Source organism: Cibotium barometz, chromosome 12, assembly GCF_041138505.1.
Source record: "Cibotium barometz isolate CiBa-2024 chromosome 12, ASM4113850v1, whole genome shotgun sequence".
Taxonomy (NCBI): domain Eukaryota; kingdom Viridiplantae; phylum Streptophyta; class Polypodiopsida; order Cyatheales; family Cibotiaceae; genus Cibotium; species Cibotium barometz.
The window spans coordinates 56,068,040-56,140,128 of NC_141057.1; the positions used below are offsets into that span (position 1 = coordinate 56,068,040).

The window sequence follows — 72,089 nt, forward strand, 5'->3', positions numbered from 1 at the left end:
TGACTCACGTTTATTACCTACCTCTAAAATCACGTTTGGTTAACTCATGTTCATTGACTCGTCTCTCCACGAGACTCAGGCTCATGCTCTAAGCTCACGTGTATTGACTCACGTGTTTAACTCACGTTTTTTTTCACAAGAGTGTGGGCTCACTCTCTCCCAACCAACTAAGAGTTGGTTTGGCTTGGTTTTTTGAGATTTTTTAAAGATATTTTAGACTTGATAGTGTGTGATTAAGGGTCTTAATCCTAGCTAATGGTGGTTTACAAGGAGATTACTTGTTATAATGGTTAATAGTTCTCTTTTACAAGGAAGTTCTCTTTTACAAGGAAGTTCTCAACTTTGGGGAGACTGCTTATTGTCTCTTCGTGAGAGGGAGGCTTCAAACAAAGGAGCATTCTAGTGTGACAATAGAGTGAGGACATGACAGATAAGCTAGCGTACACCCACATCGAGAAGTTGCAATTGTGATTGTAAGGTAAGGCCCATGATACATGATTTGACAAGGTTAAGGTAAGATCTTGACTTGAAGATATTTGGTGTCACTATTGCTTCCAAGGACTAGCCGAGGGATAGCTTTGTTTGGGATAGCCCAATATTGCCTAGCGTTAAGAGGCCACAGCCCAAAAAATCCAAAACAAATAGTTTTGGAGCTTTGAATGTGTTTAGTTTGTTGTTTTTTGTTTTGTTTTGAGGTTTATTTGCATTATGGTATTTTATGTTCATATCTTAAAAGGGAAGAACACTAATTTCATTAGCATTTTACATGATTTTGAAGCCTATAAGGCTTTGATCTTATTACATTAAGCCAAGGAATGACTTATCAATTGTGATTAAGAGTGGAATAAATATAAGAATTAAGTTTTATTAGGTGTGGATTATTAGAGTGCGATAATTATTTTTTGTGCATGCATTTCATAAATTTTCATTGTTGGAATTGGTAGCATGCAAAATCAATGAGAAACAATCAAAATAACTAAGACTAGTAGGCCTTACAACCTTCTTATTCTTGGTATTTATAGTCTTGATATGTGCTCATGTTTGAGTGGGTAAGATGTCAAAGCACCTTATGGTAGGTCAGGTAGGTGGAATCATGCTAACCTATGAAGAAGTGGTTAAAAAATATGGTAGGTCAGGTAGGTGGAATCATGCTAACCTATGAAGAAGTGGTTAAAAAATATGTTCAAATCAATAGCTTACATTAGCCTTGCCAAACATGTATTGTTGGGCCTTGCCTTAGAGATGCAATTGTAATTTCTTGATGTGGGTGTACTAGCTTGTCTATCCTGATGTGGATGCACTAGCTTGTCCATTGTCCTCACTCTGTTATCACATCGAAATGCTTCTTTTGCTAATGGGATGAAGAAAGATCTCCCTATGCCTAGATGGAGGCAAAAAGAGATGCAACGATGGTCCTCTATCATAAAAGATGAGGGAAGAAGAAGAAGCTAATGCAAGAGGAAAACCTACAAATAAACCTATCTAGCATGCATCCACCAAGAAAACAAGCTTTAACAGCATACATGTAAGCAAGAATAGAGAAGAAGGGGAGCCCACACGTATTCTAGTGCAAGGGAATGATTGTGTATTGCTTAGGTGTCAAAAACGACTTATATACAAGTGACTAGTTTTCACACTAGGTCGGCTAAACTTTAAAATGGCCCAGTCACTATTACTAGTCTTACGCAAGCATGTATATACACGACGAAGGCCTTACACTTTCCCTATTTGACATTAACCTCAGGGTGGGGCTGCTTTATATGTTCTAGCACCGTCTTACAAAAGATAAGTATCCGTTTGAGTGAGTAAGATGGTAAAACACCTTAAGAAACCTTCCTAATAGTGACTGCATCATTGTATCACCACTCAAGTCAGTGGGTGAAGCTGACGCTAAGGTGGAAAGGTGTGGATGGTCTAGGATACGCTATGAAGGGTTGCATGCAAGGTTAAGTGGTATGGTTCAGGACTAATTCATAGCTAGATGTAGAGCATATAGGGGATGATAAGCTTTGGGTAGCCGTGGTGTTAGGTAGTGTATCAAGGTGACATGAATGGTATAGGTGACGTAGAAGTTCTTCATGTGAGGCTTACTTTTATTAAAAAAACATAGCATGGGAGGGACTTTCAAGTTCACGCAGTTGGTAGAAGCGACCTATACCATGTGATTGGGTGAATGAGAAGCAAAACCACCATGAAATGATTTGCATGGGTAGAATGGTGGTTTGGATGATCTTCTTGGAGCGACATGATATTATGCTTGATTTCATAGTGCAGAGGTTATCCTAAGGACTTATTGCTTCTCTTTCTTGACTCTCGTTGCTCCTAGTTTTGACCATTTCTTGTTAGGGTTCCATTCGTGTCCCTCTCCTAGTTCACATTCATGTTTTCTTGCAAGAAGAGGGGCTTTTTTATTTTGGGTTGCTTTAGGAATTTACTCCTCATAACATTTGGAGTTAATCCATGGAATATATATCCTCATGTTTCTCACTTTTATAAACTCTCCTAGATGGGTTTATATTGGGATGCCTTTCTAAATCTGAGCGATTGTACCTACTTTACTCATATGCGAGTGAATCCATACATGCGTGTGAATCCATACATGGTATAGGTGACGTAGAAGTGCTTCATGTGAGGCTTACTTTTATTAAAAAAAACATAGCATGGGAGGGACTTTCAAGTTCACGCGGTTGGTAGAAGCGACCTATACCATGTGATTGGGTGAATGAGAAGCAAAACCACCATGAAATGATTTGCATGGGTAGAATGGTGGTTTGGATGATCCTCTTGGAGCGACATGATATTATGCTTGATTTCATAGTGTAGAGGTTATCCTAAGGACTTATTGCTTCTCTTTCTTGACTCTCGTTGCTCCTAGTTTTGACCATTTCTTGTTAGGGTTCCATTCGTGTCCCTCTCCTAGTTCACATTCATGTTTTCTTGCAAGAAGAGGGGTTTTTTTATTTTGGGTTGCTTTAGGAATTTACTCCTCATAACATTTGGAGTTAATCCATGGAATATATATCCTCATGTTTCTCACTTTTATAAAATCTCCTAGATGGGTTTATATTGGGATGCCTTTCTAAATCCAAGCGATCGTACCTACTTTACTCATATGCGAGTGAATCCATACATGCGTGGGAGTACTCATTGCATTGTCTTGGTGATAAAGTTTTGTATGGTTGTTTATATTTTTAATCGATTAGTTTATTAATTGATTGGCTTAGTTAATGTAAGTGCAGATCATTGGATTAGATAATGGAGGCAAGCTCGTGGTGGTCATTAATATATTTTCTGAGACTCAACTTTAGGTGTTGGGGCAGACAGGCATGTCCAAAATGATTGTTTTGAATAATTTAAGGTTGATTATTGTTGTAATTATCTTTATTTGAATTAAAATAATATAAAATATCAAAAGTAAAAATAAATATACTTATATATATATATATACATACTAAAAAGCTAATTGATAGAAAAAGTAGACTTTTCTTAAAATAGACCTCTCTAATGTAGTTTATTTTACATACAACCAAATTTAGTAAATTGGCATGAGCCAATGGGTTGTAGATTGACACTATTCCCATAAATTTAAGTATGAACTCAACTATATTCTATCAAAAGACTAGAGAGTTACAATCGCGCTGTAACGAAGTTACAAGCCTGTATCTACATACAGGGAGCCAAGACAAGCTGAGATAGGTAAAGGTCTACAGAGAGTATTAGTTTCTTTTACTATTTTTCTTGTATGGTTTAATTATTTCATAAGAGAGAGAGAGAGAGAGAGAGAGAGAGAGAGAGAGAGAGAGAGAGAGAGAGAGAGAGAGAGAGAGAGAGAGAGAACTCTATTAAATGTGATTTGTAAGGATTGCAAATTCCTTGGATGAAGGTCTCCTTTCTTTCTATATTCTCTTTTCTTCTCCAATGAGATGACGTCTCCTCTATATCAAAGAGATTGATTGTACGAAATTACTTTATATCTTAATAAATCATTGAAATACTCATGTGTGAGACCTAGGAGGCAAATTAGACCCAATATGGTGTTTATGTCTTTATGCTTTATTTTCTTGCAAATTATTATTGAAATACTCATGTGTGAGACCTAGGGGGCAAATTAGACCCAATATGGTGTTTATGTCTTTATGTTTTATTTTCTTGCAAATTATTATTTGGTGATTATTTTGATTTCAATTTGCTCCACTGTGCGCAACAATGATATCAGAGCTCTGGCAACGCTCCAAACTAAAATTATAGTTATATTATTTTTCTTTTTCCTTATCATAGCTATTTTAGACCACCCTGATATGGAGTATGGTTTTGACCTGATAAATGACCGAATTAGATTTTGACTTCTTCTATAAATTTGTAGAGCTATTACTCTACCATCTTTTAAGTGAAACTGCCAAGTAAGTGAATTCATGCTTATTTGCTATTCTCAATTACTTTTTTTAAAAGTTATTATACAATTGAAGAGAGGTAATAGAGAAAACATTTATCTCATAGATATTTGGTCAAGTATAAAGAAGATTTTCGACTACCTAATCGTGCCCTCGCTTGAGGCCTTCGCTGCCTATCCATCCTTGATTGCATCTTACAGGGATACTAGCCCATGATGATTTTGTGAGGATAGCTGCTTGTCACCCTTGGGGCATGCTATGAGAAGTTAATTCATGGAATATATATTTCCATGTATTCCATTATTTATAAATTGGAGTTAATCCATGGAATATATATTCCCATGTTTCCCACTTTTATGAATTCTCCTGACAGGTTTAGAGAGTTGTAGAGCTGTTACTCTACCATCTTTTAAGTGAAACTGCCAAGGAAGTGAATTCATGCTTATTTGCTATTCTCAATTACTCTCTTTTTTTTTTGGTTAATTGGACAATTGAAGAGAGGTAATAGAGAAAACATTTATCTCATAGATATTTGGTCAAGTATAAAGAAGATCTTCAATGGCTACCTAATCGTGCCCTCGCTTGAGGCCTTCACTGCCTATCCATCCTTGATTGCATCTTATAGGGATACTAGCCCATGATGATTATTGATGATTTTGTGAGGATAGTTTCTTGTCATCCCTAGGGCATGTTATGAGAAGTTAATTCATGGAATATATATTTCCATGTATTCCATTATTTATAAATTAGAGTTAATCTATGGAATATATATTCCCATGTTTCCCACTTTTATGAATTCTCCTAGACAAGTTTAGATTGGGATGCCTTTCTAAATATGGGCGGTTGTAGCTTACTTTACGCTTAAGCGTGTGAATCCGTACATGCGTGGGAGTATTGGTTGCATTGTCTTAATAATATAAAGTTTCATATGGTTGTTTATATTTTTTAATCAATTAATTTATTAATTGATTGGCTTAGTTGATGTAAGTGCATTGAATAATTTAAGGTTGATTATTATTGTAATTATCTTTATTCAAATTAGTAAAAATAAATATACTTTTATATCATATAATAATAATAAATATTTATATATATCGAAAAGCTAATTGATAAAAAAAGTAAACTTTTCTTAAAATAGACTTCTCCAAAGTAGTTTTTTTTATACATACAACTGAATTTAGTGAAACGGCCATCGTAGAATTGTAAATCGGTACTATTCTTGTAATTTTAAGTATGAACTCAACTATATTTTGGAAAAAGACCAGAGAGTTATAACTTATTAAGTTACAGGCTTGTACCTACATACAGGGAGCCATGACAAGCTGAGATAGGTCAAACATCTACAGAGAGTATCAGTTTCTTTTATTGTTTTCCTTGCATGATTTAATTATTTCATGAGAGAGAGAGAGAGAGAGAGAGAGAGAGAGAGAGAGAGAGAACTCTATTAAACGTGATTTGTAAGAATTGTAGGTTCCTTAGATGAAGCTCTCATTTCTTTCTATATTCCCTTTTCTCCTCTGGTGAGATGATGTCTCCTCTCTATCAAAGAGATTGATTGTACCAAATTACTTCTTATCTTAATAAATCATTGAAATACTCATTAGGGGGGGGCAAATTGGATCCAATATGGTGTTTATGTCTCTATGCCTTATTTTCTTGCAAATTATTATTTGAAGTGAAAATTTGATTATTTTGATTTCAATTTGTTCCACTTTGCAACACTCTTTGGCACTCTTGCACCTATGCCTTGTGGGTTCTTGTATGTAGCAATTTCATCTCTTTTCTTGGCCAAAGTGTTATTGTCTAAATTATGCTCAACTTTCTCCAATAGGTGTAGATTTCCCAACATTATTCGAATCACTCCTCGTGAATTCTACGTAAGTTATTAACATATTCATGGACCTTTTGTTATCCCACCCATTGTTCTAACTTTAGTTGGTCTTATCTACTGATCCTTGTCGTCTTGTTTACTACCAACACTCACGAAGGATTTTTCTACAATCTCTTAGGTGTGGCATCATCCACTTTCACCACGTTCACAATTATATCAGGTACTTCTAGAACTGTATCTCTTTGCTCTCTTGTGTGTCTTGTAACTCATGTTGGTGTCTTTTCTGGATTAGATAGTCTTCGTCTATGACCAAGTGTGTTGGAGTAATAGTAGCAAGTCAATCCTATTCCTATTTGACCAAACTTCTCACATCCTCCTCTTGTATATAGGTATAATGACCAAGTGTGTTGGAGAAATAGCAAGTCAATCCTATTCCTCTTTGACCAAACTTTCCACATCCTCCTCTTCTATATATATTTTGAGGTATAATGGCCACCTAATTACCGGTGGTGGTGGTTGCTAATGTTGTTGCCTCTCTATTATCCTAGGATTTTTATTCCTGGTGTTGTAGCATTTATCAATGGTATGATTGGTCTTGTTTATAGATGGCACATAGCTGCACACAGAAGGGAGTTATCATTCCTCCTTAGTGTGACCATGGTTCTTACACTTTGTGCAGCACCAATATCCATTCTCAGTCTGGATCCATTCTTGTATGCATGTTCTCTAGGCAATCTTGGCTACGATGCCCTTTAACTATTCTTGAACTTCCACTGCCTACTTCTTGCTTTGTTCTTCCGAGGCTTCCACTTTTCATTGGTATATCCGAATCTAAGTCAAAGTTTGAGTTAGAAGTGCGTTCTCCAGACTCTGACAGTGAAGACTCTTCTCTCTTCTCTTTTCTTTTATCAGACTTCTTCTTCTTCTTCTTACACTATTTCTTGCTTTTCCTCAAGATTATTTATGCTCTCATTGCTCCTAGCACCACTTTCCCAAATGTGAGAGTTTCAAGGTCACATATGGCCACACATCTAAGCATCATCCACAATTCTCCAACAAATCATTGGCTTAGAGTAGTTGTTGTTGGTATGTTGGCTTACTCCATTTTAATAAAAGTGCTCTAAACTTAGGTGCATAGGCTTTCGTATTCGTTTGGGCTAGTCTCTATAGCTTCTCCATGGTTGTATTGCCCTTGTGGAACCTCTTCAAGAAAGCACTCTTAAGCTCATCAAATGTTTGGAAGTGGTTTAAACCATCTTGTGTATAATAGCTTATTACTTTACCACTTAGTGTTGTTGTTGCAAACAACTCTATCTTTTGAGCTACTAGAGCTCTGGTGGCCAAAAATGTGGTTTTAAATTAGAAAACATGGGCTTTTGGATCTTCATCACTCTTCTCTTTGAGCTTTGGGTACTTAAGTGTGCCATTGCTTCTGATTAAGTTTGTTTGGCTTCTATTTGGTCCTCCTACCTTTAGCTATTCTCCACCATTACCTTATTCTTCTTGAAATTATTGATCTTCTTAAATTTCTTGAATTTTTGGACCACCTAACCAGTTCTTCTTCTTAGCTGAGCTGTACGTCTGCATAACACCATAAGTGGGAAAAACTATTGGAGAATAAGCCTTATCCAAGTACAAAAGTATAAGTGTGTGTGAGTAGCCTCTAAAAGGGCAACAGATATATATGTGTGTGAATAGCCTCTAAAAGTGCAACATATATGTGTGTGTGTGAATAGCCTCTAAAAGGGCAACATATGTGTGTGTGTGTGTGTGTGTGTGTGTGTGTGTGTGTGAATAGCTTCTAAACGGGCAACATATATATGTGTGTGTAAACCCACTCTTAGAGTGGTGCACCTAAGTAGAGTGATTTCATACAAGAGAGTGATATTATACATGTACTGACCTAAGCAATGATGCCGTACACAAGAGACTCTAGGCCTATAAAAGCATTATACTTGAGCAAAGAAATATAACACAAGTCACATCATTTGAATCGTAAATCTGTCACTTTATTTGTGCATTATCTTTCTCTCTCTTCTATCTCTCTCTTTGCTCCAATGCCATAGCCATGTTTTAATACAAGCCATTATAGATTGTGTGTAGGAAGCTAACCTTAGGCTTGATTCTAACAATTGGTATCAGAGCTACCTTTGCTACATTAGTCATCGATCACATCCCATCACTTGTTGTCTGCCATCTCTGTTGATGATGTGAATAGGATAAAGTCCTTAATGAACCAGCTTACAGGTTTAAAGGTATAAGTTGAAGATGATGTGTCCATGGTAGAACTCATAACGTCCATGTCTAAATAGAGATTTATGGGAACCTCATCACCACATTGAAGAACCTGCCAAATCTTAGCTTAGAAGGAGTTATAGAATCCTTCAAGGAAGAAGAATGAAAGAAAAAGAATAAAGCAAAGGGGGATAGCTCCTTCATAAAGAAGAACTTCAAAGGTAAAAAGTGTTTCATTTGTGGAAGGAAAAATCATGCAAAGAAGGACTGCTATGCTAAGAAGCCTTGCACACATTATGGAGAAACCAACCATAGTGAGAACAATTGCTTTCACAAGAAAACAGAGGCCAATGTCACACAAGAAGAAGAGAAAGCTTGCAAAGAAAGGCAAACTTTGTAAAGTATGAAGAATCATTGGCCTTTTAAAGGTCTACTACATAGAATGTGGCTTAACTACCATTATAGTCTGCTCCACGGACAGAACTAGGCACAACTTCTAGTGAAACTATGTCATATGCATATATTTATCCAAAAGAAGTGTGTATTAAGATAATGCTTAAGGGGAATTGTCATAGGCATAGATTTATCCAAAAGAAGTGTGTACTAAGATAATGCTTAAGGGAAAGCGTTGGTGAACAAAGGGAAACATATGTATGTGCGTGTGTGAATCCACTCTTAGAGTGGTGCAACTAAATATCTAAATGTTATACATGTACTGACCTAAGTAGTGATGTCATGTAGGAGAGTCTCTATGCCTATTAAAGAATTATAATTAAGCAAATAAATATACACGTCGCATCATTTGAGTCATGCAAATCTATCTCTTTATTTGTGCATTCTCTCTCTCTCTCTCTCTCTCTCTCTCTCTCTTTGTGCATTCTCTCTCTCTCTCTCTCTCTCTCTCTCTCTCTCTCTCTGCTTCAATATGCTATAGCCATGTTCCAGTAGTACAAGCCACCATAGCTTGTGTATAGGTAGCTAACTCTAAGCTTAATTATAACAAAAACATGCCCATCATTGGTCTTTATGAGATGTATAACTATGCCCAGCACTACGTAAATAGGAAAAACATGTCCAACATCAATCTGTGTGAGCATGGGATGCTCTATAGATTTTTCTAGACAAGTTAGAGAACTATTCAGAATGAGTTTAGATAGGAGTTAGGAGTGCCTACTATTGTTCATAGTATAAGAAAGACTTAGTTATTCATGAATGACAATACTTATGACATTGAGGTATGATACTGAACTACAATACTTATGATAGTGAGATCAAGAAAGACTTGGTTACGCAAACTACAATACTTATCATAGTAAGATCATTGCAAGATTACGGCGATTCCTACTCTTGGCTTATCCATAGAGGGAGTTGGACACACTAGGTACTAGCCAAAGATGGGAGATCATTAGTATCATCTCAACATGGCACATATGGTGGGCCTGCTTTTTTTTTTTTGCAACAAGGCCGTAGAGGGCACACACCCCCCCTTGTAGAGTCCATACATGCTATCTAGATGGGGAGTTGATCACCCCTCACATTATCACTTAGGGGTGAGTTGCTTAGGTGACATAGTTAAACCCCACTGTCTTCAGTGAGGAGACCATAGAGATATACAAGCTCTTTGGGTTCCCATTGTAAGATAACAATGATTTCCCACTCTTGATTTATCCACAAGAAGCCAGGTACTAGCTAAATATGGGAGATCATTAGCACCATCTCAACATGGCACATATGGTAGGCCCATTTACAACAAGGCCATATAGGGCACACACACCCCACCACACGCTCCATTTAGATGAACATTATTCACACCCTCTAAGGCAAATGGGCGAAGATTCAAGGTGGATTGAATCGCGTGGTAAAGCGGTGGGAGACCTTCATGCGTACTTGGTACTAATGTCCCTTGACAGAAAGTGACAACAAGGTTATTTATCACTTTAGGCCACCTATTTGGCTATTCCCCCGTTGTATGAGGTAGTATATCCATCCCCCCATAGAGTGACCAGTTGAGGAGGGAGCTATCTTCTTTCGTAATGTTTTCTCTTCTTATGAGGTTTTGAGCATGTACTTGTAGCCACTTAGCTATTTTATTTTAACTAATGGAAGGATTTGATTTTCCTTTTTTTTTTAAAAGTCAATCCATATTTCTTATTTCTTTGAAACTATCTGGAAAAATATTTAGAAGGGTAGAGAGACACCAACATAATTTCAACAACACATAATTTCATTATCCTGCTTACAATAGAATCCAATGCATCACCAACATGGAGAGAAACATGAGAAATTGGATCCAAAAAATCTAGCCCTACAATTGTTACCTCCATAAGTGGAAAGGAAGGTAAGTTCCACAATTAACAACTTCAATAGCATCAAAGGAGGATATACCTAAGTCTTTAAGGCAAAAGTCTCTTTTTCCAAAAAATTGAGGGTTCTTTCTTTTTGTACCCTTTGTGAAGTTTTTATCATCAAAGTTTTATCTTCTTTCTTTCAAGGATCTAGATGATGTGTATAATGATACTCTCATCGAAGTGTAACAAGTGGTGAGTGTATGTTGTGTCTGTGCCTATCAACCTTTCATATGCGAGGTAGCAATTAATTGGAATAACTAATGTGTTTACGTTTGTGAGATAGGTGAGCAGTGTGTGTATCACACATGGAGGATCTTGTCTATATCATCTTAGATTATTATTTCATATCAGTTATTTTGTTGGCCATGTGCCAAATGATTCTACATTTTATACACGCTTGTGTGTGGCGTTGCTATTTTACTAGCACGTGTGCTAGATGAATTTTAGACTTAGTGTGTGTGAAAAAGCTTTCGTGATTGAGTTATTTTTGTAAAAGTGGAAAATCAAAGCCCTATTTTGTACGCACAACTATTATTATCTCCTTGGGCTATATTTTGAATACAATTCTCAAAATACTCATGTCATGAAAGTGGAGCTCCACGCATGAGGAGGGAGATTGCACCCAATAGTGTGTTGATGGTGATGTTTACTTTATCTCATGTTTTTATGTTATATTTAAATTTTGTCAATGTGATTCAAGTCTATGCTTTGTTCCTTGATGTGTATGTGAGTTTAATTAATTCTTCAAGAAGTACATGAGGTCTTGTGACAATGGTATTAGAGCTATGGGTACTTGTACTTGAAGAAAAGAGAGAAGCTCACAAAAATCTAGAGGATAAAGAAGACAAAAGATTAAAGACTCTCGAACAAAGGTTGAATGATTTATAGGAATTTTGTGGACCATTGGATGAAGTATTAGATCAAGGGCTAGAGAGACTAATGTCACCTTCTCTTTGAAAACCTATTTGTACCTTCTATCTATCTACATCTCTCTTTTCATCATGAATCCTCTACCCCCAACCATTCAAGAGCAAATTCAGTCACTCTAAAACCAAATTCTAGTTGAGAAGAAGTTGCGAATGGATCTAGAGGATAAGTTATCTCTCAAGAAGAGGCATAGAGGTGCTAGTAATGGTGAATCTTCATATTTCTGATTGCAACCAAATTTAGACAACAGTGCAAGCTTAAAGCTCGGGAGTCTAGGAAGGGAAGGAAAATTAGTCGTCACCACAAAGCTTTTACCTTTCCAAAATTTTGATGGCAAGAAAGATGCTTGCACAGTACTTGCATGGCTTAGTCAACTTGATGATTACTTTTCAGGGGAGAAATTATGTGAGAATGATAAAATCAAGTGTGCTACTAATCATTTGGCGGACAATGCAGCTTTATGGTGGAACATGACTATGACCAGCAAGCATAAACCTAAATCTTGGAAGAAATTTCAAAAGCTCATCAAGAAGGATTTTTTACCCTCACAATACAAAGCTAGCAAGGGAAGGGCATAGCATCAAGAGTCAAGGAGCTCACCTTATCTAATTTAACCAAATCCTTTTTAGATGCTTTATGAAACCTATTTCTCTAGAGAGAGAGAGAGAGAGAGAGAGAGAGAGAGAGAGAGAGAGAGAGAGAGAGAGAGAGAGAGAGAACAACTTCTTTCTTTTAATGAGGAGCAATAAAACATTTATGTTTGTGTGACCTATGAGACAAAAGGATAACACTTACTCATATGTTTCCTAAATCACATAACCATTTAATTAAATGCCCTCCTTATTCATTAAAATAAATGGAAACAAATGTTCATGACCTATGGGACAAAAGGAAAACATTTACTCCTATTATCTTTATATTTCCTAAATCACATAGCCATTTAATTTTAATGCCCTCTTTATTCATTAAAATAAAGGAAGCTCTTTTTTTTTTGGTAATAGAAGATATATTACCAAAAGTTACTGTACAAATGGGCACATAGCCACCATGTGATGTACTAGCTTTCCCTCACTATCGAACCACGAGTGTAACTCGGAGTACCCTCACTAATTACTCCAAACTAGAGGTGTACCCTCACTAATTACTCCAAACTAGAGGTGTAGCTCGGAGTACCCTCATCCAATATATAGCCGTGTCATTCTCCACCAAATGAGCTGACCACAAGGAAGAGACTTGCCAGTAGCCCTTTTATATGACCTATGTGAGCTATAATACCCACTTTTACATCAAATATGAAGGCATTCCTAGTTAACCAGATATGCCACAAACCTGTCCACCTGAAAAAATGAAAGAAAACTGAATGTTTTGGGTTATCAGGCCCATTTAGAATCTTATAAAAAATCGAGTCTTTAACTTTTACAGGCTTGTTTGTAAATGGAATCCTTATGCAAGAAAGGAAATCCCACACCTTCTTTGCCACCGAACATGAATTGAAAAGACGCGGTCATGTTTTCAAGCATGTAGTACAAACACACAATTACCAAAAGCAATCCGTCGCTTTTGCAAACTAATCTCCCAATGGTAAGCCTCCAACTAGCATGCGCCATAAGAACACCTTCCCTTGATATGTAGTCTTAGACCACTAGCCCTATAAGATTACTTCCTTCCACCATGTCCTACTTTTCCTAATGTTCCATACCCTATTAGCCTTCTCAGTGATCCAACGCTTATCTTCCACCATCATATGGTACACTTGATTTGTTGTACGCTGCACAATGTCTCAAGGCTTTTTCTAAATGCCCAATATAACCAAGGTTGCTGATCCTCCAACTGAGGAATATCACCAAATGGTGTAAGGCCTGCCCTTACCTTCTCCCATAATTGTACATATCCACGTGGAACCTGAAAATATTGACGGATTTTTTGAAAAGACAATAAGCGGCCTCTATGTGACAACAAAGCATCCATAATTCTCACTAGTCCCAATCGAGCCATTCTATTGAATTTTGGCCGAGTCAACAAGTTTGTCAAGCCACTCCAGAAGTCATGAAGTAGCCAACATCTCACTTGCCATAGAATTCAACTATAACCCGCTGATTTGAAGGCTTCCATTTAGTGTGTGTCAACACCTCCTTCCATGAGATCATCAAATGAGAAAAGAGAGGTGAAGCCACCACTCGAACCTATTGGGAACCATTCACTACAACCCACCATGTACCATCAATCCTGGTATTACCATGCACAAGTGCGACCTCCCCTACGAGGGCCTTAACCATTACCACCCATGGCTCTTGAGATACACACATATTTTGAAATAAGGGCCATCTCCTAGCGACCATATGTAATCTGACATTTAATAAGGTTGCCCCTCCACTTCAGAGTAGTAACATGTTCCCAAGAAATCCATGTCTGCCCTGGCTTATTTCTTGCTATTTTCCATAGCATAAATCTAATTGGTTGTTGGATCTGATGCAAAGCTTTGCCCGTCCCTGACAATAAAGGCAAGAAAAAAGATATCATGCTAATCATAATGGATTGTGCCACTTTGAGCCGAACATGCATAGGCCAACTGGGAGATTTCCAATACACAAACTTATCATTTATCCTTGTAGAAATCCATGCCAACAAAGCCTATGAATCAACACGATAACCCAAGTGGTGTGTGATACATCGATGCCCTTTGTATGACGTGCCGATTCCATCCCAAACTAAGCAAATCACTCTCGGTATAGCTTATCAAAGTAGTTTTTTGTATATTAATGTATAACCTTGAAGTAAGACTAAAAGTATCCCAAATAGCCATACCCTTCTGAACATTATCTCTTTGAGCCTTAAGGAACATAAAAGAATCATCTGCTAATGCCTGGCTAACCATATGCTCTCCGCTTGGAAGAGTAAACCCTACAACTTCACCGTCCTCTCCACTAGCTTATCTAGTCGAGATAAGATTGGATATGTAACAATTGCAAACTAGAGAGGGCTAAGTGGGCATCCTTGCCTGACCGATCTCGTCAAATAAATGGGCTCAGTCACCTCACCATTAATCATAAGCCTAGCCACTGCATGTTGGCTAATAGTATAAACCAAAGAAGACATGCAAGGGCCAAATCCCATAGCCTACACAAGCTGTGAAAGAAAAGACCAACTAATGTGATCATAAGCCTTTTCAATATCCAGTTGAATCATAACCACCTCTTGGCTCGAAGCCCTTGCATAATCAGTTCCAATTTGTACATTCAATATATTATGCAAAATATTTCAACCTTTAATAAATCCATATTGCCTTGGATGAATCAAAGTAGGAAGATATCATTTTGCAACCTGTTGGCCAAGACCTTTGCTGCAAGTATCTTATACATGGCCCCTATCAATGTGATTGGTCTTCATTGACGTAGATTGACTGGGGATGGAACTCTAGGCAATAAACGTATAAGCCCAATCTTCTAACTCGTAGGCATAACACTTGCATTCCACACCTCTTGAAAAATATAAGCATTTGGGACCTTCAACTCATCAACATACTTACGTGAAAAGCTCATCGGGGAGCCCATCCCATCTTGGACTTTTCCCTTTAGGCAAATGCTTCAACACATCTTCCACCTCATCCACATAAATATATCTTTCCAATTCATTTGCAGAAACATTTGATACCTGGTGAGATGAACCAAGTGAAACAAATACTCTCTAGCTATAATGACATCAGGAGATATGACCTCCTACAGACCCAACAAATGGCAATAAAAGTCCATACACACATCTAAAACACAAGTAGGATTAGTAATCAATACTCCTTACCTATCTTGTATCCTGACAATATTCTCACATGCATGCTTTTGCTGCAAAAACGAGAAAAGAACGTATGTGACTGAGAATTAGAATCCATTAGGGCATCCATTAAGCTTATATCTCACATATTGATTATCGTGCAGTGCTGCAACCTGATGGGACAACTAATCAGTAGCTATCTCAATGTCAAGGCAAGAATCGTCCTCTTGAACCACCTAGTTCAAATCAACCAACAATGATTCTAGGTTCTGCAAACTTCTTCCTAAAATATGATGCATTATGAATACCATATTGGCAAGCAAGCTTTTGAATACTGAACATACAACACTCCCAAGCTGATACCCTAATAGAGATTACATGACCTCGAAAGTTTTGTACCACCTGCAACATAAACTGATGGAAAACAGTATGCTCCAAGAAAGTTTGGTTAACATTAAGAGGAGCCTTTCCCAAACAAGGGGTTGTTTCACACCAATTTCCCTAAGTGTAGGTGCATGAATGTTTCGAGTGATAATGCATAATCACACCCTAGACATGGAAATTTGTGCCCTTTGGAAGCTTAGGAATGATCATTCTCTCATAGAGGAACATACATTCTTTCGTGAAGGTACGAGGGTAGCTTAGAGTACGAGTTATGGCTGTACATGGATGTAAGCACGGTCGGGGATAGAGAGAAAGAACGGGCGTTTGTTCTTGTAGAGGAACGAGCATTCATGAGAGCTGCTAGAAGGGTACGTACATGGATAGACGAAGGAATGTACATTCATTAGTGGAGAGATAGTCATTCTCTTAGGAGATCTTCAGTGGGGAAACGAGCGTTCACTTGGGAAAGTACGATCGTGCACTTGGATGTACGTTTGTAAAGCTACAAACATACGTTCATTGACATATCTGAATACTTCTTATCCCAGGCTGAGACTATAGCCCCTTTTTATCAAATAGAAGATGAAAATTTACATGATTTTCTTTCATAACTTGAGGTCTTAGATTATGCCAAGAGTGTGATACCGTGACTTGGTTATCTTTCCATCTTGTGGCACCAGGACGAAATGATGAAGAGGCACCATGACCAACACCCACATTTTGATTACCACTTAGAAGTAGCTATGTGGCGAGCACCTCTCTTTACCACCACATTTTGATTACCACATTTTGATTACCACTAGAAGTAGCTATGTGGCGAGCACCTCTCTTTACCACCACAAGCCAAGGTATATCTTTTGTATTTGCCAAAATTTGTTTACCTTTATTTACCACTTGATCACTTTGTTTTACTACTTGTTTGCCCTTCAAACCAGATGGCAAAACAGGGGCTAATGTATCGGTATGAGTCGGACCTTGGGACACATTTGGTTGTGGCTGAGAATTAACCTCCTCTGGACACTCTGAAATGAAGTGACGCATCTCCCCAACGGAAGCAATGGCTAACAAATGATCCCCACTTTAATTCGAAATACAAAGGGTCAGATCTATCCACGTATAACCTCAATTGTCGAGGTTGGGTTTTTATTTCAGAGGTCAATCAAAGTTTCCTCCATTTGAAAGTACAATAAAGAGTTTCCTCCATTTTGAACATTTGTGATGGTGTGCCAAAAAGTGAATTGACATAGCTATCCCTTAAAAAAAGGAGTCATTCAACACGTTATAAAAATAATATATAATAGCAAGCAAAATAGATAGAATACACATGATTAATCCTTAGCATCGAGTTGCATTTTAAATTAAATTTGAGTTTTATGAATGTGCTAATAACATTTGGTAGCACTCAATGGATTGAAATTGAACACCACCACATAATATGACATGCAATAAGATGAATGTTTTGAAATAAAAGTAGAGAAAAGACAACTATAAGTGATAAAGACAAGAGTGGAATGAATAAATTATAATTATTTTTTTTATTACGAATAAAATCTCCCTCAATGGGTAAGGTACTACACTTTACCTTTCCTAAAGGATAGGCTAGAATGGTCTTGACAAGAATTGAGACAAGAGGCCACAATTTTACTTTAAGCATACATTCTTGGTCATTTAGTTGGGGAAAACTATAAAAAGGGGTGAACACTGATGAGATAGGTCTTTTAGATTATTTATAATTTGGACATTATATCTTTCTTGGAGTATATTAGTGCTACCTCTATGGGCTTTCGCAAGTAGTTAAAGGAAACACTGGATCTTTGCCTATGCTTTTAATTAAAAAAAAGAACTTGTTGAAAGTTTGAAGATTCAACGAGGCATTAAGAATTAAAGAAAAAATAGTGGGTGGAACAAGCATTATAAAATAAGATGCTTAAGTGAGAAACTATTACCTTCTTTTGTAAATATTACACACATTATATTTATTCTCAAATTGGAACAAGATAGACCATTATGTACTTAAAAATGTGTGACCATTATGTACTTACAAATGTGTGTGCACATGCACACATGTACACACACGCATGTGCACACACACACACACGAGAGAGAGAGAGAGAGAGAGAGAGAGAGATCAAAGTGTTTGTGTGAAACATTGCATCATGAAAAAATATAGATAATTATTTAGTTAGTTTGGCAAGAACACTAAAAGAGAGTCGATTAAAATTGAGAGAGAGAGAGAGAGAGAGAGAGAGAGAGAGAGAGAGAGAGAGAGAGAGAGAGAGAGACCACTTAACATCGACTTAGAGGGTTATTTCTACCCAATCGATGGGGAGACTTGAACCTAGGTGGGTAAATGCCATCCCAAGGGCAATTCCACTAGCCATTTCTACCACGCTTGGGTGATAGAAAGGTAGTGAGAATTGTCCTCTTGACACACACACCCACTTGAGAGAGAGAGAGAGAGAGAGAGAGAGAGAAGTGTGTGTGTGAAACAATACATCATGAAAAATTTAGACAATTATTTAGTTATTTTGGTAAGAACACTAAAAGAGAGCCGCCTAGGGGAACACTAAACGAAAGAGAAAGAGAGAGAGATCAAAGTGTTTGTGTGAAACAAGAATAAATGCACCATTAAAAAATATAGACAATTATTAAAGTCAAGTTAAGGGTACACCCAAATACATTTTGTGGTAAGGAAGTTTTACCAAATACTTCTCATGTGGTAAATACACGGGAAAAAAGATGATTGTAAAGCTTCCCTCCCCCCTTCTAAAATTTGCTTTGGAAAGACACACTACTTTGTTCATATAAAACATCACATGGACTATTACTCTTACAAGAGAAACTATTGTGTGAATGCCTAGCATGTCAACTTAAGCCAACTTTTGAAACGTCTCCAACATATAAACAGCTTCTTAGACAAGATGCTTGTACCTATATTATAGTTTGCTTGTGTTTATGCGTTTATTTTGAGATTACTTGCCTTGCAACTTATAAATGTTTACAAGCATGTTTGAAAGGTTGGTATCATGCCAACACATTTTGAGTTTCATGTGGTCCATTGAAAAAAATGGGGGAGACAAAGGAGAGGGATGGAAGGAAGTGGAAATTAAGGTTAAAGGAGGCCATAATGCTTGAAGAAGAGAGAAAAGTTTCTTTCCTTTAGAGCATAAACAAGCTAAAGTTTGTCCATTTTGTGTAAACCAAGGCTTTCCAAAGCAACACCTCAAGTTTAAGCCTAGAAACTAGGGGGAATTACCCATTATAGATAGAAGAGGCAATGCTTTAATAAGAGGCAATTGAAGGGGGATGAGAACAGTAAAAGTATAGAGGAGGTATGAGCACTCATTCAAAGAAGAGGTGGAGAAAGTAAGGGGAATTGAGATTAAACCACAACATTGATTCAAAGGGAGTGCAAGAAGCATCATGAAGGGAAGGTTAGAGCAATACTAATTGTCTCTCTCTCTCTCTCTCTCCCCCCCCCCCAACATGTTCATGCACGGGTGCGCACACACAATGGCCAACATGCACACGTGCACAATTGACAACATGCATTCACATGCATGGATGCATGAACACGCACATGTGCACACACAGAGGCGTCTTGTTGGATGACTAGTGTGTAAGCTTGTTTGCTTCATGCTTACACCTTGTTGGAAGAATGTCTTTATATTATTGCAAAGGGATGGTGTTCCTACCATGGACGTAACTTGTTAATAATGATGTTGGCCTTCTAAGTGATAATGGGCGGGGTGGGGCACGGGAGACTCCTAACCTCGCATAATGTAAGCTCTCAAAAGAGGCCATTGGGATAATCTCTAAATCACATGTTGTTCAGTCTATCAAACAAAAAGAAGGTATAGCCATTGGTGATACTACATACATAACACATGGGTGGTAGGCCTAAGGTATTATCCATAAAAATAATAATCCCAACAGGAAAATAATTAAGAACGAGTATTGGGGGTACAAATGAATACTGATACAAGGTGACGTGGCAAGACATACGAATACGAAAGTCGTCTTCTCTCTTTACCCCATGCCTTTAGTAGCAGCCTTCCTGCTGCTTCTCTCCTATTATTTTCTCCCCACTCAGAAAAGCATCAGCAGAGACTGAAGCATCAAAGAGCAGCTTTTCTCATCTCTCCTGCTGCCCTCCAACTCTGGTATTTTTATCTCCTTAAAAAAAAAATAATTTGTTTTATTTTCCGGGTTGGAATTCCCTGTTGTTTGGCGCCTTAGATTGTGGCATCAGTGTCTTCCTATCCGATATAGATAAATACATGTATTATAGTATTCAATTTGTGTCTTTCCACATGCTTGAGGCTTTTTGATTACTGGGTTTTGTTTTAGAAATCATCAGCCTTAGTGGGCGAATAAATTAAGCTCTTAATCGTAAGGAATTGTTATCAAGTTGGAAGAAACAACACCAGAAATTTTTAGCCCTTTTGTTGTTATCAAGTTGGGAGAAAGAACACTAGAAATTCGAGCCTTTGTGATTTTGACCCTACATGATTCCCCCATCCCTTATTTTCGTGAATTAAAGAATGTGAAAGTTTCCACACTAATTTTCCCTTGCCTGAGTCCTGAAGGGAAATCTTTGAAAATTATGGACATAAAATCATAAACTGCCACCTTAATGTCCATGCAAAAGTCCATAAACTATTGGGTACCCATTATTAGATCATATGATGATATACCCATCTCCTTAAAGCCTCAATATGCAACCGAATATAAATTTAGTTCATTAGCCTTTTTTCTCATGGTAGTATGTTTATATGTTCTATATGCTTTTTGAAGTTTATGCCCCCCTTGTCAAAAGTGATTTTTGGGGTCAAGTATGAGCTAAAGGATTGAGCTGTTAAAAATTACGAGCTGTTTCCGCATGGCTTTGCAGAACAGAGGTGAGATGGGCCCCAAAAATGAAGCAGTAACACGTGCAAATGTCCCATCAAAGGAGCTCTCTTGGATTGATCGTGTGTACCAGAAGTTGGAGAACATGTGTGTTGAAGTTGATAAGAACCCATCATTACTAATACAGGTAACATCATATAAGCCTCTTGTTTTGTTATAACTGAGAGTTTCTTTGCAATAAAATGATGAGATTTTTTGCATAATGTTTATCAATATAATTAGGCCCTTTCTGTTTTTATGCAATTTGTTCGGGGGGGAACTTTTAAATCTTTTTCCCTTGTGTAGGAGACTTCAAAGTATGTGGAAAGCCAAATGAATGTGGTGGGCACCAATGTAAAGAAGCTATGCGCTGAGTTGATTCAGGATTTGCTTCCCCCCCCAATCCTTTCTTCTGAAGTGGCTGATAAGAAGCTTGAGTGTGCAGTACACTACAAGTGTGATTGTGTGGACTCCGAAAAACCTAAGCAGAAGAGCGCCATTAAAACTGGGAAGACCTTTGAAGGTGGAAACACGAAAGCAGGAATGGAAGATGTTCAGGCCGAAGGTGTCTTTTTATACTCTTTTCTTCATATATCTCTCTATATATGTGTGTGTGTGCATTTGGTATGCATGCACTTGTGTGAGTGTGTGCGTGCACACAGGTGTGTGTGTGTGAGAGAGAGAGAGAGAGAGAGAGAGAGAGAGAAAGAGAGAGAGAGAGAGAGAGGTCTTTGTTGGCAAATAGTCTTTCCAAAAGTTACGATGATTGACAGGCATGAATACTCATGTATTGGAATTTCAAGAGGTGAAAACACATTTATTAGAGTTCAAAGAGGAGGGTGGCATATTTGGAGACATTGAATCTCATAAGAAAGGAATGGGAGCCATAAAGGTTGAAGAGAGAAGGATAGAAGTTGCAACACAACAGCAGGAAACCAGCAAAGAAGAGGATTTTGAAGGACCCACAAGCAAGTCTAAAGTAAATGAAGAAGTGCACAGCACTACCATTGGGCAAGGTGCCATGGAAGGTGAAGGAAAAAAGATCGAGTTTACAGTACAATCACAGGAAACTGGAAAAGTTGCCGTGCTTGAAAAGCAGGTAACCAGATCAAATGAAAGTGGCAGACAGTCTGAAATGAGCGGAGAGGAGTACAGTTACAACTGTGGACAGGTTGAAACTCACAATGGAAATACAGAGGAGGAAGGTGTGATAGATGTTGAAGATAAAACTACAGAAGGTGCAGTACAGCAACAGTTATGCAGAAGAGAAGCTGAACTTGAAGGGCTCACAAGCAGATCTAGAGAAGGTGAAGGCAAAGAGCTTGGAATCATCTATGGACAGATGGAAGCTCACAAAGTGAAGACAGAAGGAGGTGTGACAGAAGTTGAAGACAGAAGCATAATGCACCAGCAGGAACCTGAAGCTGCAAGCAGATTGAAAAACAGTGCAAAAAGTTTCATGGAGAAGTATGCATCAGGATGTGACATGCAGCAATTAGTGAAAGACACAGAGTTAGCTTTACACGAGGAGCTGGAAGATGCAGAGATAGCAATTGGAAAGGAGAGGGATGAAGTAGGAGGTGATCTGAAGTCCATATACAGCTATGTCTTCAGTGAGCTTTCTGGTTCTTCCAAGGTTTGTTTTCTTCTTATAAATTACCAAAAACTTAATTTGAGTGATGTTTTTCATTTTGGGGGAATCTGTGCCCTGGTCTCAGGTATGTCTGCACAGGTCTGTCTGCAACGCACTTTCTGCTTCATACCAATGCAGGCCTGCTTTTTAGTCTATGCTCATATGTGGCTGTCTTCCTCCTGGCTTACCCCATTCTTGACTCATGCGCAATGACTCTGTCCTCAAGGCTCATATGTAAAGACTCTGCACAGAGGACTGACCCCTCTCTAAATGGATTATGATCAAGGTTGTCATAGTGCATCAGAGTCTTTGGCTCTACACTGTGTCTCAGCATTCTTGGCAGCGAAGTATCTGTCTCCATCTCCCATTTCATAGTTTTGGAGCACTGAGGTATCTATCTCCACCTCGTGTGTATCATGACCCTGCAGGCTTGGAGCTCCGTCTGCCTTCTTTCAACATGACTTCCCAGCTGGTCCCTAGATTTTATCTTCACATAATGAAACTTGGATCTGCTCTTAAGTTTTCTTAGTTCATGTGATCAAATCCCTATGAGTACATCGTCTGTAAAGGTATAAAGGTAATGGGAGAGAGAGAGAGAGAGAGTATTAACATCTATGTGACCAAAGTAATACAACAAGAGTAAAAAAAGTAACAAACAACTGACCAACTATTTTACAGTAGAAGCATGCTCCTTGGTAGACTGTCCCTATGCTTTCTCACCTCCAGAAGAAAGAGTCCTAGCCACCGTTCATTAGTTTATCGAATAAAACTTCAGAGGCCCAAAACCCTCCCCAAAAAGGTGCAGATCTCATACCAGACAGGACACCTGAAAAGTTAGTGCTCCTCTGCATTAATCTTCCCGATGTCACACAGCTGGAGAATGCTGTGAGCCTCACAACTGTTGCTCCCCATGCAGCCATGTGCCCATGGATTTTTTTTTTTGTAGAGTTTGCAGTGTGCGAAAAAAAGGTTTTCTCCCAAATGGTGAAATACCATTATGTCTAGAATTGGGAGGTAATTCTTACTAATTTTAAGAAATTTGAAGGTATCTATAATTAAAATCTCCCAGAATTTAGGAATTTTGAAACCTTCAAGTGTAAAATTTGCAATATATTCAAAGTTGTGAAATGCTAAATCCTAGTCTTTTCTGCACGCTGCTCTTTAGCTAGAAACATTTCTAAAATGCTGAAAATCCTCTAGCAAAAAACATTTGTCCGAATTCAAGATTGAATTTTTCATGCTTTTTTTTTCTTGTCCATTTGCATGCATGACTTTTCCCACCCTCTTTTGTGGGTTTTCCATGCTTGTTGTAACTCCGAGTGGGTAGGGGTTTCACAAAACACTTGATCAATGCAATTAAACACTTAAATTGGCCACAACCTTAAACATATGCCACTTAATTCCACAAACGGTGGAGATGTAGACATCTAACACGACTTAGAGGCTGGAATGGGCCGACCACCCCTTGGAGTATTTTTTAGCCAAGGCGAAAAATATCATGTACAAGCTTTGAGGGCCTTACTCTCCCCACTGGAGATGGCGGATTATCCATATGCAACCATCATTAGACCATACACATGGGCTATCATCAAAAGAAGCCCCAAAATACCATGAATGTCTGTAAATCACCTCTTGAGGGTACTCATCTTCCCCATTACCACAGGTCTTTGATATAAAAACTCAGCTGAACAAATAATACTTCCACATATACCATAAATCCAAAACATTGGTGAAATACAGACTTGGGCAGCTATAAAACCGGTGTAGAATAGTCTAGACAGCTTTGTGCACCGATCCAAGCACCAGGGCAGCAGCACCACAGGCAATCAAAACAGGTGTGGTAAGTATCCTTTTGTAGAGGAAAGTGAAGTAGTGTAGAGACTCTCCATAGAGTGTTGTAGACTCTTATTCAAGCGGCCAATATGGTAGAGGCTAGTTTGCTCCAAGAGAGCCTGCTCAAGCGAAGAGAGAGGGATCCGATTTTATAGATTTGGGACGCCTATGAGCCAAAATGGCAAGAAAAAGCTCTAATGACAAGCGGAGAGCTGCAATGAGAAGTGTGAGGCCACTTGTCTCACTTTGATCCACTGGCTTGCCACATACCCCAATTTTAGAGATGTTCCCTTGTAAAAACTTCATCTCTAAAAATATCTCAACTCATAGACCTTCTGTCAAAGGTGCTTCAGCAAGTCCCTCCATTTGCTTAGCTTGACGCGAGTGAAATTTCCATTGGGGGTTGTCCAAAAATAGTTACCCTCCTAGAATTTAGGAGTTTGTTCCTTTGTATTCCATTTTATTAGAATTGTACGTGAGCACCATGTAGAAGCATGTTTCAATGCTAGATCTCTCCTAAATTCTCAAGAGCTTGCCATACATGCACTTCACGAGTTGTCATGCGCACCATGAATCCAATACATCCCATCAAAGGGAGCCAAAAATCGATATGATAATCATGTATACCATAGATACGAGGCTTTTCAACCATTGACAATGTTTCCTTGAAACAACTCAAGGCAAATAATGCACCCTTCTCCTTGTATACACGTATAAGTGTAAGCACTTTATCCAAATTACATATTTACTACATACAAAATAAACAACAATGCAAAAGTAATTATCTATGCTCATGATGCATGTATGCTTCCATAAGTGGATAGGCTCGCAGTGTTTAACTACACTAATAGCGAGTGTTTATGACCTGATAGGATGTCTTCACGCAAGAGTGTGAAAGAGCCAAAGCTCTGATACCAATGTAACTCCGAGTGTAGGCAGGGGTTTCACAAAACACTTGACCATTAATGCAATTAAACACTTAAAGTGGCCACAACCTTAAACATATACCACATGGATGCCTGAATGGGTCGACCCCCCCTACCAGTATTTTATTACCCAAGGAGAAAAATATCATGTACAAGCTTTGAGGGCCTTACTCTCCCAATGGGAGATGCCTGATTATCCATATGTAATCATCATTAGACCATACACACGTGCTATCATCAAAAGAAGCCCTAAAATGCCATGAATGTGTGTAAACTTCCTCTTCTTGTGAGAGTACTAATCTTTCCCGTCACCAAGGGTCTTCATGATAACTATATGCTCAACTAAAGTAAATAATATTTCCATATATACTATAAATCCAAAACACTGGTGAAATACAAACTTGGGCAGCTATAAAACCGGTGTAGAAAAGTCTGTACTACTTTAGGAACCATCCCAAGCACCATGAACAAGTCGGGCTGCAGCACCATGGGTAGCCAAAAGAGGTTGGGGCAGCACCAATAGAGTTATTACAATAGGTACAAAATTTGGAACAATACGTACATGGTTTGGTACGATAGGTACATAGGCTGGTATATCAAGTACAATGGTTGGTACATCAGGTACAATGGTTGGTACAACAAGTATTGTGGCAAGTACACACGATATAGCAAGAATACCGCCATAGAAAAGCTAAAGAGATGAGTATGTTTTTGTAGAGGAAAGTGAACTAGTGTAGAGACTCTCCATAGAGTGTTGTAGATTTTTATGCAAGCAGCCAACATGTTAGAGGCTAGTTTGCAGCAAGAGAGCCTGCTCAAATTAAGAGAGGGATCCGATTTATAGATTTGGGGCTCTCATGAGCTAGAATGGCAAGAAAAAGCTATAATGACAAGTGGAGAGCTGAGTGTCATGCCACTTGTCTCACTTTGATCCACTGTCCAGCTACATGTCCCAATTTAAGAGATGGTCCCTCCCAAAAACTCAATCTCTAAAAATATCTCAACCTGTAGACCTTCTGTCAAAGGCCCTATTTGCTTCGCTTACAGGCGTAATGACGCGAATAGAATTTTCATTAAGGTTTTTCTAAAATAGAAGTCTTCCTAAATCTTAGGAGTGTGTTCCTTTGTATTCCACCTTATTAGAAGTGTATGTGTCATGTGAGGACCATGTAGAAACATGTTTTAGTACTAGAGCTTCACAGTAAGCCACCAATGAGCATTACTATCTTTCATAAACATGCTTACATGCCGATCACGGATTTTTGAGTGTAATCCTCATCACTAAAAGCAATATAAAAGTAAGCAATAAAAGCAAGTGCCTTAGTCACATCATATTTCCCATGATATGTATTAAACTTAACAAATTTATCTCTGGCTTTGAAGTCACGAGACTTTGATGCATTAGTTTGCATCTCAGCATGTTTTTTTGTGTGCATGTCCATTGGGACAGCCCCTGTGAGACCGGCATCATTTTGGGAACAAAAGGGGATGCATTGGGCATAGAAACATGTGTCTTGTGTAAGTATGAGGCATGGCTATCCCCTCAACATGCATTGGTGCATTCTCACCTAGAACTTGTTCCTCGCGAGCTCACTCAAGGGCATGAGTAGCATGAGAGCAAGGTGGTTCCAAACGTAGTGAACGATACGTTTAGTACGATTGGAAAACGTGCTGAAAAGATTCCAAACGTAGTGAACGTTGCCCCCGATATATATGTATACAAAATTTATAGTTTACTTATAAACTTTTGAAATATGAAGTTTGAAGATTCATCAATGAACATTACTATACAAACTTTAATTTCAATTATGCACAACTTACAAGTCACAAGTGACAATGGCAAATGCAAATATCAAATAAAATAATTAAATAACGAACATAAATGAAAGTGAGATGGATCATGGATAAATCATAAATCATAAGACTGTAGACATATGTCATACATGATACCACAGAGAATATGATCTCAATTCTGATTCCTAGAGGCTAGGGACCTGTGCCCCTCAAACTAAGAGGCAGGGCCTGACAAACAAAGCAAAGTCTAGACTAGTCACCAAAAAAAAAAACTAGTAACTATAAACTATAATAGCAGCTAGCTACTCATCTAAACCAGATGATGACTCTGATGAAACATCTCTATCGGTCAACATGTTGCCATCCGAGCCATAGTCAAGCTCTCTGGCCAGCGGCACTGTAGGAATGGCGTCAGTCGTATCTATGGGCCCCTCATCTAAGGGATCATCATCATCATCATCATCGTCATCATCATCATCATGTGTAAGAGACTCACGCTGCTGAGCTATTTGAGCACGGCCTCGCCCTCGACCTTGCCCACCACGACGGCCCTGACCACTTGGACTGCTAGTAGAAGCTCCATGAGCATCAGCATCTACAATACTCATAGCTCGAGATCGAGCACGTGTAACCCTGCGATCTATGCTCTCAAACTCTCTGTGGAGCGCTCGATATATCTCCTCCAGCTTGTCTTGCAACCGGTCCTCCTGAATCTGAGCCTCCGCATCACTAGTATGAGCGAGGAGCCTATCGAAGATAAAGGGATCCACCTGCCACATGTGGCATTGCACATAATACGTATCGAGAGTCAATACTCAATGCTGAGCATTCATTAGGACTCAAGATTCAATACTCATGACTCATGAGGTTACACATATGAGTTTAATAATAAACATTTCGAGTTGGCAAGTAATTTATCTCCTTCACACCAGTGGCTGTCTTGAGTGTGCGCAAAAGACAGAGGTTGGATCGACAAAACACCAACCTCTCTAATTGTTGAGTACTCAAGCGATTACGGATCTTGGTGTGCACAAGAGAGTATGCACTCCAATTCCGTTCGCATGCACCAGCAGAGCAACTCTACACATGCCACATAGCACTGACAAATGTCAAAAGACAAGATTACACATTGGCTGTATTATACAAACTAAGAACTTTAAAGTTACGAATCTGAGATAGCAATCTAAAGGCCACTTTGTGGATAGTTTTGGCCTGGTATTCATGGATGTCCCACCACGTAAGTGGTTTCGCCTTGCCTTGATCTGCTGAGGAACTCAACTGCCAAAGGCAACTCCCACCCGATTGCAGTAGACGATCAACTCCTCATTGAAGGTCACCATGTCATCGTAGCTAAGCACTTGAGACACATAAGCATCCTTGAGCAAATTGAGTTGCGTGTTTGTTTGTAGCTCGACCTTGTTGAACATCGGATGGAGTAATGCTGCAATCCTATGAATGGGACGACGCATGAAAGTCCATCGTGAGTCAACAATGGCCATCACCTCGCCACGCTGATATTCCAAATTTCAAAATAGATATCCAATAGTAAGTACATCATATAACCAAAATTACAGCACGTACCATAAACATATAGATATTAGATATACCTGGTAGGAGTGATAGTCGGCGAGGTGACTAATGACACCATCTCTCTCATCCGATGAAAATGATGATAGAGGAGCCCCAATGTAGAGCCCTCGATGTCACTGAATCGGATGAAGACATACATGGGTTTGAGGAGCTTTGCTAAGCCCTCAATATGAAACCAAAAGGACTCATCCAACACTTTGCGTTGGATGTATCGAGTGGGCTCGCTGGTCGAATCACGCATCTCCCTCCATGCCGGTGATACCACTGAGGCTCGAAGTGCATCCTATACCTCATGTAGCGTGCTAAGCACAAGATACATATAGGCAAATCGGGTCTTGGATGGCCGCACCATGTCCAAGTGTGAGTGGGATCGGAAGATAGATAATGCCTGGTGTTTCTTCCTGAAGAAGGTAGTGATGCGTACGGCCTCATCCACAACCGGCTTCACCCATTGAAGCTTCCCTATGTCCTCCATCATGAGGTCCAAGCAGTGTGTACCACATGAAGTCCACACAAGGGATGGGAACTCTGCCTCAATCATCTCTCCCATGCTCTTGCAGTTGGACGCATTGTCCGTAATGACCTGCACCACATTCTTTGGGCCAATATCAATAATAGCCTGCCTGATGTCTTGGAAGATGAATGCTGCAATGATCCTCTCCCCTGCCTTGCGTGCATCCACTGCACGCAAGAAATATGTGCCCATGCAACTAGAAACAAGGATGTTGATGATACGTCTTCTCCGCACATCACTCCATCCATTTGAAATGATAGTAGAATCATGCTTCTTCCAAGATGATCTTATTGGCTCTAGTGCATTCTCTATGCGCTGTTCTCATCCTCTAGCATGGTTGTCCGCATCTTCTGGTAGTCTAATCCAGTCCCGTTCTCACATGGACCTACATTGGAGACGGCTTTAATCATTCTCTTCCATTGATATGTGTGAAGGACATTGAAAGAGATATTGCACTCAATGAGAGTGCACTCTATCTCTATCTCTGTCTTCCGCTGCCTCTCCTTCACCCATGAGGATTGGTTCAATGTACCACGTAGAGTGGTCTGATGGTGTCGTCCTGCACTACCACGTGCAATATTCTCCTGCACTACCACGTGCAATATTCTCGACATGAGATTGTCCATCATCTACTCTAGCCTTGTTTTGGCTAGGACCTGCACCTAAACTTGTGGATGGCCCTTCCACTGAGCCTGACTGTGACATCTATCCACCCACATATGAACATGCTGGCCCCCCAACAGTTGATGGACTCATATGCGCAGGTGTATCTAGTTGCTCATCCTCAATGATGAGTCTACTATCCCTACCAAGCTGTGATCCGATGAAGATCCGTGGGTTCTCCCGCCGAATCTCATCAACCGCCTCATGTGGTGCATTTGCACATGGTCCAATGCCGCCTCCCGTATCTTGGCCAACATGATAAATAACACGAGTGGATGTGCTAGTAAATATTCCTCCACAATATTTGCACCTCCACACGTGCGTGTTGGAGCGACGGACACCTGGGGTGTTGGGTGTGCCTTGAATGATGGTGTGCCTTGTCCATACGGAACTCGGTGCACGAGGCATCTATGGCATATGCACAAAAAGCAATCAAGAAAATGGAGAAATGTCAAGACAAGTCATGACTTGAGAGTTATAATATATATTTCAAAATTCAAGCACAATACGAATAAAATTTCAGCCTGTGTAGGGGTTTGGGGAGGTGTAGCAGAGAGCGCCTTGGAGAGAGAGAGAGAGAGAGAGAGAGAGAGAGAGAGAGAGAGAGAGAGAGAGAGACTGACTCTGAGTGACTTGGGCGATGAGCGCAGCACGACCAGAGAAGACCAGCACGACCAACCCACGAGTGCCCCCCTGCCGAAGAGAGAGAGAGCCGCACGCACGTAAGAAATAGAAGAAAAAAAACTTGATGTTGACGTGCGTCGGTTTTTTTAACCTACGTTAATCAAAATCCTAGGATCCACGTTCAGTAATGTTTCCAAACGTTAGTGAACGTTTCAATGGTTCCAAACGTTTAAACGTTTGGATCAAATCCAAACGGTGTTTGGATGCAACCTTGCATGTGAGAGAGGCGGAATACTTGCACCAACAGAAAATTACAACCCATGTTGCATGTCTTGTCTTGACGTACATTTTGACCACTATAATAAACATTGTAGCCTTCACGGGCTATATAAGGTACAGCTACAAGGCGTAAAGTCACCGATGGTTTGTCTCTAGTTGTATGAGGGTTCATTCTCTTATTCAACCACCTATGGGGATACCAGGACATGTGGGATAGTTGCATTTTCTCCATAGGCATCATCAGTACGGGCCAAGTATGCACTTGCCGCATCCCTCGGTTGCATGTGCAACTCTTGAGCTATCATTCCGATGGCATGATCCATAAATGATTCAGCTTCCTTGGTCTTCAAACGATCATGTACCGATGGATCCAATGCAGAAGCAAAGACCATGTCGGAGCTGAAGCATGGTCGGTGACGAAGGCTCGCATTGATGTGAGGCAAAGGCACTCCGTGAGGTGGTCTGTGGATGCAGAGGCACTCTGAGGTGGTAGTGAGCAGCGGAAGGGATGCAGACGGTGTTTGGATGCAACCTTGCATGTGAGAGAGGCGGAATACTTGCACCAACAGAAAATTACAACCCATGTTGTATGTCTTGTCTCTTGACATACATTTTGACCACTATAATAAACATTGTAGCCTTCACGGGCTATATAAGGTACAGCTACAAGGCGTAAAGTCACCGATGGTTCGTCTCTAGTTGTATGAGGGTTCATTCTCTTATTCAACCACCTGTGGGGATACCAGGACATGTGGGATAGTTGCATTTTCTCCATAGGCATCATCAGGACGCCAAGTATGCACCTGCTGCATCCCTCGGTTGCATGTGCAACTCTTGAGCTATCATTCCGATGGCATGATCCATAAATGATTCAGCTTCCTTGGTGTTCAAACGATCATGTACCGATGGATCCTAGCAGTAGAGCTTCAATTCTTCTCCTTATGCATAAAGAAGAGCTTGCATATGGGTATGTTCAGCCCTTAAGGCTATGGAGTCTCCTTTCTAGCAAAACGACACAACATAAAATGGGTGAGTGAGTCTATATATAATGGTGAGTGAACGTATGTACAAGAGCCCTCTGATGTGAGGTGACTCTGAGAAGTAGACCAATGCAGAAGCAAAGACGATGTCGGAGCTGAAGCATGGTCGGTGATGAAGGCTCGCATTGATGTGAGGCAAAGGCACTCCGTGAGGTGGTCTGTGGATGCAGAGGCTGTCATGGCCCTGTGTAAATGGAACAGTACAAGTGTGGGCATGGTGGTTGCAGAGTCAGAATATTTTATGATTCACATGGGGGGTGCCCGGACAGAGTTAAAGATGTGTGGACATCCCTAGGTGTGAAGGGGGGAACTAGAAACATTAAATTTTAATGTTTATAAAAGTTGCCCCTAGGCCTTAGTGGCCCTAGGGAACTTATTAAAGTTTGGGGCCCTAGGGATTACTTTGGGGGAGGAGCCACTTTTGGAGTAAGTTTCTCTCTCCTCTCTCTCTCTCTTCCCTTTTGGGAGTCGTGGAGCAAAAGTGGGCTCTCATGCGTGGAAAAGCACAGAAGCTCCAGGCGGCTGCTGAAGACTAGTCTTGTTGCTGTTTTCTGTGGGCTGTGAGCTGTAACAGGCCGTACAGCAGCCGTACAGTGCTGTACGACTGCTGGTTTTGCTGTGGATAAAGGAGCGCAGGGCTGTAGGACTGTTTCACTACTGGACTGGCTGGGCACAGGACCTGTACAGGCTGTACAGTCAGTTTTTCAGCAAGTACCATACTGTACGACTGCCGTACAGTGTACGGGCAGTCAGGTACAGCAAGTACTGGTGCAGGCGGCGCTTTTCAGGGTGCTGGACAGAACTGTGTACGCTGATTCAGGCAGGTACAAGAGTGGACAGCAGGCTGATTGTGCAAGTACCACTTCTGGCACGTATCCCGAGGTGGTACAGACGGGTACAGTGCTGATTTTCAGATCTGTATTTTCAAGGACAGCATAAGAGTGATCATCAGGAGGAGGGTGAAGACAAGTACAAGTACATGTGTGAAGCAGGGTTGTGGATACAAGTGCCTGCAAGTACAGATTGGTACCGGTGCTTCCTCCAGTGTTGTTTCACGAGCTGAACTTGGTAAGCTTTGTTACTGTTCATCTATCTCTCTTTCTACTGCTTGATGTCTGCTGCAGATATGAGTTATCTGGCCCCTTGTGAGAGGAGGGGTATGGCAGATTGACAAGGGTTGAGACAGAGTTTGGATAGCACATGTATGTTTGAGCTGAGATGTTGTATCATGCACTTGAGTTATGCCAGATGTATGCCCATGGCTGGCCTGCTTAGTGATCTTGGCTGATCAGAGGGAGGCACAGTGTGTTATTTGGAGACACAGATCTGTGTGCATAGATCCTCTGTGCTAAGAAGGATTTGTGGGCCGTCAGATTGGATATACAGGTGTAAACTCTTGGCTGATTTTTGTTGTACTCAGCCATTCATATTATTTTAATTGAATAAAGAAATACCGCAAGGGGCGCCAAGCTTTGGGGCCAACAGGTGTCGTTGTGTTTTCAGATTTGGGCACTCTAGCTCCTATCTGTTTTGTTTTCACATTCTAGACTACAAGTGGACGGGTGATTGCTAATCTACCGCACTCTGGTTTTCTATCAGAGGCCGGTTTCAAGGTTCCGTTGCCGGGACCAATCATCAACTTTCTGAAGGGGGTGAGCTCGTGGTTGCTTTGAAGAAAGCCATCGCTGAAAATTCAGCAAACATGTCTGATACAGAGGATGAGTACTTCTATCATGAAGAAGAAGAGCAAGAGATTTCTCCTGAAAGAGATGTATCTGAGGATATTTTTGCAGGAGAACAGGTTGCAGATGTTGAGCCTTATGAGGATGTAACACAGTCAGAAGATGTGCATAGTAAAGAGGATGATGATGCTCGGTTCAAAGATCGCTTGGCTGGTGTTATGGATACTTTTATGCAGCTCACTCAGAGTGAGAGATTTGCTGAATTTATGAGATCTCGCACAGAGCCCCAGAAAAAGAAGAAGAAGGTTCGTTCGAAGAATCTTCCGCAGGGTCATAGTGGTGCCATCCCACAGGAACCATCTTTTGGCCAGTTTCCGAATATGCAGCATGCTTATGGAGCAAACTCTCAGAGTTCCTTCTATGGACAGCCACCTATTCCTCAGCAGAACATGCATCCAGGTTATTTTGGTGGTGGCTCGGTGTTCCAATCCATGACTGGGGGTTACCCTCAGGGAGGCATGGGTATGTATGGGCCTTTTGGAGCCAATTTTCAGCCTGGCATGCAAGGGAATATGTATGGTGGTATGCAGTCCGGTATGCAAGGAAATGTGTTTGCAGGCATGCAACCTGGGATGCAAGGCAATATGTTTGGTAATATGCAGCCAGGTATGCATAATGGAATGTATGGAAACATGGCTGGAATGTATGGTATGCCTGGCATGGGAATGGGAAATGTTGACCCAATGATGGGTATGAATGTTGGGGGCAGCAATCTTACGAAACCACTTCCATATGATAATCTAACGCCTATGGGTAAGGCGAAGGATTACAAGGAAGGGGGAGCTGCAGTGAAGTTTGACACTTTCAGTGGGGCCAAGGATAAATTGAAGGCACTTACCTTTTTACAGCAGTTTGATGCTGCTTTTTCTGGTGGGAATTACACAGAGTCCTCTAAGGTGAGGAAAGCTGCCACTTTTCTCAAGGGCAATGCTTTGCAGTGGTGGTCTACTCTTCTTTTGCAGGGCATAGCACCCACTACATGGGTTCAATTCAAACAGGTTTTCTCTTCCGTATGGCTCACATCTACATTTGAGGTGGATGTTATGACCGCATGGCACAAGCTGGATGCTTCAAAGTGTGATAGTTTGGAGGATTATAACAAGAAGTTTTGGGAAGCTCTACTCCCAGTGACTTCTTATCGTGCTGTGCCATTATCTGAGCAGGTAGAGAAGTATTGTTGTGGGCTGCCCAAGGAGGTACGAGATTATTGTATAAAGACAAGAGTAACGAACATGTCACAGATGATTGAAAATGCTATGACAGCTAATGCGTTACTCACAGGTGGTTCATCTGGGTTTAAAGGCAGTAAGAAATTGAGCAAGAAAGCTGAAAAATTTGGGCATGCTTCTCGTGATGCTAAAGGGTCTTCAGAGACAAAGTATAAGAGGTTGCCAATGCCCAAGAGGACTTCTGAGGAAAGACAGGCTTTGAGAGATGCTCAAAAGTGTTTTTACTGTACTGAAGAGGGGCATATGTCATTCAATTGTCCCAAAAGAACGTCCAAAAAGGACCCTGACAATAAAGGAGAGCCTCAGTCAAAGAAACCAAAGCCTTCTACAGGCTTAGTTCCTGATCTTGTGGGGGAGCAGCTAGGTGGTGAAGCTTCAGAGTTGTGCAGAGCATGGGGCAAAGTGAGAGATCAGAATGCTTTGATCTTCTTTGACACAGGTGCTAGAGCCAACTTCATTTCACCAGATTTGGCTGGCCGATTGGGGATTCGCGCAGAGGAGATGGGGCCGTTACATGAGGCAAATATGGCTTGTCCAGGGTATGCAGAACCCGTTACTCCTGTCATTGGGAAGCTTCGGCTTCATTTGCAGGGTTATGTTGACAGCGAGGAGTTTTTCATCATGCCTTTGGATGGCTGTGATGTTTTGTTGGGGATGCCATGGTGCCACAGGGTACATGCGGTGGTGGATACTTACAATAGGACAATTACTTTGACTCATAAAGGGAAAGAGCATGTATTGGATGTAAAACTCAAAGGGGAATCTGTTCCTATTGTATCCGCTTCGGCGATTTCATCGGTAATGAAAAAGCATCTTTCCGCGTACTTGATTTATGTAAAGGATGCACAGGATGATGAGTCTAAGTCTAATTTGTCTATGTTAGATAAGGACAGGACTGATTTCTTAAGTGGGTTTCAAGACTGTTTTTCCGAGTCATTGCCAAGAGAATTACCTCCTGAGAGGCCAGAAGATCATGCCATAGATCTGATTCCTGGTAGTACTCCACCGAATAGACCGCCGTACCGTGTTAGTGCAGCCCAACAGGAAGAGATTATGAGTCAGGTGCAGGAGCTTTTGAATAAAGGGTTGATACAGCCTAGCTCATCACCCTTTTGCTCACCTGTACTCTTAGTGCAGAAGAAGGATGGTTCTTGGCGCATGTGTATTGATTACAGGGCGCTGAATAAGAATACCATCAAGAATCGATTCCCCATACCGAGGATCGATGACATCTTGGACCGCTTACAGGGCTCCACAGTTTTTAGTCGTATTGACTTGAAAAGCGGGTATCATCAGATACGCATTAGACCCGAGGATGTGCATAAGACAGCATTCCGAACCACATTTGGATTGTATGAGTTCTTGGTTATGCCCTTTGGTTTGACAAATGCGCCTGCCACATTTAACAGAATGATGGACAGGATTTTCAGGCCTCATAGAGAGTTTGTGGGCACATTCTTTGATGATATGATTGTGCATTCACAAACTGAGGAAGAGCATAGAAGGCATTTGGCCATTGTGTTTGCAGAACTCAGAAACCATAGGTTGGTGGTTAATGGCAAGAAGAGTGAGTTTTTCTTGCAAGAGATACATTTCTTGGGGCATATTGTGTCTGGTCATGGAGTCCGTATGGATCCAGCCAAGGTGGAAGCAATACTTAATTGGCCAGCTTTGAGGACCGTGCATGATGTACGCAGCTTTCTAGGATTGTGTTCCTATTACAGGCGTTACATACGGCACTTTGCTGAAATTGCTTCGCCTCTTCATGCTTTGACGAAGAAAGCAACTCCGTTTAGATGGGCTGATCGGGAAATTACAGCATTCAAAAAGCTCAAAGAAAAGCTTACTTTGGACCCAGTATTGGTGTTACCGGACCTCCGAAAGGCTTTTGTTGTCCAGTGTGATGCATGTGGAAGTAGCATTGGTGCAGTTCTCATGCAAGAGGGACATGTGATAGCCTATGAGAGTAGAGTATTGCAAGATGCTGAAAAGCATTTACAGGTGTATGAGAAAGAGATGTTGGCTGTAATTCACGCTCTTTCTACTTGGAAACACTACTTGCTTGGGGCTGATTTCACTGTACAGACAGATCATCAGACCTTGCGTTATTTCCTCACGCAGACTAAGCTTTCAGAGAAGCATATGCGTTGGGCAAACTTTTTGTCAATGTTTCACTTCCAGATTGTGCATGTGGAAGGCAAAAAGAATGTAGTGGCAGATGCTTTGTCACGCAAGCCACAGGTCTCTGCAGTTTCACTTGCTTATCATCATGAGCTTGATGAAATGAAAGAGCAGTATGCCCATGATGAGGACTTTGAAAGGTTGTATGATCAGATGTCTGAGGGTCAGCGGCATGAGCATTACACTCTCAAAGATGGGTTTTTATTGATGCATGGCAGACTGTGTGTTACCAGGCCATTGCGACTCAAGGTTATGATTGAAAGTCATGCTCCACCGTATGCAGGTCATAGAGGTATTGACGCCACGGTCAAAGCAGTGGAGACTTTCTTTTATTGGCCAACCTTGAGAAGAGATGTTGATGCCTTTGTGAGGCACTGCATCGTATGTCAGAAGGTAAAGTTTGACCGTCAGAAGACACCAGGGTTATTACAGCCTTTACCTATTCCGGATAGACCTTGGGAGAGCATTGCCATGGATTTTGTATTTGATCTTCCACGGACACAAACGGGAAATGATGGCATCTGGACTATCATATGCAGGTTCAGTAAGCAGGCTCATTTCATTCCCGTGCGGAAGACAATTAAAGTGGATCATATGGTGAAGTTGTTCATGGCGAACATCTTCAAGTATCATGGCTTGCCTACGTCTATCATTAGTGACCGTGATCCACGGATGACGAGTTTGTTTTGGAGAGGGTTGTTTGACAACATGGGTACAACTCTCAAGTTTTCATCGTCATTTCATCCACAGACAGATGGTCAGTCAGAAGAGGCTAACTCTACAGTATTGGATCTTCTCAAGTGTTACGTGTCAGAGCACAAGCAACAATGGGAAAAGTATCTTCCTTTGGTGGAGTTTGCATATAACAACACTGTACATAGCTCGACAGGCAAGGCGCCTTTTGAGATTGTAGGAGGGAAGAAAGTACCGTCCATTTTGCATACAAAGGATAAGATCTTTGAGGCTGATCAGTATGTGGAGAGCTTGGATGAAGCTTATCGGAGAGTTAAGTTGGCCCTCCAGAAAACTCAGCAGAAGCAAAAGAAAGCCGCAGACCGTCACAGACGTGATTTACAGTTTGCATTGGGTGATTGGGTTCTTTTGCGTTTTGAAAAGGCTAGACTCAAGAAGATGAAGGGTAAAGAGCGCTTATTCCCTAAGTTGAGCATGCGATATTATGGGCCTTTTTAGGTTTTGGAAAAGATTGGTGAGGTAACCTATCGATTGAAGTTACCAGATCACTGGAGGATTCACAATGCTTTTCACGTGAGTCTTCTTAGACCTTTCCGTGGGGATGTGCCTGAGGATGTATCAGATGAGGCTCAGCCGGAAGTTGAGGAACTTGATGAGGTTCTGATTCCAGAGCAGATACTGGCACATAAAGAAAGGAAGGTACGAGGTAAAGTTTCCCGTCGCTATCTTGTGAAGTTCAAGAACTATTCACCGATGGATGCGAAGTGGATGGAGGAAGGTGACTTAACAGATTCACCTCAGGTTTTGCAGCTTTATCTCGATGCCTTTGAGTTAGAGCCGACTCTTATTGTGGCTCATTCAAGTTCAGCAGAGCATGGGTCTGGAGCATTACCTGATGCTCAAGAGGGGGGTAGCACCTCCACTCCCTTGATACAGACAGGCTCAGATGACATCTAGAGGTTGCTTGGTGCAGTTTTTATCTCATCCGAAGGTACTGAGGCTGACAGTACATCTGTTTATGGGACTTCTATGATATATGTGTACTAGTCACATGGAGATTTTTGTGGATATGTATGGTTCACAGTGGTATACAACTTGGACTATTACTATGCCATTGGTTTGCAGTGAATGTTGATACATGTGTATGGCTTAGAGAGATTGGGACGCTGATCTTGCCATATTGTATATTTCACTTTGAATATTTTGATGCATCACCAGAATGCAATCGAGGACGCTTGCCATTTTTCAAGAGGGGGGTATGTCATGGCCCTGTGTAAATGGAACAGTACAAGTGTGGGCATGGTGGTTGCAGAGTCAGAATATTTTATGATTCACATGGGGGGTGCCCGGACAGAGTTAAAGATGTGTGGACATCCCTAGGTGTGAAGGGGGGAACTAGAAACATTAAATTTTAATGTTTATAAAAGTTGCCCCTAGGCCTTAGTGGCCCTAGGGAACTTATTAAAGTTTGGGGCCCTAGGGATTACTTTGGGGGAGGAGCCACTTTTGGAGTAAGTTTCTCTCTCCTCTCTCTCTCTCTTCCCTTTTGGGAGTCGTGGAGCAAAAGTGGGCTCTCATGCGTGGAAAAGCACAGAAGCTCCAGGCGGCTGCTGAAGACTAGTCTTGTTGCTGTTTTCTGTGGGCTGTGAGCTGTAACAGGCCGTACAGCAGCCGTACAGTGCTGTACGACTGCTGGTTTTGCTGTGGATAAAGGAGCGCAGGGCTGTAGGACTGTTTCACTACTGGACTGGCTGGGCACAGGACCTGTACAGGCTGTACAGTCAGTTTTTCAGCAAGTACCATACTGTACGACTGCCGTACAGTGTACGGGCAGTCAGGTACAGCAAGTACTGGTGCAGGCGGCGCTTTTCAGGGTGCTGGACAGAACTGTGTACGCTGATTCAGGCAGGTACAAGAGTGGACAGCAGGCTGATTGTGCAAGTACCACTTCTGGCACGTATCCCGAGGTGGTACAGACGGGTACAGTGCTGATTTTCAGATCTGTATTTTCAAGGACAGCATAAGAGTGATCATCAGGAGGAGGGTGAAGACAAGTACAAGTACATGTGTGAAGCAGGGTTGTGGATACAAGTGCCTGCAAGTACAGATTGGTACCGGTGCTTCCTCCAGTGTTGTTTCACGAGCTGAACTTGGTAAGCTTTGTTACTGTTCATCTATCTCTCTTTCTACTGCTTGATGTCTGCTGCAGATATGAGTTATCTGGCCCCTTGTGAGAGGAGGGGTATGGCAGATTGACAAGGGTTGAGACAGAGTTTGGATAGCACATGTATGTTTGAGCTGAGATGTTGTATCATGCACTTGAGTTATGCCAGATGTATGCCCATGGCTGGCCTGCTTAGTGATCTTGGCTGATCAGAGGGAGGCACAATGTGTTATTTGGAGACACAGATCTGTGTGCATAGATCCTCTGTGCTAAGAAGGATTTGTGGGCCGTCAGATTGGATATACAGGTGTAAACTCTTGGCTGATTTTTGTTGTACTCAGCCATTCATATTATTTTAATTGAATAAAGAAATACCGCAAGGGGCGCCAAGCTTTGGGGCCAACAGGTGTCGTTGTGTTTTCAGATTTGGGCACTCTAGCTCCTATCTGTTTTGTTTTCACATTCTAGACTACAAGTGGACGGGTGATTGCTAATCTACCGCACTCTGGTTTTCTATCAGAGGCCGGTTTCAGAGGCACTCTGAGGTGGTAGTGAGCAGTGGAAGGGATGCAGACTTTGGTGACAAGGGTGTTGCGGTACGTGAGTGGTGATGAAGAGCAGAGAGGGCTGCTGTCCCGAGTGGTGCAAGCTCTGGTGACAAGGGTGCTGCAATACCAGAGGGGTAGTGAGGAGCAGAGAGGGCTGCCGTCTGGAGTGGTGAAGTGGTGCAAGCTTTGGTGACAAGGGTGCTGCAATACCCGAGTGAGGTGTGAGGAGCAGAGAGGGATGCTGTCCCGTGGTAAACAGCAGAAGAAATACTATGGTGTGCTGTAGCAGAGAGTGGGCTGCTGTCCCAAGGTAACTTGTAGAAGAAAAATGATGATGTACTCTATGTAGCAGAGAGTAAAAGATGGAAAAAACTAATAAACCTAGAATAATCCAGATAAACCCCCCTTTTTAGGGCTGGACAAAATGCCATTTTCAGACATTAAATACACTAAGATTTAATGAACAACAAGCACAAAATGAGATTTAATTTGCTGAATTGACGAGAGACACACAATGAGCCGGAACGGCTGGTCCCTCTTTTGCATAAGAGGAAATCAGCACACCGTCTGCATATAGCAAAATAGCAACAACAGCCAGTCCCCTTGACCTCTCTATACCATCAGCCACCTCATCAATATAAAGCCGAACAAGAGTTGGAAATAATGGACAGCCCTGCTTGGCCAGTGGTGCTTTTGATCATTTCGGACATTCCTGATGATGTTTTGACAAACCCTGTAACCTGCTCATACAGGGTCATTCAGCCCAAATCAGTTCAACTGGAAATTTTCATGGAACTGTATCAAAAGCCTTGCGGGAAGTCCACAGAATGGTAATACACATTCTCAGATTTGCCATGTGCCTCCTCAATAATTGACCTCAAGGTAAATATGTGATTCAAAGTGAACGAGAGAGAGAGAGAGAGAGAGAGAGAGAGAGAGAGAGGTTACTAGCTGCAATTTTTGGTCTTACACAGGAGGAAGATTCCATGATGATGCCAGAATACCTTATTGAGGAAGAATATGAAGACGAGGATCAGTCAGCACGCTGGTTTGTCAGTGAAGGTCACAGAAACATCTTCCAACCAGAGAACATCTGGTTTCCATCCTCACGTGACGAATCTCTGCAAACATGGCACCGTGTTGAAGAGTGTGATTCTGACTGGGAACTGTTATAAGGTATCGAAAAGGTCTCCAAATAAAACCTTGAGGGAATCGTTAAATAACAAAGAGCCAGTTCAGTAAGAAGCAGTTTGGAATCTCTCACGTGGCCTGCCTTGTTGTGGAGTCTTGGGAAGCGAAGTGTGAAAAGATTGTGTTTGATCTGACCCATCCCTTCCTGATATGATGCAATATGGTTGAAATAAAGACCACAAGCTTATGAAGGAAATATGTAAGAGTCTTTGTATAATAACACCATTTTGAACCTTTAATAATTGTAAAGGCTATCTATAACTTATTGCTTGCAGTTCTCTCTCTCTCTCTCTCTCTCTCTCTCTCCCCCAATGCACTTTGGTGCCATCATGTCGGGCATATCCATCGACTCCTAGTCTGGAGTTACGCACTTTGGCACTGTCATATGACAAGGCTTGACCATGATCTCTCTCTCTCTCTCTCTCTCTCTCTCTCTCAATCAACGTACTTTGGTTCCATCATGTGCAAGCATACACATTGGACTCCTAATCTGGAGTTGCGCACTTTGGCGCTGTCATATGGCCAGGCTTGATCATAAGTCTCTCTCTCTCTCTCTCTCTCTCTCTCTCTCTTTCTCTCTCGTTGGGGGCACAATTCTCACGAGCTGGTGGAGGGCTTGACATGCACACACGTGGGCCTGGTGGGTGCTTGGTTTATCCCATATTTGCTGTGAGTCATGTGGGGGGTGGCGCTATAAAGGTTGGAGCGTAAACCGTCATACCTTCATCTCCCTCGGCCAGTCTTTTGGGGGGCAACAGGTCGGGAGATGGGAGCCCAGATGGATCGCTGCAGCGCTCATCGTGCTTGTAATTGTTGTCTCTTGGGATCTGGCTGGCCGTTTTGGGGGTGCACAGAGGCAAGATTATTTGCTCCATCATGGCGTCAGAGCTCGGGTGGCAGTCCTGGGCTTGTCCTCGCTCAAATGGAGGGGGGTGTTGGGGGGGTGTTGGGAGCACGTCTCACGAGCTGGTGGAGGGCTTGACATGCGCACATGTGGGCCTAGTGGGTGCCACATTGGCTGGAGTCGTGTGGGGGTGGCACTATAAAAGCTGAATTGTGTACAGTCATACCTTTATCTCCTCCGGCTGATCTTTTAGGGGGGCAGCAAGTCAGGAGATGGAAGCCATTGTGCTTGTGATTGTCATCTCGTGGGAGCGGGCTGGCTGTTCAGTGGTGCACGGACTGGCAAGATTATTTGCTCCATCATCTAGCCCCCGCCTTTTCCCTCTTTCAGACTAGTAAAGCAGTGCAAAACTTGCAATGCATGTTGCTGAGTGCAAGTTTGCAAAACTCAATGCCTTGGCCTTACACATAGTTGCAGCACTGCTATTATAATTTATATGAAACTCTTCCTAGCATGCATCGTAGGTTCTTCTCATTACCATAGTTCCCAATCTAGTGAAAGCAAAATGCCGTGGATGTGTATTCATATGCGTGTGTGTGTTGGCTTTTAATGGTATAAGTTGCCTTCTTTTTTGTGGTATGCTTAAGGTGATTTGAGCCTTGGGGTGATACCATGAATGACCTGATAAGGGTGTGACCAATTTTTTCTTTTAGTGAATAGTTTGTGGAATTGTTTTGAAAGGTGGGCTGATGTACAATGCGGAAGTGAGGTAATTGCAGCAGGATGAAGCGTGTGTGGTAACAGTTTTAAAATGAGAGGAAGTGCCAGCTGTCTTGCTGTTTTCTAAAGGCTTCTGTTTAGTGACAGATGCTTTGTGGCTTCTTTGTGCTTTCCTAGAGGAGGCTGTAGGAGCAGGCGACGTGATGACAGTTTGCAGGATAGGAGCAATTGACAGTTCAAACTTGATTGTTTAATAGGTGGCACAAGTGGGTCAGAAGCTATGCAGGTGGCAGACTTGCAGGAATGCATGGGCTTGAGCATTTTGTTGCCAATTTCGGACAATGTATCACCAACCGTGGATTTTGTGACGATGACCATGTCTTAGGCATATGAAAAAGACAGTTGAGCTAGGTTTGTAGGGCCTGAGCGTCATATCACCAACCTTGTGACAATTACCATCTTTGCTAGGTTTGTAGAGCCTGATTAACGGTTACATCCTACATAGATGGCTGTCTGTACTCCCATGGTATGAAAATCATCCAATATACAGCCCTATGCATGTGAGCATAGAGCAGCACTGTGATGCTTTTCAGCATACAGTTTCTCTTAACAGCAGTGGGTTGACAACAGTATATATATGTCAGTTTTTGCATCTTCATGATGATGAGCTAGTGATATATATATGACAATGTGCAAGCGAAGGTATGTAAGAGGTTAAAATGTGGAGATTTGGGGGTTCTAATGCAGCTGTCTGGCAATAGGTGTAATGTCAATGAAACTGTTTGGCAAATCAACCATGATCAATGTCATGGTCGCCGGTCGGCCAAGTTCTGAAGCAAGCAGGTGATAACCTAGCAACCTACCATGTGTTCCGTGTGAGTTACATCTGACACCCTTCTAGGCCACCATGACGAGAGTAGAAACATTCTGCAGAAAGCTTCAGGTTTAATTCTAGTTGCCAATTTGCAAAATGCTCATCCCCAATAATCTCTTTTCTGCCTCCTCAAAGGTTACAAAGCACATTATAACAGGCTCTAAATTTGTTACACATAGGCAAGCTTAGTTGAAATTGGATTTGGAAAGATTTTCGAGAAGGAGAGATTCTTTAGAAGACCTCACCATGATACCTTATAGTTAGAGGAATTTGACTTGTTCGGAGTTGGCTGTGATGTCTCATTGAGCTTGCAATGACTTACATTGCTGTAGATTGAGATTATGGCATGAACAGTGCTGTTTGTTGTCATACTTGTATAGGAGCATCTTTGAACATTCTTTTATATCCTAAAGATTCAAAGAATGGATTGTGATTTTTTGAATCATTTCTGTACTACTCGTTGGATGTTATTAATTATATTACATGAAGTTTCTGTACCACTCGTTGGATATGTTATTATTATATTACATGAAGTTTTGCCTTATCAATGAACTAAACAAGTTTCATTCCCATGGAGACATGTTATTGATAGCAAATACTAGCTTCGATGTGCATGTGTGTGTGTGAGAGAGAGAGAGAGAGAGAGTGAGAGCATTGTGATTTACTCTCGCAAGCGTACTTGAAGTTCTATTTGCTTGTATTAAGACCCTAAACACCAAGCCGAGAGAGAGAGGGAGAGAGAGATTTGAACATTAATCCTTCTCATGCTTTGAACAAATCTTCAGCGAGTTTGTACCACTTAATGTCCAGAACTAGAACTTTTACTTGGTGCTGAGGATGAGTAGCCTACTTTGTATACTGGTGCCATGTGGGTGAGCACTGAGCCAGGGAAATACTTCTTACAAATAGATCCACGAAACTATGGAAAGGGTTATAAAACCTTAGTTTTTCCAACTCTCGAAACTTTCTACGATTTGCCCTATACGTTACTGGACCTATTTTCACCTCAATTATAAACAGTAGGGGAACATATTCAGCCGATCGTTAGCGTGCATTAAATAGAAGGTTAAAATTTTATGAGGCCCCAGTGCTACGTGATTGCATCCGCTCTGCCGCCCGTCCTCTGCTCCTCAGGGTCTGTCCTGCATATTATCAGAGAGAAAGACACACACAACTTCCTTACGCTTTCTGCTTGAGCATATGCTTGCAATCTTGAAGAGAGAGCGAGGGAGATTTAGGCACCCACTCGACCCCCCCTATGCTGCCATTCCACCCTTTTCCTCCCTCGCTTCAGCTCGAGGTTCCGTTTCCTTGCAATTGCAGAACGGCTACGAGATGACTTCCTCCTCTCTACACGAGGGAGAGAAAGAGAAAGAGAGAGAGAGAGACGTGTGGTCTTTGGTGCATGGGGACTCCTGCGATGTTCTTTGCCTGGGCGAGAGAGAGAGAGAGAGAGAGAGAGAGAGAGTCCGGCACACTATTCTGTGGCTGGAAAGGGAGATGAGGAGAACAAGTGGGCAAGACTAAAAGCGACTTTCATGTTGTTGTGTGGCTGTTTGGGGGCAGGGACTATGCTCGCCAGAGAGAAATGGCATGCATGTGATTTTGCCACGCATATGCACCACATGCTAAGCAATTTCCTAAGATCTGCATATTTTACCTCCTAATGTTGAAGACCTTACTTCACACTTTGCTAATGGTGTCATATTTCCTGCTCTTTTTATTCAACTAGTCGGCTGACCCATGCTCTCACGTCTTTTCAAACCTTCAAATTCAACAACCCTAACCTCCTCAAACCTCTCCTCCTCCTGAAACCTCTTCCTCTCTTCCCATACTTCCAAATTGTTGCTACATGGCAGCTTTGTAAAACTCTTCCTTTATATATAATTATTGTATATAGATATATATAGAGAAGTAGAGATAGGGAAGAGATGCATCCATGCAATTTGAGGATACATATATATTCACCCCATTGTGAGTGTTGTAGTAAAGGTACCATAGGCCCGACCCGCCGGTGGTACCTCCTTGCTTGCTCAGGTAGGGCAAAGCCTACCACACAAACCCAACGCCCACCCCCAATTAAGAAAATAAAATTTTTAAAAAACTTCCAGGACTGACCTGAAGTTCTGAATTTTTTAAAACATAATCAAAGGTTTTCAAAAACATTTTTTAAAGCAGGAAATTGCCCAAACCACCGTGCTTTAGCATCTTAATAGCATGTTGCACACATGACCTCATCTCTTTCTAACACGCACGTCCACTTACTAGAAGGATCTGTCCTCCTCGCATCGTCTCTCATCTCTTCTCAAACTGTGACTTGTCTCTGGTCTCTCTTAAAGTGTGACGACCTACGAGGCATCCTCTAAATATGTTGCTTTGAGCTTGCTATTTGCAATGCCTACTATAACTCTGTGTCTCTGGTTGTGCGATCAAGCGCTCTCTCTCTCTCTCTCTCTCTCTGATATCTCAGATCGTAACCTGTCAAATTCAATCAAAAAAAATCCTGAACACCAAGCATAGCTGAGTCTTATCTAGAAGCTTGCAGGGGAGGGGAGGCTGAACTTTTGCACTGCAGCCTGCACCAGGAGGCTCGCTGGCACGCTGCTGATGGGGAGACCCTCACAGAGCCCACATGTGGAAAACGTGCGCACGCTTTGGGCTCGTTTCAAGGTTAGATTTTAACCTTGACATGCCGCGCCCCATAAAATAATGCACGCTTACTTATAGAGTCCCCCACACAGCAGCATTAACACGTGGTAATATTGTGGATCCATTGTCAAAACAAATTCGATCCGTTTCCAGATTAATTTACCCCTAAAAGATTTGACCAAGTCGTGATCAGCCTTACAGAGCCCCCAATAGCTTTTTGTGGGTGCAGCCTAAAAGATTTGACCAAGCCAAAGCTTTAATGGTCAGCTTTATAAGTTATAGAGCCTAGAATAGCTTCTTGTGTACTTCAAATTTCAATCTAAAAAAAAAACCCATTTAAAGTGATAAACCTTATGGAGCGTTAAATTGATGCTTTGTCATAGTTGTCCGGATCACCACATCTAGACTTCAATTTACCTTGGAGGAATCAATGCAGTATGTTTGAACAGGTTATGTATCACGCAAAACAAGAGGTTTTGGGAGAGGGAGAAAGAGAGAGAGAGTCCAGCTGCAAGGAAATCCAAGCTAGTAGTATACAATGTATATGTACTCCGAATTTACTTTCACTGGGTAGGTAGTCAAGTTCCTTAGAGGCGGTGTGAGCAGCCTCAAAACTGGATTGGTAGGAAACCACTCCTTAATTTCTCCAGTCTTTAGGTCAAAGGTGCTATCTGTGGAGGGGCAAACGATGCAGCCATCCTGCCACATACACAATGTAAAAAGTTGTGAGGGTAGGGTGGATGAAAGAAATGTTATGTAAGGAATAGAGTGAGCTAAAGCACACCGAGTGGCAGAATTGGCAACAACTTAAAGAGCTATGACAAAATTATAAAGTAATGCAGGCTGGTATAAAGACCCAATATGGCATACGCTGATGTGATTAGGTTCCAAACAATTATCATCCCCACTAAAGCTCATGGATACTAGGTTACCTCCTAACGAATCAGTGCAAATTTGGCCATCACCCATCGTCAGGCCACATCTCATACAACTGCAGCCCATTGTTGATGATGTGCTGCTACGAATTAAGTTTCATGTACCTGATGGGAGCTGGACAACTTGATCATGAACTAGGGTGATTCCATCGCAGATCACCTTACCAAGGTAAGGATGTACTGCGATTGGCTTGTACACATATCCCCATCAGTTTCGGTTTCGAGGCGGCTCCTGTTTAGTTAGCTACATTTCAATTAGATCTAATTTGACTTGCATCAACCCAACAACAATTCAAATCGGACCTACTTCATAGGCAACATGTTATACATCAAGCCAACGTAAAAAAAAATGCGGATTTGCTCCTAAAACTACCTATGTGGAGATGAAAAATAACTACCATGTGCACTTGTGTGAGTTTGGCATTGACAGAGCAAAGAGCTACAAAATATGCACCTGTGTCAGCTTGGCATTGACAAAGCCTTCGCTGTAGGCGCCTTCAACGGCGAGCTGTTCTCGATAGCGATGACCTCGTTCTTGTACCACATAAGAAGCACGTCCTCGCCGTCCTGCCGTACAAGCCTCCGCTCCCCTCTGGGAAGTGCGGCCAAAGGGATCACGGGCACCCAACTACCGCCCTCTTCCTCCTCTGTGGAAACCGAGACCTCTCCTGCGCTGTACTGCGCCAACAACAGCGACGCCTTGTGGCGCCGCTTGAAACATGCGGCAAGCGGCAGAGAGAAACTCAGAGAAAGTGGCCGCTCACGCCGCACCAACTTTACCTTCCCTTCAGAAAATGGGGTCAATGATGATAATGAAGAAGAGATGGCCTGATGAGATGGAATCGCCTTGCCGACGGTTGCAGAGGAGGTGGCGGCGGCTGCCATGGCCATTCTTCTTCCAAGGGTGACCGGGAATCCTTGCAACAGCAGGAAGAAATGCTGCACTACCGCTTGCCACTGTCGATACACGTGCGACGACGGCCACACGTGTTCGTCTCACACCACAAATTTAGGATAGCTCTTTAACCTTTTTGCTCTTATTTTACAATATACTAAAACTAAGAACTAGGTTGAGGAGTTGCCTTTATTATGATTAGGTGAAAGCAAAATTCTATCGAGCGTCATTAGATCGCTTGACACTTCAAGGTCATGCATGGGTCAATTCTCACAAATTTCAAGCTATTACCACCCTATCATGAGATGTCCATAGCAGGATCGACCCCTTAATGCCAGAAGTGTTTCTCCTTTCTAGAAATCTGTGACATGGATTCTCAATCACTTCCTCTAGATCCATCATTATAGTATTGATCATTTTTTTTTGTCATTTCAAGCCAAAACCTCAAGGGCTTGACTTCCTATTCTTCCTCTTTGAGATTCATGATTATAGTATTGTTCATTTGTTGTCCCCATTTCATTTTCTTGATGGGCGTATTAAGCATTTTCTTTTATAAATATGTACAATGATGCAATTTCTTCGCCGTTTACTTTTGTGTATCTAGTTCCAAGCTTCTTTAGAAGAGGTTCATGGTTGCTGATATTGCATCCAAATCTCTAATTCTTTAGACTCAAAAAGGCACATAAACTCCAAATCTTGAAGATCATCTTCTAAAGGTTTAGTGTTTTTCTTCACTCATTGGACAAGTTCAAAGGTTTCTTTGTCTTCAATGCCTACTCTTCTTTAGATAGATGTGATAAGTGTCCTAGTTGTGAGCCAAGGCTTCATCTCATGTACAAGCATCCTAAGATAATATTATAAGTCCAATTGTTGGCTGGAAGCTCTCATCCCAAGGAAGGCTTGTGCAAGCCCAGTTGATTACTAGGCTTGTTTAAGCCCATGTGATTCCTAGGCTTGTTCAAGCCTCCTTTTCTTCTTGATAGGATTAGGATACTCAGTGAGTTTCTTACACTAGTGGATACACTAGTGGGGGGGACGATGTGTACATAAACAAAAGGATTAGTTGCATATCCTGGTCATAACCTAGTAGTGGGTAACCTACTAGTATAGTGGGTTTTTATATTACTAATCATTAAATGCTAGTACTTATGCTGCAAATAAGTATCAGTAGAGGATAAGTATGTGTGGATGTATCAAGATGTGTTACGGTGGTTGTTGGGATGATGTTCTTGCATTGGCATCAAACCCTAATCCCTACAGTGAAGTTGCAAGGTTTTTAATGGTGCTATGCACTATTCTCAAAGGAGTTTGAGGCTACGTGTGAGTTCTTATATCCTCCATGGTGGTACAAGTTGGAACTCACTATCTTTTTTTGTATTGATGGACTTTTTAGGGTTGTTCCCACAATGTGTTCTAAGATACAACATATCTGAAAAGATGCAGGGGAGAAGAGAGCTTAAGCTCTTGCAAAAGCACACACACACACTCACACAAACCCTAGAAGAGAGCACACAAGGTGAGAGGCTGAAAATTCTTCTTCTTCTTCACCCAATAAAAGAGGTCTACAAAGAAGATAAAGTGACTAACACACATAATAGAGTATATGCAAGTGGTCCATAATTTGAACACGCTAAGAGGAGTGGGCAGATGTGGACTAGTTGGTGTAGTCCAGCTGTAGAATCTCTGGCAAAGATATGTCGATGCCAGCTACCAAACCCGCCAGTGATATAAATGTCGAAGGGTCATGTAGGCGCCTCGTGAGTGTTAGCTCATGTTGAGCTTGACATTTTAACACTCCCCCTCAAGCTCAACTCTATCTTATGAACTCCAAGCATATCTCAAAATCTATGAAGCTTCTCAGCTCCCAAGGCCTTCGTGAAGATATCAGCAACCTGATCCTGTGTGCTGATATAGGCCAAGTCGATGTTGCCTTCCCAAGACTCTCTCTCTCTGATGAAGTGGTAATGCACCTTAATGTGTTTCGTCCGCGCATGAAAAACTGGGTTTCTAGCCAATTGTACACTTCTAAGATTGTCACAGTATATGACAATCTTTCTCTCCACATGTAACCCCAAATCAGCACAAGTAGCTTGCATAACCAAGCTACCTCACATGCTGTCACCGCAACTCCTCTGTACTCTGCCACCTCTGTACTCGACAAGGCAATTGTGGGCTGCTTCTTGCTGCTCCATGTCACAGCAGCACTCCCCAATGAAAACATAAATCCACTGGTAGATCTCCTGTCTAAAATGCTACTTGCCCAATCTACATCTGTATACCCATATAGCTCCAATGGTACACCTACTGCATAAAACAATGCATAATCAACAGTGGCCCTCAAGTATCGAAGTGTGCGTCGCACACTGTCAAGATGTGGTTTGCATGGAACCTGCATAAACTGGCTCTCTAAGCCAACAGTGTAGCTCAAATCTGGCCTGCTAATCGTGAAATAGATCAGACTCCCCACAATCTTCCTGTATATAGTGGGATCCTCCAACACATAACCTGCACTAAGATTGCCATTTTGATCTAATGGCACCGAGATTGGCTTACAATCAACCATCCCATACTTGGACAACATGTCTAATGCATACTGTCTCTGTGACAGCCAAATACCCTCATGTGTGCGAATGACCTCAATTCCTAAAAAGTAGCATAGATCTCCCAAATCCTTCATCTCAAACTTCCTTTTGAGAAGACTTTTCACATGCTCAATCTCTTCCAAGTTTTCACCCCCAACAATAAGATCATCTATATAAATGGTGATGATCACAATGCCCTTATCACTCTTACGCACATACAAAGAGTGATTTGCATCTGCCATATGAAAACCAATAGTGACAAGATACTCAACAATCTTGTCATGCCATGCTCGTGGATCTTGCTTCAGCCCCACCATACAAGGCCTTACGAAGCTTACACACATACTTTGGGTGACCTGTATCCTCAAAACCTGGTGGCTGATCCATATACACCTCTTCTTGCAAGTCACCATGCAAGAACACATTTTTGACATCCATCTATAAAAACCAGTCTTTAGCTGTAGCCACCGCAATCACAACTCTCACAGTTGCCATCTTTGCAACTGGTGCAAATGTCTCCTTATAATAAATCCCATGTGTACGCATATCCTTTGGCTACCAATCTAGCCTTGTACCTACTTATGCTACCATCACTGTTATGTTTCACCTTATACACCCACTTACAGAGCCGATAGCTTTCTTGCCTTTAGGCAATGGCACCAAATCCCAAGTCTCATTTTCATACAATGCATCCATCTCCTCATCCATAGCTTTCTCCCAACACACATTTCCAATAGCCTCATCAAAACATGTGGGTTCTACAACTTGCACAACTTTTGCCATATATGCATAGTGATGTGCCACATAACCATCATAAGTCAACCTCTACATAGGATTTTTTACTCTTCCAGATCTTCGTAACTTTGCATTCATGGCTTCCATAGCCTTCTTCACACCAGGTGTCCTCATTGCTAGAATCCCAAGCTCCTCATCAAGGCTCATCTCTGAGCCACTAGAATCTCCATCAACAAGAGAATGCCCTACAGAAATGTCAGGCATACCAAGGGGCTCAACCACTTTCTCTTTGCCTTTATGTGATGTACCAACTACATTTTCAGGGGATTGGTATTATGACGTAGCTAGCCACTCCATGGTCTATCAACAGAACCGCATGAGGACTCTCCTGGTCCACTCAATGACTGTGATTGTTGACTTGCATTCTGTGCAACCACATTTCCACTTACATTAGCCCCAACAGCATCCTTTTCAGTAGCATACCAGCTACTCATCTCATTAAATACAACATCCCTGCTTACTCTCAATTCATGTGTAGTAGGATTATAACATATATATCCCTTTTGCTCAAGGGAATACCCAATAAACACACATTTTTCTGCTTTTGGATCCAGCTTGGTACGTAACTCATCTGGCACATGCACATATGCAATACATCCAAAAACTTTCAAGTGAGACAAATCAGGTTTCTTGCCAGTAAACTTCTCTTCTGGTGTTACATCATGTATGGCTGCAATAGGTGTCATGTTAAACTACTGTAGACACAACCTCAGCCCAATAGCTATGTGGCATACTCTTCTCAGCGCATCAATGCTCGTGCTATCTCTGCAATGTGCCTATTTTTTCGCTCAACAAGTCCATTTTACTACAGAGTGTATCTACATGTAAATTGTCTTTGAATGCCATTCTTTCGAGAATTTAGAGAACTCATTGGAGAAGTATTTTCCCCCTCCATCTGACCTTAGGCACTTCACATCTTTCTTGTCTGTTTTTCAGCCATAACTCTGAAATTATGAAAATGAGTGGACACTTCACTCTTCTCCTTCATGAAGTATACCCACACTTTCATTGTGTGGTCATCAATGAATGTTATGTAGTACCTGCAGCCACCCATAGACATATAGTCTTCACGCAGGACCGCATACATCTGAATGCACTACATCTAGCACATTCCTGCTCACATTTCTGTCATGTGAAAATACATGTTTTGTTTGCTTTCCAAATTGACATGCTTCACAAACTTTCTGCATACCTTCAACTTTAAACTTGGGCAGCCCTGTCACAATTTGTTTAGGCTCTGGATATTTCACTCTCCACTCTCAAACTATGCCTCCTAGTGTGGAGAGTAATGAAGCCTCTTCCACTATTTTTCACCCTCTACTCTCAAGAAATAATGGAGATTTCACTCTCCACTCTCAGACTATGCCTCCTAGTGTGGAGAGTAATGAAGCCTCTTCCACTATCTTTCACTCTCCACTCTCAAGGCTATTGTCCTAGCGTCTCTCTATTCCAAGCTACCAAAAGAAAGAAACAATGGAGATTTCTCTAGTATTGGATCATTGACAAGCATTCTAGCCTTTCTCCTCCCTATTTTACACTTACTATCTTTTATGCATTCCTTCCCCTTTTCACCCCCTAGCTCCATGTTAGTCCCAATTGAGAGAGGACAAGAGCTAGTCCCAATTGAGAGAGGACAAGAGCTGGTCCCATTAGAGAAGGAAAGAGCGCGACTGGTGGAAGAGAGAGACAATAATGTTGAAAAGAAAGATAATTAGCACATTAAAAAAGGTAGATACTCTTACAAAGACCACCTAGCAATGTGGAAAAATCTAGTTGACACTAGATCCAACCATAATCAGTTGTCATGGGAAACATGGACTTTAATAGTTCACCACTCCTTAGTGCTTGCAAATGGCTACTAACAATGACGTCAATCATTAACCATGAGTATTTGTAGTTTGAAATAAAATTCTTTATCAAAATTAAATGTGGTTTGTAAGTTTTATATAGTCCCCATAGACTCTATATAAGAAATTATTATGCTTGGGTAGGTATTAATAGTTGTCACTAATTGCTCCACGAGCTAGAGGCAAAGAATAGTAACTTTTAAGTCCCCTCACCCCAAGGGTTTCCGTGATACCTTTAATTGATGAGAACATTCCAAACTTCACAAAACTCCCTAGCCTTGTTAAGAAATGTGGTATTCATATTTGCACAGATAAAATCTCACTCTAGATAAAACTTTAGCCTTATCTAGTTAAATATTGTTGAGAAAGTGGTGCCATTGAGCACAAAAATAAGTACAAAGTCACCTAGCATTCAGGCACACCATCAAGGCTGTTATCCCATAAAGCTAAGCAAGCCCATGTTGTAATCACCTCATTTAATAACATCTTTTCAAGTAATGAATCAAGAAAGCACTTATCTCAAGTCTCTTTATGTATCCAAGGTAATTCATCTTGGTGTCTAATTGTACTTGAATGCATCTTAATTAGCACACACACTCACCCACCATGAGTAAGCTTAGGCTTCACCCACCACCATAGTCTCACCTCCATCACCAAAGCCATGAGGTACCATGTGCAAAATCTTAACATGGTATCAGAGCTCCCCCTCTCTCGGTGAGCTTCTCCAATCTTCAACATTGCAAGCTCTAATCACTCCATCAACTCATAGCCAGCTCATTAGCACTAATCATCATTATCAATGCATACTCATAACCTTATCTTCAAGTTAGAGAAGAGGCTTAGATTTTCAGGAGCTAGTTCTCTCTCTATAGCCCACAATTGCTAGAGATCTTTTAGGAGCATCTTATGCACCATAAGGTATTGCTCCTACACGAGCCATTTGCCTTGATTTTGTCGGATTTTGCCCATAATTTGCACTGCAAGCTACTAAGTTGCAAAGCACTCTTCTCCATCACTAGTCACAATTATGCCATGCCCTTTTAGGGCCACTTAGGGAATCATACAAGGTCTCCACAATCTAAATTTGAAGGTACTTTGTGTAGGAACTCACACGAGAGATATAAATCTAGGCGCTATTCTCTAGCTCTCTATAACTCTGCACATATTCTATTTTAATATATTGTGGTGCAAATCCCTAGCATAGAAGGCTTATATCATAGTGGTTGTTCTCAATGCTTGTGTACATTAGGCTGTGTTGAGATATCGAGCTCAACTAGTGCTACGAACGGACATTGATGACCTGCTTGGTTGATAGCTTCCACACTTATGCCACTGGCATGGTTGGTGAGATTAAGGTTTATGCGGCCGATGACAACCACTTTGGAGAACTAGAGTTATGGCATAGTTATAACTCCATCTCATATCATCGTGCTCACGCTATAGACCAACCATTTTGTATGTTTTTGTAGGAGAGTACTTTCCCTTTATGTATGTACTCTTATTATTTAGTTATATGGTTGTAGAGAAGAGAAGAAGATAGTAGAAAATTTAGCCATCCATCTCTTTCTTGTGTCTTGCACTCTCTTATGTGTGTGTGTATGTGCTTGCGAGGAAGTCAAGCTCTTCCTCTCCCTGCATTCTCTTTTTGGTATCAGAGCTCCAGTTCATGTTAGAGATAAGGAGGAAAAAAAGAGGCAAGAATAAGAAAGCAAGAGGAAGCAGTACACGGGTAAGAGCATCGTCTCTTTCCCTTCTTGGTTTACGTACAACAGCCCTCGGTAGCTCCAGGAGCTACATATCTCCGATTGAGGAGCTGTCTTCGCAGGCTTGGAGATGTCTGTCAGAATCGCGTTTGGGGCTCTTTTCGGTCTAAATTATATCATTGCAAGGTATTTTTGGCAGTTTCGAGAAGTTCTGGTGGAGAATTGTCTCTAGTCGTAATCTAGTTATTGCAGTGCATTTTGGGAGTGCAGATAGTGTTTGCACATGTATTGTTGATATTGGGTGTATGTACATATACTCTGGTCAGATCTGGTGACCTATAAGTTGTGCTGAAGTATCATTGCATCAGTCACACAGAAGATACTGATGTGTTACAGGCTGCATATAGAAATTATTTGTTTGCAGGTTTTTGATTGTTGCAGGAAAACTTGTCTAATAGAATCAATAAAATTGTTAAGAGAAGCTAGAAAAGAAAAACTTCCATGCCTAGAAGTTCAGAATGATCAATTTCCTGATGGGTAAAGGATTTTGGGTGTATGTTAAAACATGTTTGACAGAATTAATCAAATTGTCAGTGAGAAGCTGGATAAGAACAACTTCCATGCCTGGAAGTTCAGAATGACCAATTTTTAGATGGGTAAAGGATTTTGGGAGGAGTATGTCAAAGGAGACAATGAGGAGCCTCCGAGGTTGTCTGAAGAGAATGCCACTCTAGCAGATATAAAGAAAGTGTGATTTTTCAAGGAGCTTGGTGGTGGAGAGAGGTTTTTTTGGCTGCCCTTTCTCTCTACTTGTTTGTTCTCTTTCTAACTATTGCCACCACCATCTCTACCCACCACCGCCCAACCCCCTCCACCACCAACCTTTCTCCTTCCTTTCTCTCTCTATCTATTACCATTGTTCCTTCCTCTCTTCTCCTCTCCTCTCTCCAACCAACATTCAAGTCTTTTTGTTGCTCTCTCTCTCTCTCTCTCTCTCTCCCTCTCTCTCTCTCTCTCTCTATATATATATATATCTGTCTCTTTTCTCACTCTCTCCTCTATCTACCATCCCTCTCTCTCTCTCTCTCTCTCTCTCTCTCTACCATCCCTCTCTCTCTCTCTCTCTCTCTCTCTCTCCCCTTCTCTTTTCTCTTATCCTCCTTCTCTCTCTCTCGCTCTCTATTTCCTCCTCTCTCTCTCTCTCTCTCTCTCTCTCTCTCTCTCTCTCTCTATCCATCTCTTTGCTCACTCTCTGTCCTTCTTTGCTCACTCTCTGTCCTCCCTATCCCACTCTCTCTATTATTCTCTTTACTCAATCTCTATATCCTCCCTCGCTCACTTTCTCTATCCTTCTCTTTACTTATTCTCTCTATCCTCCTCCCACTCTCTCTCTATCCTTCTCTTGGCTCTCTCTCTCTCTCTCTCTCTCTCTCTCTCTCTCTATCCTTCTCTTTTCCCACTCTATATATCCTCCCTTTCTCACTCTCTCTATCCTTCTCCTTACTCCCTCTCTCTATCCTCCCCCTCCCCCCCCTCTCTCTATTCTTCTCTTGGATCTCACTCACTCACTCACTCTCTCTCTCTCCCCCTATCCTTCTCTTTGCTCACTCTCTCTTTTATATCTCTCTCTGTCCTCTCCCTGTCTCACTCTCTCTATCATTCTCTTTACTCACTCTCTCAATCCTCTCCATGTCTCTCTCTCTACCCTTCTCTTTTCTCTCTCTTTCTCACCCTTTTTGTCTTTCGGTCCTTCTCTTTGCTCACTCTCTCTTTCCTCCCTCCCTCTCTCTCTCTCTCTACCCTTCTCTTTGCTCTCTCTCTCTCTCTCTCTCTCTCTCTCTCTCTCTCTCTCTCTCTCTCTCTCTCTCTCACACACACACACACACACACACACACACACACACACACACACTCACTCTTTCTGTCCTTCTCTTTGCTCACTCTCTCTATATTTCCTTCTCATTTCTCAACATAGTACACTTAACTCATGTTTTGCACACAGATCCTTGAGTCTACGAACTCTTAACTACCTTATTCATCCACACAGTACAGAAAATGTCGGTTCTTTATTGCTTTATATGACATGTTGTACATAAACATCGTTTTGCAATTGTGAATGATAATCTTTTTGCAAAACCCCAACATGAGTTGCTCTTTCCCTCTTTCTCTCTTTTTTAATATGAAAAGTAAGATCATGACAATCATAAACAATTGCTAAACCCAGTCACTTGAATATTCATAAATAAATATGTTTACTACACTACAATGAAATCTTCATTAAGACACCCTCCACAATGTTCTCTTCGGGATTAATATAAACAATGTTCTCTTCATTAAGACACCCTCCACAATGTTCTCTTCGGGATTAATATAAACAATGTTCATGCCTGACTTTTGTGCTACCATAGCAGAACCACCACATCCAGCATGAAACTCTACTCTATCACTTGCCCTTTTTTTACATGATGCTTCAATAGACTATCCCAAAAGTTATATCCATGTTGAGATCCATATGCAAAGAAAACATCTCTCTTCATTTCACAAAAAATGTAACGCCCTTATTTTGGAGCACAAAAATGTTTGCTCCATACCTTGGCATGCTGTCCCATCTGGGTGTCTGCCCCAATGCATCATGTTGCAAGGATCAATGATATAATCGGGTGAGAAAGGTTGTGTATGGTTTTGTCCAACTATGCTCGTGAAGGTAGCAGTTTGACGAGGGTATGTATCTACATAAGAGAATGAGATGATTTTTTATAGCAAAAAGTGATGCTCAATGGCAATCTCTATGATCAATGTTGCGTACCTCTTGTCCAAATGCCTTTCCAATATGCGTTATACATCGCACATTCACTAGGGTGTCTAAGGAGAAGCCAAAGTGCTCAGCCTATGCTATAATGGTTGCCACTAGATACATAGTACCGATGATAATAATAGAGCCATTGCCATCTAAAACGGTCTCATAAATTTGAAGTAATACAGGCTCCTCTCCATCTACATGGTTCATAATGACATACACAAAAAACGTAAGAATGACATACACGCAATATATACACAACACATAAGGTCTTAATGAAGGGAAAATCATCTCATCACTCACATGTGTAGAGATTCCATGGTGGGACTGTTGAGATTTGAGGTGACATGTAAGCTAGAGAGGAGTGGAGATTTATCCCACATTGATGTACAATACCAAGAGTGTACCTCCTCATATAAAAGGGAACCATTTCAAGTAATGAGAAATGACATAAGATCTCAAGTCTCTCTATGAGTACAAGTCTCAATCTTGTAACCTAATTGTGCTTGAGTCTTAAGCTTAGTTAGCATAATCTTTTCATCATCATTATATTATTAATTAGGTTGCACCCACCATAAGCTTAGTGTTTCTTAATCATAGTAATTAGGATTAAGCTAGCCATGCATGGTGATGGTTCATGTTTCTTGACATGGTATTAGAGCCACTCGTCTCCATTAGCTTAGCCTTAGCTCACATTCGTCTAATCACTTTATTAATAATCTAATTATTCAATAATCTCAACCTTATCCAACTCTTCCATTTGTGGTCCAAATTTCAAATGCTCATCATTTCTCATCCTCTCACTCATTAGCCAAGATAATTCACAAGGTTGTTGTTCAACCCTAGGCTAAACCACAATCAAGAGAGTTTGATCTTATTTGCCTAATTTTCTCGAAACGCGCATTGGTAGCGTGACTGATTTTTTCTTCATTTCTCCATCTATGCTACAAATTGGGCCAAGCCCTTCTATCCCAAGATAGGCCATGGTATAAGCTACAACTTGATCAAAGGGCTTCTCCAATGGTGCAGTATATCAACCGAGAGAAGCAAAATAATAGGTGCCTGTAATCTATAAATTCTGCCTGTTTTTTGTGAAGGATTGAGCTAATTCTTGTACATAAGACTCTTGTCCTCATCGAGGGGAACAAGCTAGTATAAAAACCTCCTTCAATATCCACTTTCACAAGCTCAATTTCAGCCTCCAAAATCTGCCATCACTAATCACTCTAATTAAGCACTAATTATCATCATTAGTGTAGGTTTTTATAGAAATTGGGATAATTGAAATTCAAAATTAGAAAATTGGGTGTAAATTCATTGTGGGAAGTCTCTTTTACATAAAAGTTCATTGCATTACTCAATTGAAGAGAATTTTTCATTGCCATTCTTGTACTGGGACTAGACACTGGCCGTGAATCATTATCACCTGCAAAGACCTTCCTGACCTTCTCACTACAAATTTGTATGAGGTTAGACACTGCTAACAAAGTAAAATAAAAGCTTGTTAGTAAGAACTTCTCAGTATGGAGCATGTTGAAGTTGTTTTAAGGTTTAATGGTGATGGTTTTTTAACATGGCAAAGCAAGATCATGTACTTGCTTATACGTAAAGGCCTCTGACACCTTATTGAGGATGAACAAGTGGAGGTTGAGCCACTTCAAAACAACAAAGCATTGGGACTTATCGCTCAAAATCTTGATCATGATGTGATTAGTCACATTGTTGGCATTATGGATGCTAAGTTAGCATGGCAACAAGATTTTAGACAATGACTCAAAGAGCTCAAAGATCAAACTTCTCATGTAGTTTTACAAGCTCAACAATAAGGAGACCAAGATCATGGCACAACATATCAGTAAATTCAAAGGTATCAAGCAACAACTTAGTGCATTAAAGAAAGTCATTAAGGACGATGAATCTAGTGCATTAAAGAAAGTCATTAAGGACGATGAATCTATTGCCATATTGTTAAAAAGTGTTGACAAAGAACCTTATGAATCACTTATTGTTACACTTAAAAATGTGCCCAACACTAAACTTCAAGATGCAGAATCATCTCTACTTAAACAAGAATCAAAATTCAAGGATAAAGAACCATTCAAATCACATTCAAGTGGGCAAGCACTGTTTGCAAAGGATGGGAGATTTCAAAGAACGAATCAATCAACATCTCAAAGATGTAATAATTGTGGCAAGCTTGGTCACATCTTTGAAAATTGTCATTTTAAAAAAGAATTTGTAATGCATGTGGAAGGATTGGGCACTTAGAAGAACATTGCTACTTCAAGCAGAATTAAGAAAACAACTATGTGGAAGAAGGCCACTTTGTGGCACAAAATAATGCCTCTAGCTCCAATCATCTTTTCTAAAAACTTTGTATGTCCTACCGTGTGGCACCAATGAATACCCAAGGTAGAAGAAATAGCCAAAGTTTTTAATCCTACTCTTAGAAGAGACCTCTAGAACTCAAATATAGGTCAAGTCTCTATCAAGGGGGACCTCACTCTTAGAGATGACCTCTAGGCCTCAAAGATAGGTCAAGTCACCATCAAGGGGGGTGTTGAGATTTGAGGTGACATGTAAGCTAGAGACAAGAGTGGAGATTTATCCCATATTGATGTACAACCCCAAGAGTGTACCTCCTCATATAAAAGGCGACCATTTCAAGAAATGAAAAATGAAGCAAGATCTCAAGCCTCTCTCTATAAGTATGAGTCTCAATCTTGTAATCTAATTGTGCTTGAGTCTTAAGCTTAGTTAGCATAATCTTTTCATTATCATTATGTCATTAATTAGGTTGCAACCACCATAAGCTTAGTGTTTCTTAGTCACGATAATTAGGGTTAAGCTAACCATGCATGGTGAGGGTTCATGTTTCTTGACATGGATAATGGCATCGGTGTAGCCCCATAAACAGAACCTCCTATGGTCAACCTCACTATAATACAATCACAAACTATGCTTGTATTGACACCTTTAACACTAAAGGTCATGTCTCCCTCTTGCATGGTGAGGGTTCATGTTTCTTGACATGGATAATGGCATCGGTGTAGCCCCATAAACAGAACCTCCTATGGTCAACCTCACTATAATACAATCACAAACTATGCTTGTATTGACACCTTTAACACTAAAGGTCATGTCTCCCTCTTTGACCTTGTGCAACATATCCAAAGACATGTACTAGCTCCTGTGGAAACTCTTGGTTCAGAATTGCACAACCTATCTTCAAAGGATCTCCAAACAATGCCCTCACCTTTGTAGAATCATGTCTTGCCACACCATGCTAAGTAAATTTATACATCAATTATCATTACAGAATGTAAAAGACACACCTTTATAATCCTTTCACATGTGATCTCACAATTTATTATTACACCTGTTAATGCCCGCCGAGGCTTCTATAATGGTAGAGGAACTAGCACTTGGATGTTCGCTCGGAACCCCGAGGACTACTATCATGTTACGAGACGAGACATTTCTACAAAGCATACATTTTGTAAGTGCATGTACCACACATATACATTATCATTATCATTACCAAAATGAGTAAAATCATACCTAGAAAATTAATTTGGATTGGGGTCAGAATGCCTAAGCTAGGTGGATTATTATGTCGCAAAATGATGCACTGGTACTTCACCTCTTGCCAAGCTCATCTGGAGCCATAACTTAATCTATGTTAGTATTTAAACAATGTAACAATACCAATGAACCACAAGTAAAAGAGTGCCCTACCTGTGTTGTTACACAACCCACTTCTTTAACTTTTGGGGTTGCCTTGATCTTGCGAGTGCTATCATCAAAATCGCTTTCGGCATTTTCTATTGCAGAGATATCAGAGTTGTCCTCTTCCTGTAGTCCCTTTCCTTTTTTCTTTTCCGTTGTTGCATCCTTCTTTGGCACTTTTGCCCTTCATCATACATCCTCTTCATCATCATCATCATCATCCTCTTTATCTTCATCATCCCCTTCATCTTTCATAAGACATTTGCCCTTGCCTTGAACATGTGATTGGTCACGTAGACTTCTAGGCTTCACAATAGAAATCATGATTCGAAAAATAAAATATCTAATTGTATAGTTCATACCATGGTTGATTGCTTCGCTTTATAGGCCTGAGTATACATCTCCTTCTCGCTCTTGGAAAATTTGCCACTTGGAAAGTCAAGGAACAATGGGCATATCTTGTATATCCCTGCATCCAAAAGGTCTTGAAGTTGCTACTGTGTATACATCATGCTCTCATATTATGGATTGCACCAATCTTTTAAGATTACACATTTGCAATATATCTCTCTGCATGGCACTAACAAATCCATCTACACATTATTGTTTCTATTTAGTTTAAAAATATAAGAGTACAACTAACTAGTAAGTAAGCTTTATAGAATGTTACGCACCTGAACACAGCATGCTTGGTAGCCTTGATGACAGCAGGGTTTGAAGCTACCACACCTTGTTTCTTCAGGGATTCCACCATTTCCTTGAACAGCTTCCTAAAATACAGTCTCTTAAGATCGGCGAGGTCCTTCAGAAATGTATTTGGGAAAATTATATTGTAATTTTTTGATATTTCTGCAAGGACGGCTACACCTTGTGCTCCGATGTCATGCCATATGACTTCTCTTTGAAGCCAATCCCCAAATAAACTTGCATTTGTTGCGTTGCCATTGAAATTGTTATTCAAACAAAATAGAGTGCTTTGTATATATCAAGAAGATAGGGAAAATAATTATTACTTACTTTTAGGGATTTGTGAATCCTTTAGCCTTTGCAAATTTCCATCAATCAAAATATCTAAAATTTGTGCTTTGTGGTCATTTGCAACCAGCTAGATGCCAAGATGTACAACCTACAATTAACTTTCACTAGTCGTTTGCAACATAACACCAAAATTAAACCGCAACATTAAAACCATAAAATATTACTGCCTACGAAATAGATAGAGGAAAGAGTGTAGGACTTCTTGCTCAAAGAAACCTTCCCCTTGTGCAGGGTTTGCAATCACCACCACTAGCCATCTTGTAGCATGCCTCCACTTTCTTTCATCTTTATAAAATGAAGTTCTCCATTTCTCTTCGAACTCATGTGTAGGCAAGCTATCTACTAGGGGATAAATATCTCGGTGTCTGTGAGGTACTCATCCTATTATTCACATGTTACAACATTAGTTGTGATAATATGTAAATGTTAATTATATATTGCAAGTGTCAAAAGATTAAAGGTTTACCTGGAATACTATTTGGGAAAGATATTAAAGCTCGCAGAGTTGTACCAGGATGATGACCCTTTTTTTTCTACGTCGAGGCATGCTTCTCCATCCATGCCTTGTTCATAGCTCTAGTGTGCCTCATAATTGTTTCTTTATTTGCTAAGCCAAGATCCCTAATGAGGCACACTTTATCTACAAGAGACGAAGAAACATAGGCCACTTCATTCATCCTATGGCAAAAAAAAGACGAGTTATGATGAAAGATAAAACGTACTACACTTGGACCATCCCATGTTAAAGAGACTTAAGACATATGTTCTCATAATGTGTATGTTCCGTTACCTGTTTAAGTGATCTATGACCATGAGGACCTCCCTCTCGCTATCCTCATTGAAGTCAATAAAGGATAGCATCAACACATCGATGTGTTGATACAACATTCTTGAATGCTACAATCAATGTGAATCTAATTAGTCTCAAATTTATTTAAAGAAACTTAACACCGCATAGAAAAATTAAGCAATTTAGAATGACTCACATTTACTAAACTCTTCCATCCATGCCACAATGCAATGATTATCGTCCCACACATAGAAAATCTTGTTGCTTATAAATTCCCACTCCATGCCTTTGATCGCATTCTCGAACTCCTCGTTTCTCCATATCTCATCCCATGCACTAACATCATGTTGTGTCACTTCTCTAATACGATTATGGGATGAGGAGATAGAACAAAAGAACCTGCATTGATCGGCAACATAGCCATTTGTATAGAATTCCCTTGCCAGCTTCTTGTACCTAAACTACTCTCTTCTTATAGAGGGGTTAGGCACAAGTCTGCACAAGGGAATAGGTGGATTTCTGCACCTACAATGCATACACACAGGTTGTGCTTAGGAGCCATACAAATACCTTATGCGAGATTTGGTAAAAAGTGCATAACAATTATCTTTACTCTATTTAGGCTGTTCTATAGGAGTTCTAGCCGCAAACGAGTTGCATGTGTCACCATGAAGTGGTATTCATTATCACCTTATTTTTTAGTTCCCTCCTCCACCCCTCTTACTTCCTTTGTTGCTTTTATGGATTTTGAAGAAGCACCTTTTTTTTGAAGAGTGTGGTGGATTTCTTTGTGGGAGGAGAATAATCTTCATCATCTTCTTTCACTATTTTCCTCCTCTTATCACTTCTTGGCTTGCTTTTCTGGCAAGTGTGCTCTTTAAGCGTTGTGCACACTTTGGATGTGGGGTTTCCTTTGATGTGTTTGGATCAATCTAAACAAATCAACATATATAAGACAAATTACTCAATCACTTGCTATAAATTACTCTCAACAAAACCACAAAAAAGAGCATAATTGCAAAGGTGGGAGAGAGATATAAAACCTCTAACATAATCATTTGCTACAAACAGTTTTTAGAATCACCACAAAGAAGAGCATAATTGCAAAAGCGAGAGAGATAACAACCCTTGCACAATTGCTTTGCTTGTGAGACCCCCTCTCCCCTCCGCGGCGATGCCCCCTCCGAGGGCGTTGGCGAGTGACGGAAGAAGCAGCGTCAGTCTCTCGCGCGGGGCAGGGATCCACACTCGGGGCCTCGCCCACGAATATCCGGACAAGAGACTAGCCCAACTACCCGGAAGGCACGAGCGATTCCACCAGGAAAATCATCTAACGGGAGAATTGAGCTAACGAGTCAAAGTCTTAACTATCCAAACTGATCCGACCGAACCCGAAAGTCACATGGTCGGATCAAAGAAGAAACTTGCACTTGGTCCATAGAATCACCGCTTTTTTCCTCCTTTAACGAGGCACAGCCGCCCCTGATTCCCTCCCACAGAACAAGGGTCTTCCTAGGACTTAATCTAACTTATATAACTAATCGTATCTTATTTGTATCGCAGTAGGAATCCCCGATCCAACCTAACCCCAACCGGCCCATGGGTTAGCCAATCGCCCCCAACCACTGTATTGGTGGGATTCCTTTATAAAAATTTGGTTGTGTTTTGTCCGGGTACCGAGGAAAAGAGTTCCCAGGCTCCCTAGCCGGTGCTTCAAGCAAAATTTAAGGTAGGCATACCACTTACACACCCAATATGAAATTGCCATTATAACAGATTCGACTGTCTTTAAAACAATCTTTCAAAGAAAATCATAGTATTACTGATCATAAGCCTCCAAAATATTGAGTCCATTGTTTTACAAAATATATCATTCGGACTCTCTGTTGAAGACCAGTTGGTTAACCAACGAGATCCAATATCAAAATTCAATTCGCAAAAGTCATTCTTTTCAGTCCATCCGAATCTTCCTCGACGTACGCATGGGTGTCCTAGCAACTGCGAGCCCATGCATCACTTGGTTAGAACCCTCTAGGATCCTACTTGGGTGTCCAAGAAAATCTACCCATCATTTGACTGAATTTTCAACTAGATTCTTGGTGATTTTGGTCAAAGGAAAACTATGTTAATTCAACGGTAGTCTATTCTTTATATTAAGAATTGGAATTGGTCACGAAGTTTTTGCTTGATTTAGATCGAGAGATGGGCAAGTAGTTTATTGGCCATCCCTCTCACAGTCGTGATCTAACCAAAATCATTCGGTTTACTTCTAACTTTGATTCCAAGGATTTTCTTCAGATAAACATCTACTGAACTTCTAACCATAAGAAAATTCCAACTTTATGAATTTTATTCCTTCCTAACCATAATAGATTAAGAAATGGTTTTATATGAGAATATCGAATTTTTATAAAAATACTCTTCTTTCAATTAATCTAATTTTGGGTAAATTTTAATTTGGTGATTTATCCACATAAAATATCTAAGGATATTCTTTCTACCAATTTAATTTATCAACCCTAATTCTCTAAGTGAAATTATGGTGAAGATTCCTCTTTTGTCATTACCAAAAATTAATTCAAACCTTTCTCTACTTAAATACCATAAAAATTCTCCTTTTAATTAAATACAAATATCCTTTTTTTTAATATACTTAAAATTCATCTTTTTGTATTTAAATGATTGAATTCCAAATGTCACGGAAATTTCTCTTTTATCATAAAATATTTTTTTTTCTAAAATTTCTATTTTTTAATTAAAATTAAAATATCCATTATTTCAAATATGCCAAGAATTCCACTTTTACCATTTAAATGATTGAATTCCAAATGTCATGGGAATTCCTCTTTTATCATTTAAAAATTTCTTATGCATAAAAATTTATCTAAAATTTCTCTTTAAATTAAATAAAAATATCCATTAATTTAATATACAAAAAATTTCTCTTTTATCATTTAATTACATGGATCTCCATTATCATGGGAATTCCTCTTTTCACATAAAGATAAGATTACCAAAATTTCTTATTTTCTTTAATTGATTATTTATGCATAAACACTAAAATTTTATTTCCCGTGAATATGATGAAAATCATTCTTTTAGCATAGGATGTCCAATCCTAGAATATGGTAGGAAGTCCTCTTTTAACATTATGCATAAAAATAAGATATGTATTATTTTCTAAAATTTTTGCCATAGCTTCACTACTATTACTGATAATTTTTTATTTTTCTAAAAGAGAATAAGACATTGCAATACAATTATGATAGAAGATCTATTCTTAAACTTAAATCTAATTTATGAAATTAAATCATAAATTTAGCCATAATCATAAACTTAATTACTTTTAATATACTAGATTAAGCTATTTCTACTATTCTTCTTTTCCCAAAATGATAGGATTTATCTCTTTCACATTTAGAATCAATTTAAAGTAGTTTTTTAAACTACTTATAATAATCTAAAAAAATTTACCATTATTTTGTTAACATAAAAGCATAAAAATACTATTTTCTTAACCTCTAGCTTAACAAGCTTAGAGTTTGTTTTTGAATTAAGAATTTATCAATGAGAAGCATTCTTTTGCTAAAGAATTAGCCATAGGAATGACTATTCTTTTGGAAGAGAGAGATATACATAAAAAGCATTCTAATTAAGCATAAAGATTAACTTTTTTGTGATTAATCATTAAAATTCTTAGGAAAAGCTTGATTTGCATTAAAAACAACTAATTAGAAACTTCTCAAGCTTGAGAGGGGTTGAGAAGTGAAATCATTTGAGAAAATTAACAAAAACCATGAAATTCCTTCTTACGTCAAGGTTTTGCTTGCTTCTTTATCTAGAAGTGAAGCCCTCAACCAATCAATTGGTTTAGAAAGCTCCAAGAGTTGTTGAAGAGAGAGAGAAGCTCCAAGCTCTCCAAGAGTAGAGGATTTTTAAGGGATAATAGAAAATATGATTATTTTAATGTAATATTGGCATGGTATATTTCACAGATGATAATACAAAAGAACGAGGGTCTATTTATAGGTGAGGGAGGCCACTAACTGAGTCCAACTAGGTTCTAGAATTTTCCAGCTTCAGTTTGACTGAATTTGGATAAGATTTGGACCAGTTTAGCTCCCATTTTGATCCAGTTTGAGAGGAGAGATTAAAATATCTCAATTTTTTTGAAATAAAAACCGTCCCTATATCCAAAAATATCTCAATATTGAATTATCTCTCTCTAGAATTTTTTTCTCTCTAGACAAAAACAAGGAAAAATAATATTTTCTTGTATTCAAAAATAGGAAATGATTACAGGGGATTGAGGTAAAAGCTTATTCATTATTTAGGCTGAGGAGAAATCTTACATCCTTTCCCACTTAAAAAACATGAGATGTCCTCATCTCGCAAAGTGGGGGTAATCTTTTGTCAACTGTTCTTCTTTCTCCCAGGTGGTGTCTTCTAGAGGGAAGAACTTCCACTTGACTAAAAATTCTATGAGGACTCTGCCCCTGAGAACCTTTTCCCGAACGTCAAGGATTTCTTCAGGTTGGAGTACCATCTGTCCTTGAGTTGGAGAAATCAATTGTTCATCATCAAGTACGTGACTTGGGCTGGGTACATATTTCTTAAGCAAATTGACGTGGAATACATTATGTTCCTTGAGATGGGAAGGCAGAAGAACTTTATAAGCTAGATCGCCCACTTTCTTTATAATAGCATACGGTCCACAGTATCTGGGGAGAGAGCTTCATGTACTTCCTTAAAGATAAGGAACTTCTTTTTGGTCGTACTCGAATGAAGACCATATCTGATTCTTCAAACTCTCTCTCTGATCTTTTTTTGATCTACATACTGCTTTTGCCTATCTTGGGCTGCCTTCATATCTTTACGGATTGATTGCATTTGCTGGTCCATGTCATCAAGCATTTGTTTAGACATTTCGACTCTGATTAATGGGTCAGACCATATCTGATTCTTCAAACTCTCTCTCTGATCTTTTTTTAATCTACATACTGCTTTTGCCTATCTTGGGCTGCCTTACGGGGATTGATTACATTTGCTGGTCCATGTCATCAAGCATTTGTTTAGAATTTTTGACTCTGATGGGTCGGACCAAGTCAATGGTGTAAGGCAATCTTGTCCATACAAAGCTTTGAAAGGGCTCATCCCAATGCTTCGATGATAAGAAGCATTGTAAGCAAATTCAACCAGATGCAAATGGCTTAACCACTTCTTGGGTTCCCTGCCGCTGCAGCATGACCGAAGGATATCTTCTATTACCTGATTCACTCTTTCAATCTAGCCATCTGTTTCGGGGTGATTGTTGGAATTAGGGTTGCAGGAAAGCACACAAAGCTTGGAGAAGAAGAAGTAAGAATGCACACAACACAAAGTGTATTAGATTGTGTCAATGTACAAAAGATAAGTTAGCCCTAGAATGATGGGCGTATATACAAGCCGGGGGAAAAAACCTCCTAAAGAGGGAAAAAGTGCCTCGGTGGTCCTAAGTGTGTTCACACACATCACTACCTATATATATGGTAACAAATCCCCCCTGGGAGTGATGGTGTGAACGAGAGCTGGCACTCATGTATAGGGAAGTGCCATGCCCGAAGTAGATCAGTCCACAAAGGGGAGAAAGCCCAAGGCTTTGCGGAAAGCTTCGAACTTCTCATGAGGAAGTGCCTTTGTGAAAAGATCGGCGAGGTTGTCCTGTGTTGGCACATAGGCCAAGCTGATTTCTCCTGCTAAGAGTCTCTCCCTGACGTGGTGATAATGCACCTCAATGTGCTTTGTGCGAGCATGAAAAACTGGGTTTCTCGCAACTGCCAATGCGCTCTGACTGTCAGTGTAGATAGAGGTGGCAGACTCCTGTCCAACACCCAAGTCAGCCACCATAAGCCGTCTGAGCCACACACACTCAACCGTAGCTGTGAAAGCTGCCATGTACTCAGAATAACAACTAGAAGTGGCCACAGTAGGTTGCTTCTTGCTCAACCAAGATATGCATAAGCTACCGAGCATGAAACAAAAACCACTTGTGGACACTCTTGTGTCATAGCAACCAGCCCAATCTGAGTCCAAAAAAGCATGTAAATCTGGCGGCAACGATCCCCCCTTGGGATAAAACAACCCAAGATGAATGGTGCCACTCAAGTAGTGAAAGATGCATTTGCCTTCCAATGCTGAGACACTGGGCTATACATAAACCTGCTCATCTGTGAGACTGCAAACTGAATGTCCGGCCTCGTAATGCATACATAAATGAGGCAGCCAATAGCTGTCTGATAGAGTGTGACATCAAAGTGATCTCCAATATCATGAAGACTCAACTTCAAACCTGTCTCCATTGGAGTAGCAATAGGCTTGCAGTCTTCAAGGCCAAATCTCCGCAACAATGTCTCAATATACTTTGTTTGGCACAAAGCAATACCTCCATCACATTGCTTAAATTGTATTTCCAAATAATGATGCAAATGCCCCAAATCTGACATCTCAAAAGAGGCATTCAAATCAGCCTTAAAATCAGCAATATGACTCTCATTTGGTCCTGTGAGCAGCATGTCATCGACATAGAGAGCAATGATTAAATGTACATCATCCACACGTTTAGCATACAGAGTGCTTTCTGTTGGACTATTCTGAAAACCATGTGCAGTCAAATATGCATGTATCTTTTCATACCAAGCTCGTGGAGCTTGCTTTAAACCATATAAAGCCTTTTTCAACTTGCACACTTTGTTTTCCTGCCCTCTTTGTACAAAACCACGAGGCTGTGATACATACACCTCCTCATGCAAATCTCCATTCAAGAACGCAGTCTTTATGTCCAACTGATGTACATTCCAACCATTATGAGCTGCCAATGCACAAATGCTATGAATGGTAGTCATACGACAAGTGGGAGCAAAGGTCTCATCAAAATCAATGCCCTTTTCTTGAGCATAACCCTTTGCAACAAGTCTAGCCTCATAGAGATCAACACTGCCATCTGGCTTTCGTTTCAATTTAAAAACCCACTTACATCCAATGGCCTTTTTACCAATAGGCAAATCACACAAAGACCATGTACCATTCTTCATTATAGCATCATATTCACTTTGCATTGTAGCCAACCAATTTTTTGACTTTTGTGCCTCATCAAATGAAAGAGGTTCTTCCTCTTTACACATACTAGACACAGCCAAAGCATAACAATCTGATGCATAAGAGGCATGCTGAAAACCTGAACGAGTACGACTAGATATAGGTGCATCAATTTTACTATCACGCAAGGTTTGCACCAGCCATTTAGGCATACCTCTAGCTTGCTCATTTTCAGCCCTATCCTCATAAATTACATCCTGTAAATCTGCATCAGAAATAGGCTGATCTATGATGTCGTTTGAAATCTGCATAGGCTGAATATTTGCCTCATTAGGACTTACATTTGAATTCCCACCTGTAAACAGAGGCAACAACGTATCAAATACATCCCGTGAGCTCACACTGTCTCTTTGGTACATGATAACAAAGGCTGCACAGCATCTTCCACAAAAACAACATCTTGACTAATCAAGATACGCTTTGACTGTGGATGATACAATCTGTAACCCTTGCTCTCAGCACTGTAACCAACAAAAATGCATTTGACAGCCTTATCATCCAATTTTCTGCGTTGTTGCACAGGCACTAAAGCATAGGCCAAGCAACCAAAGACACGCAAGTGATCAATAGAAGGCTTCCTTCCATGCCAAGCTTCATATGGAGTAATAGACTGCAAGGCCTTAGTGGGACACCTGTTGAGTACATATGCAGCACACATGATAGCCTCAAGCCAAAACGCATGTGGCAAAGCTTGGCTCTTGACCATACATCGTGCCATCTCCATAAGTGACCTATTTTTTCTCTTAGCAACACCATTTTGCTGAGGGGTGTACGGCACTGTACATTGGTGTTTTATCCCACGACTAGCTAGAAATGCATCAAACTCTTTAGACATGTACTCCCCCCCTCGATCAGAATGGAGGGTGTCCACAGTACAATTGGATACATTTTCAACCATAAGCATAAACTGTTTGAAGCACAAAAACACTTCAGACTTTGCCTTCAGTGGATATACCCATGCATGCCTTGAGTAATCATCAATGAAAGTCACAAAGTACAAGTGTTTACCAAATGACGGAGTTTGCATAGGCCCACATACATCACTATGTACAAGTTGCAATTTGCGAGTGGCCCGCACAAAACCATCCTTTGGAAACGCAGAACGCTGCATTTTGCCCAAAATACAGCCTTCACAAACATGTTTCAATGGTGCCTCAAGAGGGGGCAATGAAGCAACTATATCAAATTTCTGCAAACGCAGCAAACTAGCAAAGTTCAGATGACCAAAACGAGCATGCCACAGTTTTGCATCTGAAACTACCTCTTCATCAGAAACTGCATTTGCTGAATCTTCCACACACTTGTCATAAGAATTGAGCCTATACAGCCCCCGAAACAAGGT

At 40.7% G+C, this 72,089-nt stretch overlaps 1 protein-coding gene and 1 pseudogene across 4 annotated transcripts; one reads left to right on the plus strand and one right to left on the minus strand.

The window, feature by feature from the left end:
- Positions 1 to 19,879: 19,879 nt before the first annotated feature.
- Positions 19,880 to 41,678, plus strand: LOC147633615 (uncharacterized). Of its 3 annotated transcripts, none has more exons than XM_086806745.1 (5): positions 19,880 to 20,044; positions 20,776 to 20,919; positions 21,078 to 21,336; positions 21,545 to 22,407; positions 41,199 to 41,678. In XM_086806745.1, the coding sequence occupies exons 2-5, from the start codon at positions 20,788 to 20,790 to the stop codon at positions 41,397 to 41,399; spliced, it is 1,455 nt and encodes a 484-aa protein (XP_086662871.1). In that variant the 5' UTR covers positions 19,880 to 20,044; positions 20,776 to 20,787; the 3' UTR covers positions 41,400 to 41,678. The 3 variants fall into 3 exon arrangements, with proteins under 3 accessions (XP_086662871.1, XP_086662873.1, XP_086662872.1); XM_086806747.1 differs by lacking the exon at positions 41,199 to 41,678 and adding an exon at positions 40,977 to 41,114; XM_086806746.1 differs by having other exon boundaries at positions 19,904 to 20,044; positions 20,781 to 20,919.
- A 5,349-nt stretch (positions 41,679 to 47,027) lies between these two features.
- On the minus strand, positions 47,028 to 48,464 carry LOC147633616 (uncharacterized; annotated as a pseudogene). The gene is made up of 2 exons (XR_015267028.1): positions 47,892 to 48,464; positions 47,028 to 47,201 (listed from the first exon to the last, which is right to left on the minus strand). The product of XR_015267028.1 is annotated as an uncharacterized LOC147633616 (transcript).
- Between the last annotated feature and the right edge of the window lie 23,625 nt (positions 48,465 to 72,089).

Bases quoted from the DNA above. Each gene is read 5' to 3' on its own strand.
- LOC147633615 (XM_086806745.1), top strand. From the start codon at position 20,788: ATGGGCCCCAAAAATGAAGCAGTAACACGTGCAAATGTCCCATCAAAG. The intron at 21,337-21,544 runs GTGTCTTTTTAT...GATGATTGACAG, and splicing joins GGAAGATGTTCAGGCCGAAG to GCATGAATACTCATGTATTG. The intron at 22,408-41,198 runs GTTTGTTTTCTT...GGTCTTACACAG, and splicing joins AGCTTTCTGGTTCTTCCAAG to GAGGAAGATTCCATGATGAT.